Source organism: Xyrauchen texanus, chromosome 13, assembly GCF_025860055.1.
Source record: "Xyrauchen texanus isolate HMW12.3.18 chromosome 13, RBS_HiC_50CHRs, whole genome shotgun sequence".
Lineage (NCBI taxonomy): Eukaryota > Metazoa > Chordata > Actinopteri > Cypriniformes > Catostomidae > Xyrauchen > Xyrauchen texanus.
This window is the reverse complement of record NC_068288.1, coordinates 20,032,991-20,105,079: the sequence shown is the minus strand read 5'-3', so window position 1 is coordinate 20,105,079 and position 72,089 is coordinate 20,032,991. Positions and strand designations below refer to the sequence as shown.

The 72,089-nt window shown below is 36.7% G+C and overlaps 4 protein-coding genes across 15 annotated transcripts in view; 2 read left to right on the top strand and 2 right to left on the bottom strand.

The window, feature by feature from the left end:
- LOC127653851 (kynurenine--oxoglutarate transaminase 3) overlaps positions 1-2,835 on the bottom strand; it is a 5,576-nt gene extending 2,741 nt beyond the window's left edge. For 2 of the 3 annotated variants that reach the window (XR_007971868.1, XM_052140636.1), the window contains exons 1-9: positions 2,639-2,828; positions 2,501-2,565; positions 2,268-2,412; positions 2,002-2,151; positions 1,790-1,876; positions 1,575-1,700; positions 1,376-1,496; positions 1,200-1,276; positions 1-38 (exon numbers count right to left, since the gene is read on the bottom strand). The exon at positions 1-38 is cut by the window's left edge and continues 52 nt beyond it. Coding sequence is in view for 1 of the 3 variants with exons in the window: in XM_052140636.1 (XP_051996596.1) it covers positions 1-38; positions 1,200-1,276; positions 1,376-1,496; positions 1,575-1,700; positions 1,790-1,876; positions 2,002-2,151; positions 2,268-2,412; positions 2,501-2,565; positions 2,639-2,734 (905 nt within the window). In the remaining 2 variants the exon portion in view is untranslated. Of the gene's footprint in view, positions 39-1,199; positions 1,277-1,375; positions 1,497-1,574; positions 1,701-1,789; positions 1,877-2,001; positions 2,152-2,267; positions 2,413-2,500; positions 2,566-2,638 lie in introns of all 3 variants that reach the window. The other variant, XR_007971869.1, reaches the window with a different exon arrangement.
- An 11,981-nt stretch (positions 2,836-14,816) lies between these two features.
- LOC127653848 (volume-regulated anion channel subunit LRRC8C-like) lies at positions 14,817-32,888 on the top strand. Its single transcript, XM_052140634.1, has 3 exons — positions 14,817-14,911; positions 27,980-28,121; positions 30,403-32,888. The coding sequence occupies exons 2-3, from the start codon at positions 27,984-27,986 to the stop codon at positions 32,635-32,637; spliced, it is 2,373 nt and encodes a 790-aa protein (XP_051996594.1). The 5' UTR covers positions 14,817-14,911; positions 27,980-27,983; the 3' UTR covers positions 32,638-32,888.
- Positions 32,889-44,404: 11,516 nt separating this feature from the next.
- On the bottom strand, positions 44,405-47,745 carry LOC127653855 (uncharacterized). 6 transcript variants are annotated; one of them, XR_007971870.1, is made up of 5 exons: positions 47,568-47,745; positions 47,134-47,225; positions 46,821-46,946; positions 46,070-46,166; positions 44,405-45,882 (listed from the first exon to the last, which is right to left on the bottom strand). XR_007971870.1 is itself a non-coding variant. In XM_052140649.1 (4 exons), the coding sequence occupies exons 1-3, from the start codon at positions 47,728-47,730 to the stop codon at positions 46,153-46,155; spliced, it is 303 nt and encodes a 100-aa protein (XP_051996609.1). In that variant the 5' UTR covers positions 47,731-47,745; the 3' UTR covers positions 44,405-45,882; positions 46,070-46,152. The 6 variants fall into 6 exon arrangements, 5 of the variants coding, with proteins under 5 accessions (XP_051996609.1, XP_051996606.1, XP_051996605.1 ...); XM_052140649.1 differs by lacking the exon at positions 47,134-47,225; XM_052140646.1 differs by having other exon boundaries at positions 44,756-45,882; positions 47,134-47,745.
- Positions 47,746-47,907: 162 nt separating this feature from the next.
- Positions 47,908-58,818, top strand: LOC127653847 (volume-regulated anion channel subunit LRRC8D-like). 5 transcript variants are annotated; one of them, XM_052140628.1, is made up of 3 exons: positions 47,945-48,038; positions 54,477-54,514; positions 55,425-58,818. In XM_052140628.1, the coding sequence occupies exon 3, from the start codon at positions 55,427-55,429 to the stop codon at positions 57,956-57,958; it is 2,532 nt and encodes an 843-aa protein (XP_051996588.1). In that variant the 5' UTR covers positions 47,945-48,038; positions 54,477-54,514; positions 55,425-55,426; the 3' UTR covers positions 57,959-58,818. The 5 variants fall into 5 exon arrangements, with proteins under 5 accessions (XP_051996592.1, XP_051996588.1, XP_051996591.1 ...); XM_052140631.1 differs by lacking the exon at positions 47,945-48,038 and adding an exon at positions 48,064-48,206; XM_052140629.1 differs by lacking the exon at positions 47,945-48,038 and adding an exon at positions 48,064-48,634.
- The last annotated feature ends 13,271 nt before the right edge of the window (positions 58,819-72,089 follow it).

Sequence of the window (72,089 nt, the reverse complement as noted above, 5' to 3'; positions counted from 1 at the left end):
TGTTTGATCAAGTGTTCAGGCCCGATTGACCAACCCAACTGAAAAAAAAAAAAAATGTTTTGTGTTTATAGTATATGAAAAGAATACTTGAGTATCACTGACTTGCAGATGTTTTGTAAAATAATTTCTTCTTAAAGGAATAGTTCCATGAAAAGTTATTAAAAATATTCACTCATGTTGTTCTAAATGCAGTTAATTTAACCATGGAACATAAAAAGTGTTTTTGAAGAATGTTTACACAGCTCTTTATAATTTACTGTCAATTCTAAGTTATCAAATACACAAAATACACAACTATACGACTCATGCGCTACATTCAGAGTCTTTTGAAGCCATACGATAATATGGGTGAAGAACAGATCAAAATTTTGGTTGTAATTCACCAAATAATTTCCTGCCACAATGCATTGATACAAATTTTTTATTTGAATGAGATTTTACAGCTTTGGCGGAGGGGAATATTATCAGTGAATAACTTCATTTTGGTCTCTTCCTCACACAAAGCTATCATATGGCTTCAGAAGACTTGGAATATAGTACATGAGTCATATGGACTACATTAATGGTGGGTTTTGTGGTCCTTTTTGGAGCTTGGCAGCCCTGCACTGCAAAAAATTATTTTCAAGACAAGTATTTTTATCTTGTTTTCCTGTAAAATTGTCTAAACATTCTTAAAACGCGATTTATTTACTTGTCAAGCAAAATGGGATAAGATATTAAGACTTGTTTTAAGATAAATCTGACAAAATTTAGAGAACTTTAGTCTCAAAACAAAAAAAATCTGACAATGGGGTAAGCACCATAAACTTGTTTACTTTTTTATTAAGTTTATTTTTCTTGTTTTATGCATAAATTTCTCTAAATTAGATTTCTCTCAAAACAAGACTTACAATCTTATCCCAGTTTGCTCGTCAAGTAAATATGTTTAAGAATGTTTAGATAATTTTACAGGAAAATAAGACAAAAATACTTGTCTTGAAAATAATTTTTGCAGTGTGGTCACTATGAAAAGCAGTAGTTTGAAAAAGAGCTGTGTAAAGATTCTTCAAAATGTCTCCTTTTGTGTTCAACAACAGACAAAATACAGGTTTGCAAAGACATGGAGGGGAGTAACAAATGACAGAATTCCCATTTTTGGGTGAACTATTCCTTTAAGGTCATGTTGCAAATAAATATTGCATAAAAAATTGGCTGAATACCTTCCATCCAGTCACGCTGAATGTTTTCCCTGCACTGCCGATAGTGATGGTTCTGTCCCACATTCCTGGTAAGGTTGCTATTTGAAGAGAATACCACAGAATCATATCATCGCAGTAGCACACGAAATTCCTCGACAAAAAAAGATAAGATGCACAGCTGGAGAAATATCACATACCTATCTTCACGTGCTCATTGCCCTTATATATGAGCCATTCATATACCTCATCACTGAAGCATAGGGTGTCATGTTTGATGCAGAGATCTGCAATGGCTTGCAACTCACTCCTACTGAATATCTATGTAATGGAAATATAGCTTTAGGATTTAAAAAAGTAATTTCAGAACTAAACACGATGTATAGAATGTGATCTTACTTTTCCAATAGGGTTATTAGGAGTGTTGATGATAATGGCCTTGGTCTTGGAGTTGAATTTACTGGCAAGTTCTTCCTGGTCCAGAACCCAGTCCGCACTGCTTATAGTGGTTGTTCCAGTTGACTTCTATAAAACAGCTCAATCAATCATTATGCTTCCTAGAAATATGGATATCTGTGCCAAAAATGTTCATCAAGGAAAAAGTGTAAACCAACCAGTCGCAAGGGTATTAAAACAGGTTTGGCCCCAGCCATTTTCACCATGGGAACATAGCAGTCAAAAAAAGGTTCTATAATAATAACCTAGATGGAGAAAGGGAAAGAATGGGGCAGAGCGTCAAGTGAGTAAAGAGAGCAATATGTAAATAAGTTGTCATACAAATCCTATGTTTTTTTTTTTTGTTTTTTTTTATATTATATGACTCCACCTCATCTCCCTCCTCAACCAGAGCCTGCATTGTGCTGAATAAAGACCCATATCCACCCACTGTTACCAGGATCTCTTTGAACGGGTCAAGTTGACGGTCATATACTTTTCCATATACTTTTGACAGGGCTTTAACCAGCGTGGGGTGGCCCTGAAAACAAAAATGAAACCATTTTAAGCACTTTCTAAATACCTTGTACAGGATGATGGAAGTACATTGCTGGTCAAGTATAAAGCAATATTCCACTAAATGTAAACATTACGTACAAACCCACGCGTGTACTGGTTCAGCCTGTCAACCATTGCTGCCTGAGCGAGACCTTCTTTCACATAGAACGGAGGAGGAATGTCTGGGTAACCCTGACCAAGATTAACAATGGAAGGGTCTGCTGCCACTGAAGTGAAGGCCACCCTAAATAGCACAACAACACTACTGAGTATATTTAAAATTTGTTAAACAAGTCTGTGAGAAAGTGTTACCAAATATTCTGCATTCTTACCATACATTCTTGTCCAGACCTTCTATCCTTTTCGTGTTGATATGTTTAATGGATGCCATCTTATTCTTGAAAAAAGAAAAAGAACAAAATGAAGGAGTGACTATAAGAAACAGACAACTCAATGAAACTTGCACTCACTTGACAGGTGAAGAAAGTTCTGAATCTACTGGTTTCTAATATGCGAGGAGCAGATCTGCAGATACGGAACAGATGATAGGGATTCATGCTCGCCATAAAAGAAGTCACTTTAAAATCGAGAAATTAATTGCTTACTTCAAAACATCCCAGTCACAAATTTGACACTCGCTTAAAGTCACAGCAGATCATTGGTTGCATTACAGTAAAGGTATTTTGTGTTTCACGGGAGCAGATTCCGTTTGATGCAAATAGCCCACGCCTCTAAAACGGACCAATCAGCTGCAGAGCTCTACAAAGAGCTGGTAAAGTTGATACGCTTGATTATTAAAGCATTAATAATCATTAACGGAAAGTTGAACAGAGCCCTTCCAGCAAAATGAGCCTACAAGCTAGGCATAAAAGAGCATAACCGTGGCCATTCTATGGCGGTACATTGGCGAGACAATAGGCATTTTTTCCTTTTTTTTATGTATATCTATGAAGTTGTTTGAGTGTGCTAAATAAACTGCTTTTGCGAGGAAACAGCTCATCGCTTAACGAATTGTCCGCTAATCTTCAACATGTTAAACACTAAATCCATTTTGAATGAACGAGTTTACTACGACACGGCCAATTTTGCGACAGGTAAGTATCAGTTTACGGCTCTCGCCATTCATTTTAGTGACAGGCTCGAGTACTGACAGACAGACAATGCGCAAAGATCGCTGGCTTTGGAAGGATGCGTCCTCCGGTCGTCGCATTTGTCGGCCGCATACGTCATCGAGGCTGTCTCGTTTAATTTATTTATTTATTCATTTATTTTTTGTCTTTCTTTTTCTTATTTTTTTTTAATCTATTTTCAATGTCTTTTATGTGTATATACACTCAAATTTATACAGTCGTTAACCTTTTTTGCATTGCCAATTAAAAATAATAAACTTTTTATATCGAGATGTATACATGTATACCGGTATACCGACAAATGCGGCCGCCGGAGGACGCATCCTTCTAAAGTAGACACTGCAACAGTCAGTTACTGTCGAAACTATCAAGTAGAGCGTTACACTCTCCTGTGCAGTGGTGTCTCCGGGTCATTATTTAGTGTGGGGCAAAAACAATCACTTAAAAATAAATTATTTGACCGATATTTGAAACATTGATGAATAATGACAAATATTGTCATCTTAAAAGATAAAAAGAAACATGAAACACATTTTAACGTAGTGCATCAGTTTTTTCCTTCACTCTCTGTGAACTTGTGCATGTGTATATGCGATTCAACCGTTTAGTTAAAAATGTGGAGATAGAATTGTTGCATATTAACATTCAAATGGAAAGATATTTACAATTAGAAAGTTGGTTCACAAATAAATTGAACAAGATCCAAAAATAAATGTAAGGAGTTTCAACCAAAAAATCTAATGAATTCACAAATAAAAAGAATGAGATTTGCAAATAAAAATATTATTTATAAATTTATTTTTAACTCACAAACACAACTCTGTCCAGCATTCATTTGTGAATCACATGCATTTATTGATTTTGAAACAAATCTAGCATCAAGATGTGCAAACAAATCTACAAATAGGTGGACTCCACCCATTGTGTACTAAAGCCAATCAGAAAATGGCCATGTTACTCAGACCAAGCTTCTGGATTGAAATGTGTCCCCAACACCTTTACTCTTAATGTTACATGACAGATCCAAATATTACAAAGTGTACAAGATCTGCTATGCCAATAATTTGATTTCACATTATATTAATGTATTTAATAAAAGCAGTTGAAAGGAAATATTCATTAGAATTTAGCATTTTAGCACTTTTGTGTGAATGTTTTAGGAGGTACTATTATGGGTCCCTTTCTAAAATACAGCTTCATGTTCTGACAGTGATAATTGCCTCATTGGTTATTGCCATTTTTTCAGATGTTCCCCTGTGTACTGCCCATCAACTTTGAGCACTTGAATCACCTGCTCCAAAACTCAGTGGCTCCAGCTCCAATACAGGACACCATTTAAAATGTGTAATATGAGATTGTTTATTTTCCTGTTATGTGTTTTACAATGTCATGCCTGGAAATGAAAGTGCAATACAAAACATTGTCATTGGATTTACTTACTTAAAAATAAAATTCTGTCATTAACTCACCCTTACCCATTTTAGACTTTTTAAGACCTGAATAAATAAAATTAATACTATATCTCTGTTCCAAAACAAATCAATACTAAATCAAAATAAATCATGCATCGCAGACTCTTCCGTAAACAGGCAGGGCACACATTCAACATGGCCTTAACATTGCTTATCAATATGTCTACCCTGTTTAAAGTTTAAAATACTCAAGACATGTTTTCTACAGATATATCACATTCAAATTGGTTTATGTACCATTATATAAATAAATACAAATTAGAGGTAGGCCGATATTGGATTGTGCTGATTCAATAACGCTTTGAAAGAAAGCCAGTTAATTTGCCAATAGTTTTTTTTTTTTATGTATTAGAACCAACTTAACTCTACAACAGAGCACTTCAGCGTGTCAGCAATCCTCTGCTACTCACACCACTCTGTTTTAAACATTGAGTCAATGGTTAGATGGTGTGGTCCATTCTTTGTATCCAGGCAAACAATATTAAGCACTAGTTCAGGGGTCGGCCTCCTATGGCACATATGGTGGAGGCGTAATCACTGGAACGCCAGCAATGGTGAGAGAGAAGTAGACTATTTTATTTATATAAATTATGCACCTGCATTCCAGTCTAGATCTTGATATAATTCTTCTTCATGATCAAGCATCGTGTTTTCATGAGCTGAAACAAAAAGTTAAAATGTGACGAGACTGCAGTATACCCAACAGACTCGTGCAGAGCATGAAAGCCATTCACGCATCACGAGCCAACCGCGCTACACTTGCGTTTAATCGCGTGATTAAACGCGCCTGCTTTGCTTCGGTCAGGCTGTGCAGATGACAGCCTACATTCCGTGTTTCAGTGGTCTCTTTTTGCTTTCAGAACAACACGTAATCCTTGAGATTTCCAACCCAGCATACAGGTACACCCTCCTACCATGGTCACACTCAAAATTGCATTAAAAGATTAAAAGAGAACACATAATGTGATAAAGTCTATTAAAGAGTCTATTAAAAATATAATTAAACCTGGAAATGAAGATTTACAATTTTGCAGGTACGATTTACCGAAAAAGGCTAAATAGTTGATCGGCTTGTGATGCGCGAATGGCTTGCAAACACTGACCAGGAAAATTTTAAAAATGTCACTCCATGTCAAAAAGGTTGCCGACCCCTGCACTAGTTGGTACATTTAAGTTTTTTTCTCACTGCAATGGTTCTCTTGATATCACACATACACTGTGCAAACTTTCTCCAAGCACTAACTCTGTTCACCCCACACTGGTCTCCCACCTTGTCTCACACTTCTGTCTCACACACCTAGGGTGCTTCTTATTTCCTAAATTTTGCTTCCTCATTTCCTCACTCCTCTGTCCTTGACCCCGTGACCCGGAAACCAATCAAAGTCTTCCACCATGAAGGATGTATCAATTTGCTAAATGCACCATGAGGCAAGGATTGATGACCGAGGAAGCTTGAGCGAGGAAACACAGGACCACTAATCATGACCACGAGGAGGTTACCCCATGTGAACCTTCCCTCCCTAGCAACCGGGCCAATTTGGTTGCTTAGGAGACCTGGCTGGAGTCACTCAGCACACCCTGGATTCGAAGTCACGACTGCATTGTCAGTGTCAATACTCGCTGAGCTATCCATGCCCACCGTTTACTGTGCATCTTGAATTATTAGGTTTTATAATGAAAATATAAATTTATCAAGTTTCAACAATATATTGGAATGTGCTCCGATGTAATGCAGCTGTGAAGAGATGGTGCTCTGAAGTGACGCATGAGTCAGCTGGACATTCCATTTTACAAAAACATCCTCCTTTGATTCCTCTGTCCTTGTTTCCTTTCCGTGCATCCATTCTTCATTTCCTAAGTGGGTGGAGCAAGGAAACGAAGCAAGGAAAGGAAACAACAAGGATACACAATTTCAGAAATGAGAAGCACCCCTGGTGCACTCAAATGAGCAGCCATTTTATACTCTCAGGTTTGGGATTGGCGGCAGATCCTTAAAGTGACAGGGCACATTTTCTCTCCACCACAGTTTTTTTTAAACACTTTAAAGCAAGTCTGTTGGCTAAAAGGTATGATTTTTTTGGTTACAAATTTCAGGTTGTCATGCATGCAACTAGGGATGAGCATTCATCAATAATTTGGTATTTGAATATTTAAGCTCATAATATATATATATATATATATATATATATATATATATATATATATATATATATGTGTGTGTGTGTATCTCATGTCATGTTTTTGTTGAGAAAAACAAGCATATCCACGTGCTCAGTTAACTATGCTTATTTATACACACCAGTTTAAATTATGGAATGTCCCTTACCTCAGCTAGCATAGACTTTCTCGGATGCCATGTTTGTTATTTACAGAAATTTCACGGGAATTACGTTGCAACGGGGACGCTGTTTTCTGACGAGCTCCACATATACTGGAGTAAATTGTACACCACTTATCCAGTACATTTAAACAGGAACCCAGCTTTCTCACAGTAAGCCACATTCTCACAATAACCCGCTTTTTTGGTGTCCATCTGAACGTACTGACAGAAAGACAATACATTTATGTACATATATTTACACACACAAACACTGGAATTGAACATTACAACTGGAGTGCTTGCATTTTGCTCGAGTTTGTTATACATGAACATCCTCATTGCCACGTCATGGTGTTGTATCAGTTGTCTGGAACGGATACTCCTAGTCAGGATAAGAGCATTCTGCACAAATGATTAGGAAAAATAACAGTTACACTTTAAAAACAAGTCCATTACTGTATAGAAAAGATCTGTACTACTGATATTTTGTAGTGTCTAGTAGTGTGTTTGTTTGGATCTGCCCTGTAACATTAAGAGTAAAGGTTTTGATGACACATTTCAGTCCAGAACTTGGTTAAAATTAAAATAGCAGACTTGTACAATCAGCCAGGTTAGCTATAAAGCTAATGATCAGGACACTCTACAAATTGGCAATTGTACAGCGGTTGGTATTTAACAAGACACAACACATGTTTATAATCGAGAGAAAATTATACCAAGCTTAAATCACAGTATTCGTCTGATGACGTACATTTCTTTAAAGGTTTGCGGCCTTGGAGCTTGTCTGTATGTAATTAATTTCATGCTCATGAGAGCTGTGACTCTGGTCCCGCCCTAATAGTAAAACGAAGCATAATTGGTTTAAGATAGAATGTACTATGATTGGTCAAAGTAATGTGGCCATTATCTGATTGGCTTGAGTAAAGAATGGGTGGAGTCCACATATTTGTTGATTTGTGTGCACATCTTGACACTAGATTTATTTCAAAATCAACAAATGTGTGTAGCGATCTACAAATGCACAGGAAGCGATCCACAAATAAATGTGCACGATTCACAAATGAATGCTGAAAAAATATATATTTGTAAATAAATTTAAATATTTGTGAATTCACTTTATTCACTAATATATTTATAACATATATTTTATAAATCTTAATCTTTTTTATTTGTGAATTCATTTTAATTTTACGAAACTCCTTACAGTTATTGTGGATCTGATTAAATTTATTTGTGAATCAACTTTTTATATGTAAATCTCTTTCCACTTGTATGTTAATATGACACAAAAATAACCCCATAAATAGAACCTTGCTTTAGCGCAGCGGTTGAATGACAGGTAGAATTTGCACACTTGAACTCACTGGTTTCACCGGACTCAAACAAGAGGAGTCAAAAATCTATCATAAAAGCCAATCTACTGTCATTTATATGCCATTACTACATCCCTCAATGCCCTAGTAAATGAAAACAAGTATGACTGATAAAAAATAAATCATGACAAATTTTACAGAGTGTGACGAATAAATACTTTTTTCTAGCACAACCTCTGAACATGATACCACACAAACATCCTAATAATTTAATCTTAGCAAAACACTACTAAGATGTGCACATCCATTTAAAAAAACTCAAGTAAACATGAAAGTAAACCACAAATAGGCAAGTCGTCAAAGGGTGTGCATATTAACTCAATAACTCAAATGAAAAGCATAACAAAACAAATCAAAACGACAACAGACTTCCAATATTTATCAGTCATTATATTCTAATTCAAACAAATGCACCAACACAACACCTCAATACAATTCATGAAAAATGAATGGTGCGTTTAACTAATCCAACCAGCTGCCAGGGGTGGACCGAGTACTGAAAAATAATACTCAAGTAAAATTACTTTTACTTCTTAAAAAAATTAGTGAGTAGAATAAAAGTACCTGTCCTAAAACTACTCAAGTAAGAGTAAAATTGTAGCTCATTTTAAAGTACTCTTGAGTAGTGAGTATTGCGTACTGAGTTGCGAAAGTTATGCCCCTTTATAATAAAATCTCTATGCTGCAATTTAAAAATGTAGCACACAAACTATAATTTACATTCCCTTTCATGACTGTTTGCCAGAAATAATTAAAAATATAGGTATTTTATAGGTGCTTGTGACTGACAACTTTTAAAATACATCTATCTTATCTATGATAATGTAAACTACACACTACATGAATCTGATTTAAAAATAAATATAATGGCAACATTATTACAGAAGTGAAAAGATAAAGTTTTTTCATTATCATAATGTATGAAACAATTACATTAAAATAAGTTTATGTGCAGGGTCTAAATGTCCATTAATGCCGACTGAGAGGGTTCTTGTTGCGCATGAAACATGTTCACAACAATGCAAGGAATGCAACAAAATAAAAAACACAAAAAAACAGGGTCTATTTATCAGAATTTCTAGCAAAAATCGACTTAATTATTTATCTGTTTCTCACCCACACCTATCATATCACTTCTGACATGGATTTAACCACTGGAGTCACGTGGATTAGGCTACCTGTATGCTGCCTTTGTGTGCTTTTTGGAGCGTCAAAATTGTGGCATCCATTCACTTGCATTGTATGGACCTCCAGAGCTGAAATATTCTTCTGAAAATCTTCATTTGTGTTCTGAAAAAAGAAAGTCATACACATCTGGGATGGCATGAAGGTGAATAAATGATGAGAGAATTTTCATTTTTGAGTGAATCATTTCTATAAGTAGCACATGGGGGGCTATATTGTCCTCCTTTTGAGATACAATGTTCCACATTGATTTAGTTCTTGTATATTTTAAGCCCATCAATAATTGTGTTCTCATTCTAATACATGATGCACAATTGAAGTTTGTGACTGGTGGAATGTTCTGCCTGGAGTATTGCTCAACAAAGATTGACACTTGAACTATCAGGCATTAGAAAAACATGATAAAGGCTAAGCATAATTCTAAATTATTTTATCATCTCTACTTTCCTGGTAATGTATTATACAAATGAACATTCTCTATACATCAGGGGTCAGTATTAGGACCTTAAAAAAAGTCCTGCTCAAGTTATTCAGCCAAAAGTAGTGAGTGGTTTTCTCGTTTCCTTGTTATTGTTGATAGGTTAGTAGCCTTTATATGACATAGACTAGACAATTTGGTTACATGTACACTTCAAGACCAACATTTGATATGTCCAATAACATACGTTCACTTTCGACCACATTATTGTATTACACATTACACATTTACATTAATGCTTCATCAAGATGGTCATTGGTGGAATTATAAAGTGTATTTGATCGTTTAGGCAAGTACCCCAGACGTCAATCTTTTATATTTTATCTAGATCAACCGACCAGTGGTTATCTTGCTATCACGATCGATGTTATGAACACCCTTGTTCTAGATGTAGAATATAGGCTAAGTTTTGAAAATTACTCTCTCTTTTTTCAGATAAACATCAGGATTGTTTTATCGATCAGCCCTATTGATAACATTACATTAATCTCTCACAGCAGCCCAATAGTCTCAGTGATAGAAAGCTATTTTATAGACACCGAATCTAGTAAGCAGGTAAAAAGGTAACTGTAATCAAAGGGCAATGTTTTTTACTGAATAAATACCATAGGATGATTTCCAGTGTTCACACAGCATGAAAATTTGAAACATTCTGAATATAAGCATGTTTCATTAGATATATTAGAGGTTTCATTGCTTTCCATGCTGCTAGAACAGGTGAGTTGAAGACAATCGTCAGTGAACAATATGTTTGCCCTGGGTGGTATGTCTTCTGCCATTACCTCCAAATTTCAATGTTTGCAGTCGCTATATACATCAATGAATTGCATCTTTTTTCCTGGGGAACTATAGTGGAAGTGTTCGATAGAATTTTTGTCAAGTATAAGGTATGTACACAGCAAATTATTTAAAAAAATGTACCTCCCCTGAGAAAAATTCACTGGACAAAAAGTGAGCAAATCACCATGGTCTCCAAATAAAATTTGTAGAAGGAGCATGTCCCTTCATAACATACAATGATCAGCCACAACATTAAAACAACCTGCCTCATATTGTGTAGGTTCCCCCTGTACTGCCAAAACAGCACCAACCTGCAATAGCATTCTGAGATGCTATCCTTCTCAACACAACACATGCTTTGTACAGAGCGGTTATCTGAGTTACCGTAGACTTTGTCAGTTCGAACCAGTCTGGCCATTCTCTGTTGACCTCTCTCATCAACAAGGCATTTCCATCTGCAGAACTGCCCTTCACTGGATGTTTTTGTTTTTGGCACCATTCGGAGTAAATTCTAGAGACTGTTGTGCATGAAAATCCCAGGAGACTAGCAGTTACAGAAATACTCAAACCAGCCCGTTGCAATGGGGATGCTGCTTTCTGACGAGCTGCACATATATGAGAATAAAGTGTAAAATGCTTATCCAGTACATTTAAACAGGAACCCAGCTTTCTCACAGTAAGCCACTTTCTCACAATAACCTGCTTTTTTGGTGTCCATCTGAACGTACTGACAGAACCATTTGCTCAAATAATTGTATCAACTCAACAGCGCTACCCAGTGCATTCTATTGTAACTGCCAGTTTTAGTTTGTGTGTTCAGGATTTAACATGCATCTCTCTGTATATATGGCCAGCAAAGCAAAACTTTGCGAAATGCATGCACATCCCTACACAATATGAGCAGGTGGTTTTAATGTTGTGGCTGATCATTGTATGTTATGTACATACACATAGTAGTTACACATTTACACAAAATACCCATAAACACAAAAATTATTAAAATTATACTAACAAGATGATTCTCAAGTATACTGCCAAGCATCTCAGAATAACATGAATAAAATAATAAAACAAGCAATTCAAATAATAATACCATACCATAGAGCCAACATTAATTTCCATTTAAAAAAATAGTGTGGTTTAAAATAATCACTGCCATTGGAACAAAATTGTTTTATTTATATTTTTTTTGTCCATAGGGATTTTAAGTCTACACCTAGATGGGAGCATCTCAAAAGTAGAGTGAAGGGGATGAGTATAATCATTACATATCTCAATTGCCATGTTTTCCATGAAATGAAAAAAATAAATACTGAAGTGCAGATTGTTTATGCCCAATGATCTTACTTGCCTGGTTAATGACTTGTGAGAGAAAATTCTTGTTTAACTGTAAGATTTCCATACAATGACACAATATTAAATTTAAGAATGCTTTCAATCATTGATCTATAACCCATGTTTAGAGTATGTGTACTAATATTGAAACTCTTCAGTTTCCTGAGGAGAGCAAGGCAGTGCTTTGCCTTCTTGTGGATAAAATATGCATTACTTTGGAAGTTGAGTTTATCATCAATTATCATACCTAGATATTTAAAATTTGAGACCCACTCTACATCTTGGCCCTTTATGCTAACTGATTTATAAGTGGGGCCTATGCTTCCAGTTCTATTTTGGCAAACCAAAGGACAAGACTGCCAATATCCTTAAAATAAGAGGGGCTGTTCATTTCCTCCTGACATGAATCCAGAGACATATCATCAGCATGCTTTATAAGGGAAAGATTACCGTCATTACACTGCAGTTCATTGATATAAATAGCGGAGATAATAAACATCCCTGAGGTACATCAGAATATAAGACCAGGCAATCAGAGGCTGCTCCCTGAGCAATTCCTTAGAAACTTGCTACTAACACCCAAATCACAAGTGCTTTAGGAGAAGATGCGACTGATCAGTATTAAAGGCGGATGCAAAGTCAATAAAAATAATAAAAAACACAATATTAGGCAGGTGGTTTTAATGCTGTGGATCAGTGTATTTGCAAATATCACCAGAATTGGCTAGCCATCTAGCTATGGATACGTCTCCTTTCAAGGGTTTACAAGCAGTATGCTAATGTACTGTATGTATGTTATGAACATCAGCTAAATTGGTAGATTTTTCAGACTTTGGTAAATTCGAGCAGTTTAGATCAGTTAATCAAGCACCAGCTCTAAATCAGTTCTGGTCAAATTTTCTCCATCCTACATACATACAAATGTCATGACTCATATTGGATTTTAAGAGCATTCGGACACAATGGTAAGGCTCCACCCATTTGTTCAAAGAGAGAACAATCACCAATAACAAAAGACATTCATTCGAGGTGCAGCTGCAGGGTGTTCTGGTCAAGAGATAGGATGTGCAGAAAAAAGGCATATTTGACAAGGTAAAGGTACTGAAAATCCATTTGCATTCTTTTAAATTAATAGTTCCTTTTGGATGATAGAGTGACAATGTCAAGAACGACTTTACATTCACTGTCATCCACTGGATCAATACAATCCATTGTTCCCAAAGTGATTGGCAGTGTTCTTTTCTGAAATCAGTGAAGAAAGAAACAGCTATAGAGCCTATGAAAAAGTTGATTCAAAAGTTGGTATGAAATGGTTAAGGATTGAGGGTCTACCTTATGTGCCTTACTGGTTACCCAGATGCAATTTTTTTAACTAAGGGACCTAGAGGTTCTAAAAGTACAATTGATTCCAGATCCCAGTCTACCACTAAAACTACACAAGAGCTGGCTAGACTATGCGGCCGCATCTGTTAACCAAATTAGCATTACCATAGGCCTTGGCTTTCTAGCTAATTATGTGAAAGCCTTACAGCCTGAAATTACCTAAATTGGACAAGGTCCAAAAGCAGATCTTTTGCCCGCAGAACATATGAGAGCTCTGTTTATATGGAAATATCTTATCTGAATATAACCAGACCTTTATCAATGACATCCTGACTGAATAAAATACCACACTCACAAACACAGAAAATTGCTGGTTCTCTTTAAGTTTAGCACAAAGTATTGTCAAACGGTCTAATATCATCATCAACAATTTTTTTTTTTTTAAATCAGTCAACAATAAAGGAACTGCTGCTTATTGAAACTGATGCTACATCTAACCTGCTTTAAAGGAATAGTCCACCCAAAATGTTTTAAGATTTCATAATTTACTCACCCTAATGCCATTCCAGATGTGTATGACTTTCCTTCTTCTGTTGAACACAAACAAAGGTTTTTAGAACAATATCTCAGCTCTGTAGGTCCTCAGAATGCAAATGTGAAAGGTACCGAAATTGTAAAGCTCCAAAAAGCACCTTTTTAACTATACATTCTCCTCCCTGCCCAGTAGGGGGCGATATGGATGAATAATTAAAATCACCAAAAACAAAAGAAGAAGAATGTCTTAAGGACTTAAATATTGATCTGATAGCTTCTGAAGATATATAATTAACAGACTACTTTTATGCTGCCTTGTGCTTTTGGATCTTCAAACTTGTATTTCCCTCTTGCATTGTGAAGATCAACAGAGCTGAGATATTATTAAAATCTTTGTTTTTGTTCTACAGTAGTCATACACATCTTGGACATGAGGGTAAGTAAATTATGAGATTATTTTTATTTTTGAGTGAGTCCTTAGAGGGACACAACGTAAACTGTTTAATATAGTTAGTTAAGATTAGGCTTTGGAAAAGCTGCCTCTGGCTTCCTACTCAATAACAATGAGGTGCTTTAGAGTCATGGACAGATGTAGCGCCACATAAAAATAAGCGCAAAATCCGAACGGAAAGTGAGAAAGGCGGATCTGCGAATGCCTCTCATTTTACTCATGTATTGAAGACCCCGCCCAGGCAGTTAAGCCTATTGCAGCTGGAGTACTGAACTGAGTGAGTACCGCAGTCGCAAGGACAAGTTAGCACCCTCTATGATATTCAGCTGTAGACTGAGAACGCTACCCAGATCATTTTAAGGGTGAGTCAAACCTAGGTATTTTGCCTAAGCTTATCTCTATTTTGCGAAACGTTGCGAATGTGTCTGTTGAATTATTTTATCTAAATGACGTAATAGCGGGATAGTTGTTGAAATACGCGTTCGGGCAACGTTTAACTTTTTAGACCCCCTCAGAGAGGGCAACGTGGGACAGTTGTTCCCAAAACGTGGAGCGAATTTGTTGAATTTACTAAAACCAGATTTACTATATCAAACACTCATATCAGACACTCCTAAGCGACGAATGAAAAATTATGAACAAGAAAAAAAGTCAATATGCTCATCAGTGGAAGAAAAGTTAATTGGAAGTTTTTTCACGTTTAAAAAAAAAATGCTTATCCTGTTAACTTGTAGGGTTGAGATGGAATTGTACAGTGGTTAGAGGCAGGCCTTCATTTAAAAATGATCAAAATAAATTAAAATTGCACGAGGGAATGCATTTTTATCTTTTATTGTTGTTTGGCTACTTTTGTGAGAGTGAAATATTTTTGTCTGCTTGTTTTCCGTAATTACAAGTGGAATCTGCTCCATGTATCATGAAACATTTGAGTCCGTGCGCATGTTTGAAATAGCTCACTACTAAACACGGAGCTATTCATGCCAAATGTAACTGTCTGTCTCGTAAGACTACAAGGACACCCACTTCATGACACGCCCATTACACGTAACGCCCCCTTGGATCATCAAGAGATTTTATTGGCTTCAATAATTTTTTTTAATCCTATGCAATCGCTTTATGATTTATTTTCTCTTAACTCTGTAAATATGACAAAGAAAACTTTTTAATATATGTCTCATATCATATTAAACCGAAGATAAATTGTAAACTGAACTTTGTTTGATGTGAATTTTTGTCTACTCAAGAAAGTGTTCGTACAATTTCTGCATGTTCAATAATAAAAAAAAGATATAAATATTAAAATAAACATTTAGCTGTTCTGTTTCCGATTAGCCTATTAGCTTAGCAAGCCGCTAGCTTTTTCTCCTCTTAATTTTCATCACATATATTCTCAATAACTACATTTCCATCCAAGGGTTTTTGCGTGACAAAAGGTGTAGCGCAACAAAAAGTTTACTGATGTAGCTGATGAAAATGATAAAATTTCACAAGTGTCAACATAATATTTTTCCATTTAACTCTAGTGCATAAACTCTACGTCGGTACTTGTCACAAAAAACTGGTTTGGAAACTTTTTTTGAGAAAATTGGCATTCACACAAAAATATAGTGTCACTTGAAATTACCCCAATCGTTAGCCTGTGTTAATCACGATGACAAGGTTGAAAGCCAATTTATTGTACATGAAGCATTACTTGGTGCCAACACAAATATCTCGTATTATGCACCTGTCATCGACAAATGCATGGAAAATAAATTAATGGCCACTCTTTGCGATTAATTTAATCGCGGTAGCCATCTGTTTATTTTTTAAAGTTGCTTTTTCACACCATTCAAAATAATAGACGGCAGTCATGGAATTACAATACAAAAAATATATAATTTCTATATACAAAGATGTTTTTAATTAAAAATAAATACACATTACTAGGAGAAAAACATTAGTGTGCCTTTTGGAACACTAACATAGCCCAATTTTATAAAATGATTGTTTAGCTTACTTTTGAAAAAAAATGCGGGCAAAATTCCCTGTATTACATTAAATAAATTACCAAATGAAAAATGCATTAAATTAAAAAAAAAAATTACCTAACAAAACAATTATATTGTTAGGCCTATATACTCAAACTTAAAGCTGCAATGTAACTTTTGGTCATCTAGTGGTTAAAAAATAAAACTGTATGTGTAAAATAATACTAATGGAGGCACCGGTGTACACATGAATACAAGACATATTATCAGAGCGAATGGACAAATAAATAACGAAAGAAAGGAAAAGACGGATATCTGAAAACATGTCATCTGAGCAGATAAATGCCATATTGGAAACATTGATGCTTTGAAATAAATGACGTCACAAAAGTTAGGAAATGCTCATTAACATTAGACATAACGATTGCTAGTCCTATAATGTCAAATTTTGTAAACTACAGGATATTCTGGCCAAATAGACTATGGTAGTAACTAATTTATAGATTGTCTTTGTTACCAACAAAGACATGATGAAGTTGTAAACAAAGACATTACCACTGGTAATGTCTTTGTTGTTACCAACAAAGACATTACCAGTGGTAAACATCATTTCAAGACTCACATGTATTGGCAAGCCTAGGACTAAAGGATTTATATAAATTAATGCCATTATAAAGAAAAATACAAACGCGTGCTAGCAAGTTAAAAGTTCTGCACCGATTACAGTAGTATTGTCACGGTACCAAAATTTCAGTAGTCGGTACCAATACCAGTGAAATTTCGTGGTACTCGATACCATTTTTGGTACCAAAGCAAAACACAAAAACAGATTACTAAACAACACTCTTTTAATAACAAAGTCTACAAAACTTTAGCAGCACAACAAAGAAAAAAAATATACCACTGAGCAACACTTTAATTTAAATATATAATTTTTTAATTATAACAAAACTGAACAATGTATGCTTAAAGTATTTTTGAACACTTATATAAGATTTGCTTCAACTTTTGCAACTTTTAATTAAAATTTTTACAAAGTACTAAAAAACAAAACCTAAATAAACAAGCATACAATAAAATGAATAGAAAACTATTTCCAAACTAATGTGCAAAGTGCTCTCTTATTAATAAAGCTGCATTTTGCCATTTTTCTTCATAAGAAATGCATATGGACATGTATATATATATATATATAGATATTATGATTAAAGAAGTTATAATCTAGCTGCATTAAGCGTGTGCACTCGAGAGATGAGCGTCCCCGAGGCAGAGTCTCTCTCAGCCGGGTGCAGTTTCAATCTCTCCCCTTAGATTGGGACATTCGCGCAATTTATAGAAGAGGCACTGACACCACACAGAGAAATGCCAGAGTTTATAGTTATTACATGATCTGTATTATTTGAACTTTAATAAAGCTATAATACATTAAATATAACTGCATTTAAGATGTAACGCAGGGATGTTTCCTTTTAAGAGCTCCACCTCCGCTTATTCCACAACGGTACATGCTTCTGAATGTTCTTTTTTTTTATAATTCCCTAATACTTTGGGATCTACATAAAATAAACTGTGAAAGTTTAGAGTGCATCTGGACTGATCTGTGTAATTCTTCCTCCATCAGGCGTGAACTGCTGCTCTCACGCGTCATTTACAGTTTATTGTGATTTCATGTTACGTTAAATGATATCAAACGACTGTTCAACAACGAACATTTTTCACGTCAATTTTGTATTTTCAACGATGCCGATAATGTCGACTAAACTTTTCAGCCCTAATGCAAATGAAAATATGTTTTTAAACTCACCTGCTTTAGTTGCTCGAATTAATCTGGGTGTCTGTCTTTCATGTGCTTTATTAAGTTTGATATGTTTCCTTCCTTCCGAAAATTGCGAAAGCAGCGTTTACAAATAGGTTTTTGCTGATCTATGATGTTTCCCTAACCTATGAATTTCCAAACCTGGCTTTTTCCACTTTTCTTTTCGACAAGATTCAGTTGAGACTCCGCAGCAGCAGCTTTGCTTGTCGTCATCTTTTGCTTGTGAGCGTTCGAAAGTTCCCGACTCTGCATGGGTACCGGGTAGACCCGGTACCTCCAGAAATTCTGGTATCGTAAATAATTTTTTGTTTGAGTACTGACTTGGTACCAGTATTTTTGACAACACTAGATTACAGTATAATTATTGTATTGCACTATAGTCTGTTTGTGTGTGATTACACAACTACACATAACTATATCAATAAAATATCTTACCTGTTGAGTAAGAAAAAAGCCACCTCTGGGTCGCTTTAAAATCCTTTCAGTTGCGCCACCTCCAAAGTCAAGCCGATGTTGATTCAGGTTTCATTACAGACTCTGCTCTGTTCTGGGATTCTTTGGTTTAACAAAGTGATTCCCAGGTGGTTTGCCCTTTTGAAAGATCCATGATAAAGTTTTCTCATTCATTGCGACAGCAAACTTTCAGCTTTAGCTACTCTCACACACATGCTACAGTAGCGGATCTTATTTTCTCTGTGTATGGATATGACGTCAACATGCCCAGGCTAATGACGTATGTATGCAATTTCCTGCTAAATCTGTCCCGACAGCTCTAAAATATTTATATTATAATATCATTATTATAGGTTTATCATATAAGTGTATTTGGAAGATGGATTTTTGTTGCACTCTCTCATTAATAACATTTTGTTCTTTAAAAAAAAAAAAGTTACATAGTATAGCTTTAAATTAGCCTTACCCTGTAGATGCAAAGGTTGGTTGAATTACATTCTCAGAATGTTCTACCCTTTATTCAAGACTATAAACTATATTTGAACAATTTGTATAATGCTGAGTTCACTTTCATAAAACTTGCTTTTGAACATTTTAAAACTTTTTATATATTTTAAATCTAACTTTACCTCATATCACATTTGCTGAGATTCTTCAGAAAATGTAAATTGCATTATGGCAATAAAATTAATTTTAGATGACAATCAAGTTCAGTTGGTCATTAAAAGTTGCTGGACAAATATGCGGGACATAATGGCAATGCTTTAGATTAGATAATTGTTCAAATAGCATATTGAATATCAAGAATGTATCATACAGTTGAAAGCAGAAGTTTACATACACCTTTTAAATTTTTACATATAACTTTTACAGCCAAATACATTTAAACTCAGTGTTTCATAATTCCTGACATTTATTCATAGAAAACATTCCCTGTCTTAGATCAATTAGGATCACTATTTTAAGAATGTGAACTGTCAGAATAGTAGTAGAGAGAATGATTTATTTCAGCTTTTATTTCTTTCATCACATTCCCAGTGGGTCAGAAGTTTAAATAAAATGTGTTAGTATTTGGTAGCATTGACTAAATTGTTTAACCATTCCTCCAGACAGAACTGTGTAAATGAGTCAGGTTTGTAGGCCTCCTTGCTCACACATTCCTTTTCATTTTTTTCAATTGGCTAATTGTCTAAAGTCTTGACATAATTTTCTGGAATTTTCCATGCTGCTTAAAGGCACAATTAACTTCTGACCCACTGGAATTGTGATGTAGTAAATTAAAAGTGAAACAATCTTTCTGTAAACAATTGTTGGAAAAATTACTCGTGTCATGCATAGGGCTGGACAATAATTCTGTATATATCAATATGTATCACGATATAATTTTTTAAAATAACGGTGATATTATTATCAAACACATTTCGATTACAACATTACAGCATTTGTCACTAGGGCTGGGTATCGTTCAAAATATCGATACCGATACATTGACTTCGATACCGGTCTCTAAACAATAATTTTTTCGATACCAATTTTATGAAATCCGTTTTAACAAGATTGCAAACATTACACATTACCTCAAAAAAACATTGGCTTTATTTTTTCAGATTGTTGATTTTTTTTTACAGACTCAAAGACTGATTTGGGCACATCTAGCATGCTACATGCTTATCGCTGACGTTGACGAGATTAACCCCTTAGATATCGAAATTTGGTATCGAACGACAAGACATTTTTCGATACTCGATTGTTTAGAGGCAATTCGGTCGGTGCCTAAAATGTATCGAACTCGATACCCAGCCCTATTTGTCACTGACTAACGTTCAGGGCACAGCAGTCAGTTCATTGTATTCAAGCAGAGCAGAAATAGCAGAACACAATTGGCTACGTGCGTGATATGGCAATTTTTGAAAAGGACACAAATAATAGAGCTAAAATTGTACGTCTATAGGATGTGTGCACACCGAATACTTATTTCTCCACACGGTCATATTATAATTATAAAATTATCTTGCGTCCGCCATAATATTTTAGGTTTCATCTGCAACCATCCCACTGATATGCCATGTAACATCATATTGAGCAAAACCCAAAACAATGGTAGATCAATATTAGTCTAATATCAGTTCACAAACAAGCTACCAAACAAGCTAGGTAACATTATAATCGCTAAGTTGCGGACTCATGAAAAATACAGTGGTTATCATAATTTTTTGTCATGACTAATTTATTAATGACTCTGCATCATCTGTATTTACGAGTAAATAATCACTTCATCCAATGCTTAAAGTGAATAAAATAGCCTTGCCTCTGCCAGCCCACTTGCTGGAGTTACACAATTAACGAAGCAATTTGAACTCCACCAGACTTGTGTGTGTGTGTGTGTGTGTAGGTGACATAAAGGGGGAAAGCAGGCAGTGGACCAAACCACTGTGGTGCAAGGGAGGGGGGACTCAAAATGTTTCTACACATTTTTTGGCCTGTTTGTATTGTTTTACTACTTAGTTAGTTTAAGTATATATCATTATATATTTTACAATACACAGGTTGGTTTTTAATGCCCCAGCAATTTTTGTTGTTGCTCACTCTTTTCTGTTTTCTGCAGCAACTCTGAGCACTTTAATATTCTTATCCTAGCTGAAGAACCTTTTTTTCAATCTATAAAGATAATCTTTAGAATTAAAGTAGAAAATATTAATATTGACAAAGGTGAGAGTTTTATGTTTATTTGACATTTCTTGTTTGTATGAAGGCTAAGTGCAAATAAAAGGTGAACATTAATTTATTTGTACAGTTTTTATTAAATATTATATAGTTTTATAGAAGGAGGTATCATAGACTTGGCAAATACATTTTTCAGAAGTTTGTAGGTACAGACATTTGTTGTGGGCATTCTTGGCAGTTTTTCTTAGGCTTTCATATTGTTCATATCATATCGGAATATAGGTTATGCTATATTTAACGATTTTACCAACTTTTCATTTTTAAAATGGTTGTGGTTAGGTTTAGAGTTATGGATAGGTGTAGGGTTGCTGTGGGACTCCAAATAAACACAACAAACACAGTGTATGAATGTGGGATCCAAGAGACTTCAGGATTTTGCTGGTTATTTGAAAGGGGCGTGTCTTGCACCATGCAGACAGACCCCTCTCCTTCATCCTGCTTTGATTTAGGTCCCTGTTTTTTTTCCACAGCTCTGTTTGAGAATCACCCAATTTCCTGGCAGGAAGAGCTGCTCAAGGAGATGGGACAGATTTCTATTGAGCTGAGATTAGTACTTAGAGCAATTAGATTATATAGCTGGTTTACTGGCAGCAACGTGCAAACTACTCCCATCCCTTTTTACAGTGCTTCTTTCTGTTTATCAGAGCTCATTTGATGAACTCCACCAACATCGTCACAGTTTTACTGGATATATCGCAGCATTTAGCTGTAACAAAAGTAAAGGATTTCAACCTTTCAACATTTATTCATAATGATCAATGTAGGTCCTGTGAGTGTAAAATATTTTTGTATGCACTGTACACCAGTAGCAAGTCATTATGAGCACTAAATTATCATGTAACAAAATCAGCCAGAAATCAGGAGTTCCAAATACTTGAACTTCTGCAGCTGTTCACAAATGTCTAAATATTGCTTTGTACATTGAGTAGCACATGGTTCTTTCCAGCCTTTACACATGCAGATGGTTCTTTTGCATGTAAATATGCAAGCTTTTTGTTTGACTACTGTCTTTTTACTTGACCTTTTTTCTTTTGGAGAAATGTTTATGAAAGGTTACTGTTTAAGAAAAAGATTAGTGCTTGAGAAGTACGTTTCAACCTGAGAAAGACTGATTTTGTTTACTATGATGTAAGTAGAGTTGAACTGTTCATATTTTCAGCAAGTACATCTTATAAGGTCAGGTCTGTGTGCTTAATTTTCTGACCATTTGTTATGAATAACCTACTTGCGTAGTACACTTTTCTATAGGTATTTTTAATTCTTTAGATTTTTTAATATAGTATTTTTTTATTGATTACATTTTAGCTGCAATTACTGGGAAGTGTTTATTGTTTTATTCCATGGTCTTTTATGTGAATTGTTTTTGTAGGATATTTTGAAGGGCAATTTCACCAAAACAAAATAAATAAATAAAATCTGTAATTATTTACTCTCATGGTGTTCCAAACCTTTCTTCACAGAAGGAGATGTCAGGCAGAATATATAGGACTCACAGCCACAGTAACCATTCACTTTCATAGTATGGAATAAAAGATTCATAGCAAGTGCATGGTGAATGAGACTAACATTCTTCCTAACCTATCTTGTGATCCATGGATGAAAGAAAGACTTTTGGCTGGAACAACTTGAGGTTGAGTAAATGATGACAGAATAAAATGTTTAGGTTGAACTGTCCTTTTGTTTTGACATGGTGAAAAATTTGTGTTCCAAACGGAACAAATCAGCCTCTGAAGGGCACTGAAGGAAGAAAAATAAGGGCCACCATGTCGGAGGTTCGTCCTTAAGTACTCATAAATAGCTGCTTCGAAGGCCACTTCAAAATTAATGCTTGTGTGCTGCTCAACTGACGGACACTTTACTTCCAAGTGGACCGGAACCGGATCATATGTCATAAATAAATACAACCATAAATCAGGTTGCCAGGTGTAATAAAATTAAACCAGCTGCACCTCTAAACATACTTTGGTTGTATAAACAAAAACATGTGAAATCCCGTCATCTCTGTGGTTTATAAAAACATATAATTATTATAATAATCTTTTAAAAACAACAGTTTAAACCTCTGACTTAGTTTAAAACTGTCTATTGTGTTATTTTACTATAAACTCGCTTGATTTGTTATTCTAATAAAATAATACACAGTAGGGTTGCTCCGATACCAAAATTTTGGCTTCTGTACAATACCAGCCCTGGTAAACTCGGTAACAACCTTGATTCTATCAGTTAGTATTCTATCGATACTAACTTGATGGCTTATGAAAATACACAGAAAATAAAAGTAATTTTATTAAAATAAAATGCATAAAGTCTTATAGATGACTTGTTTTAATTAAATGTTATGATCAAATAGTGTTTAATCAAATACATACTGTACAGCTTTGATCAAATGAAAATATAATAGTTTATAAAAATAAATTGGGTAAAAAAACAAAAAAGATGCACAACAGAGCTTTACAGTAATGAAAACATTAAATGAAAGCAATCTGATTACCTGAGGCTGCCATGGCTGAACCACAACATGCTGATGTTCAGTACTGGTATTCAGGTTTTGTAATATCGCTTACAGATAATAATACTAATAATATAAACATTTAATATTATATTATTGTTATTATGAGTATTGCTACTACTTTAAATATTGCATTTTTATACAATAGTAATATTTTTCTGTCATATAATGTCTTCAATTTCATGCATCCAGTTAAATATAGATTTTTTTAAAATATCCAGTTTTATATTCTGTGTCTCACTGAAATGTTCTGTTTGCACTTGTTTCTCCCATCACCAAAAAAATAAAATAATTCCTTTTGTATGTGAGAACACTTATAATCAGTAAAAATATAAAAAGATCACATAGCCATGTGTCATATATCTTTTGAAAGGTCTTTATTAGTAGAATATAACTAGCAGATTGTTTTTTACTCCATTCAAACTACAGTTTGTATTTGTGTGTAAAATGCACATGTATGATAAACCGAGAAAACAGAGTCATCGTCACATTTTGGTTTATAACATGAAAAATAAACATGATGTAGAAAATGGCATATCAAAACTTACAGCAGATGCTCTGGATAAAACACACTTGACGTAGTAATACAGTATGTAGATCCTGAAATATTCCTCAGAGAGTGTCATAACAAGCAATTGTGGCTAATTGCGTCACCATGACGATGGTTTCTCTGGGATTGATTCACTGAAACACGATCCTTTACATCATAGATGTGTCAGATTGTCCTCACTGTCTGTCTAGAGAGTGTTAGATTCCATATTTGGACCTGTGTCCCACGTGGTAAACAGAGCCAGAGCGCACATATTTGTTTTTAGATTTTTTTTAATGAATTGATGGAATTAGGTGCCAATGAGAGCTGAAATACATTTTTGGTAAAATAATAAGTATATATATATATATATATATATATATATACATACATACACAGTGAGGAAAATAAGTATTTGAACACCCTGCTTTTTTGCAAGTTCTCCCACTTGGAAATCATGGAGGGGTCTGAAATTGTCATCGTAGGTGCATGTCCACTGTGAGAGACATAATCTAAAAAAAAAAATAAAAATACAGAAATCACAATGTATGATTTTAACTATTTATTTGTATGATACAGCAGCAAATAAGTATTTGAACATGTGTCTATCAGCTAGAATTCTGACCCTCAAAGACCTTTTAGTCTGCCTTTAAAATGTCCACCTCCACTCCATTTATTATCCTAAATTAGATGCACCTGTTTGAGGTCGTTAGCTGCATAAAGACACCTGTCCACCACATACAATCAGTAAGAATCCAACTACTAACATGGCCAAGACCAAAGAGCTGTCCAAAGACACTAGAGACAAAATTGTACACTTCCACAAGGCTGGAAAGGGCTACGGGGAAATTGCCAAGCAGCTTGGTGAAAAAAGGTCCACTGTTGGAGCAATCATTAGAAAATGGAAGAAGCTAAACATGACTGGGGCTCCATGCAAGATCTCACATCGTGGGGTCTCAATGATCCTAAGAAAGGTGAGAAATCAGCCCAGAACTACACGGGAGGAGCTGGTCAATGACCTGAAATGAGCTGGGACCACCGTTTCCAAGGTTACTGTTGGTAATACACTAAGACGTCATGGTTTGAAGTCATGCATGGCACGGAAGGTTCCCCTGCTTAAACCAGCACATGTCAAGGCCCGTCTTAAGTTTGCCATTGACCATTTGGATGATCCAGAGGAGTCATGGGAGAAAGTCATGTGGTCAGATGAGACCAAAATATAACTTTTTGGTCATAATTCCACTAAACGTGTTTGGAGGAAGAAGAATGATGAGTACCATCCCAAGAACACCATCCCTACTGTGAAGCATGGGGGTGGTAGCATCATGCTTTGGGGGTGTTTTTCTGCACATGGGACAGGGCGACTGCACTGTATTAAGGAGAGGTTGACCGGGGCCATGTATTGCGAGATTTTGGGGAACAACCTCCTTCCCTCAGTTAGAGCATTGAAGATGGGTCGAGGCTGGGTCTTCCAACATGACAATGACCCGAAGCACACAGCCAGGATAACCAAGGAGTGGCTCTGTAAGAAGCATATCAAGGTTCTGGCGTGGCCTAGCCTGTCTCCAGACCTAAACCCAATAGAGAATCTTTGGAGGGAGCTCAAACTCCGTGTTTCTCAGCGACAGCCCAGAAACCTGACTGATCTAGAGAAGATCAGTGTGGAGGAGTGGGCCAAAATCCCTCCTGCAGTGTGTGCAAACCTGGTGAAAAACTACAGGAAACGTTTGACCTCTGTAATTGCAAACAAAGGCTACTGTACCAAATATTAACATTGATTTTCTCAGGTGTTCAAATACTTATTTGCAGCTGTATCATACAAATAAATAGTTAAAAAATCATACATTGTGATTTCTGGATTTTTTTTTAGATTATGTCTCTCACAGTGGACATGCACCTACGATGACAATTTCAGACCTCTCCATGATTTCTAAGTGGGAGAACTTGCAAAATAGCAGGGTGTTCAAATACTTATTTTCGTCACTGTATATATATATATATATATATATATATATATATATATATATACACACACACACACACACACAGTGGATATAAAAAGTATTCACACCCCTGTTAAAATGCCAGGTTTTTGTGATGTAAAAGAATGAGACAAAGATAAATCATGTCAGAACTTTTTCCACTTTTAATGTGACCTATAATATGAACAATTCAATAGAAAAACAATCTGAAATCTTCGTGGGGGGAAAATGAAAATGAAAAACCTTACAATAACCTGATTTTTGCATTCATAATTTTCAGATATTCTGTTGTTAAAATTGCTTTGAGATGTTTTTGGACACTTTGATGAATTAAAGTTATAAGCTCTTCCTTTTGGGTATGCCATTTAAGCATGCAATCATTAAAAATGCCTTCAGTGTGTAAGCTAGTTTCATCACCGCGACATAAGAATTTTTCAACAGACAATTCTGTACTGCATTCAAACAGGTTTTGCAATCCCCACCGCGCATCTCACTGGTTCACAAGCACATTTAAAATAGTCAATGTAGTTGAGAGTTGTCCACGAATTACCAAACCTGATCTACACTCGTGCTGCTGTGATTAAGCCGTGTTGATAATTGCCACGTGTAGCGCTGTTTCATTCCGCTTTTGAAGCAAGCAAAATGCGCTCCAAAACATACAGGTGACAGGGGAAGGCTCATTAATATTCAAAAGGAAAGCACTAACTAATTGTTCAATGAAACGTTGCGATCCCATGCCATCCTACATTTCTGAAATGAGCTGAACTTGAACTGAAACGAGTGTCACTGATGTCACTGATAAGTGTGTGTGTGTGTGTGTTGGGGTCTCTTTTGCAGTGTAGAAAGTGCACAGCTGACTGGGGCTGGCAAGCGTTATGTTGCGTCAAGAATATTAAATTAACCATGTGAAATCCCAACAGCAGCACTCATAATTTCCCTCTAAAATGCATATAGGGGAAACCCTGCCAGAAAGGTACACATAACTCTCCAATAGATACAGATAGTGAATCATAATTAATAACCAGATGATACATAATGATGCTTGGATAGCATAGTGGTATGAGTGTTGCAGGATGAACTCAAAATTTGAATATTCAAACACACTCATGCAAAGAAATGCTTTGGGGGTTAGGCCTGTTTGGCTGTTGTAAAAATGTGGTAAAACGGCAAATATTTAACTTGTTTTTAACTGAAATAAGAGAATACCAACAACTAATATTTAAAGAATACCTCTTAAGTTTTGTTGCACACAGCAATGATGGTAGGCTGTCATTCAAGAGCATATTTTAAATATCCAGAAGTGTTCATTTATTATATCAGCTCTTTAGTGAGGATTCTTAAGTGCCCAATTTCAGCTGGTCACAGAAGCAATGCCTAAAGCAATACAAACAAATCTTATCTTAATGTATATATCATTTATTCATTATTGCTCATTGTGCCTTAACAGGAGCATGATTCCAGTGACAGAATTCCGGCAGTTCACGGAACAACAGCCAGCGTTCCGGGTTCTCAAACCATGGTGGGATGTGTTCACAGACTACCTCTCTGTGGTCATGCTCATGATAGGCGTGTTTGGATGCACTCTGCAGGTAAATATTACACTTCTTCTAATGTGTGTTGTTGCTCAACAGTAATACAGAAGGCACAGATTTTTCTGATGGGACCTACGTACTTGCACATTAAACTAAAAACAACAAGAGCACTACTTTTAAGATTAAACTGCAAAATAAACAAACAAGAAACTTAAGTACTAAAACAAAACACATTGATCAACAGCAATAAAATTATAAATGACATAACACCATAGATGTATTTTCACTGGCTCCTCTTTGCATGAACAGCCCACTGTTGGGCAGTGCATACTGCATAAAGAAGTGGGAGTTTGCTAACGGAAAACAAGCTACATTCCAGTCACCACACATGAAACGATTACCCCTCCTTCTCTTCATGACTGGCCCCTCTATAAACACAAAATGACTCCGTAGTCTAGCTACTGCCATATAAACTAGTGGGTGGAGCTTCAAGCAGCATGGATGCCCTTCAGTTTGAATTCCTGTGGATGACCCAAATTATTTTTAGTTGCAGCAAACATTAGCAGGAACTCATTGTTAGGGTGTGAATATCCCCCACTCTCCCTGGAGGTGTGCATAAAAGAACGGCACAGTTGTATAATGTATAATACCACTTTTTGTAAATTGCGACCCTAGATGTTTTTGATGATCCCAGTGCAGGCCGTAATAATTGTGCTAATTAATATTTTTACTGAAATCATTGCATAGTCCCTTGGTTCTGAGAGAGGGATAAACACTATTCTTTGCTAAAAGACCATGTTTGCCTGGGGGCACTTTGAGCAGCCCTGTTGTGCATAATGCACATTTTATTTGCCACTTAGGTCTTCTGCGCCTCACATCCATTTTACTAGAGATGCCGTGCACAGAGCTGCTGATTCTTCCTTATGAGGCCTTACTCAGCAGTCAGACTCAGCAGTCAGACAGCCATACTTGAGTGCTGTGTTGAGGCCTCATAGTTCTCTTACCCTCTTTAGCTGATAGTTTATTACCTTTCCATAGAGTGTGTGTGTGTTGCGGGGGTTCTGTAGTGTTTTTCTGGTGTTGGTGTGTTCTTAAAAAAAAAGTAAGCAAAGTTTAGTGACTTCTGAGCACTCTCCTGTTTATGCAGAGGTTCCATTTACCAGTGTAATAATCTCTCACTTCCTGTCTGAGTCACAACACTGATGTCAGAGCACCAAAATAGTAATCTCTATAGAGATGCTCCTCCTCGGATATGTTACACTGTTCCAGGCAACGTACCAATGGTTTGGGATGTAACAATGTGTAAATGAGTCTCATTTACTCCATATTAGATTTAACAGAGATTTTAGGTTTTTTTCAGGGGTGTTGGAATGACCTGAAAAGTGGGTGGGACAGATAAACCTTATCAGCTTGGCTCATGAATATTAAATAGGTAAACATAACATACACTAAGAGAATGTATTTTTCTATCACACAGCTACTGTCAGGTAAATACTCATGTTGTGTCCAATTTAGGCCAATTAATATTTGTATTTTACAGTTACAGTTTTTGTAAGTTACTGTTATGCAGTGATGTTGAATGTTGCACTGTAGTTTTCTGTTTAGAAATATTCTGGGTTCAATACAAATTAAGCTCAAACGACAGCATTTGTGGCATCATGTTGATTACCAAAACAGCAAAAATTAAGGTTACAGTGAGGCCAATGGCGGGCCAATTTTTGGTGGGTTTAAAGATGGAAATGTGTTTAAATGTTTACATTTATGGATTATTTGAGCTGTAAATAGTTGTTTTTATAGTCATTTTAGGGTTTATGGCATTACATTGTAATGGCACCGAAGTTGTAAAATTGAATATAACTTTACACACAAAAGGCAAGTTAGCGATTTTAATGTTTACGGATTGACCCCATTCACTTCCCATTGTAAGTGCCTCACTGTAAATCAGATATTAAAGAAAAGGAGAGACTGGTTGAAATTACATTTTGTGGTAATCAGTATTATGCCACAATTGCTATCGTTAAGCTTCACTTTTTTTTGAAGGCAGAATATTATTTTAATGTTCATCTGCAATGTGTAGAAATGCTAATAAAGCCTGCTTTGAATTCGCCTGGTAGTGTTTGATTAAAGCTGTGGCGCTGACCATGGTACTTTACTGCTTCCACTTGCATGACCCTTCAGTTCACTGTCCAAGCAACTGGTTGGCAGAGGCTTCTGCTGGGACTTAAAGACATCTTTTTATATGGTTGGGTACTATTTTTTGCACAACGGCAGAAACTCTTAAAATGTAGAATTTTCAAAAAATATGCGGTCTTAATGTTTACTCTGTGTTTTTTTTTAGGTGATGCAAGACAAAATCATATGCCTTCCTCAAAGGTCAAATCAGACAGTGCTGATGAACACAACTTTTCCCTCATCATCTGTATCCTCAGTGCCTGTGGTCCAAGAGCTGAAAGGACTGAAGACCAACTTGGATATTCAGCAGTATAACTACATAAATCAAATATGCTACGAAAAGGCACTTCATTGGTATGCCAAGTATTTCCCATACCTGGTTCTCATACATACCCTCATTTTCATGGTGTGCAGCAATTTCTGGTTCAAGTTTCCTGGCTCCAGCTCAAAAATTGAGCACTTTATATCCATACTAGGCAAATGTTTTGACTCTCCGTGGACTACAAGAGCGCTGTCAGAAGTATCAGGGGAGAATACTGAAGAGAAAGACAACAAAAAGAACAGTGCCAGTAGGTCAAACCTTGATTCTCCAATTGGTGAGGGCAACCTAGAGAAGACTCCATCTCTCAGATCCATTCCTGAGAAAATTGTTGTGGACAAGCCAGCACCCAGTGTCCTTGACAAGAAGGAGGGAGAGCAAGCCAAGGCCTTGTTTGAGAAGGTCAAAAAATTTCGGCTACACGTGGAGGAGGGTGATATATTGTATGTAATGTATGTCCGTCAGACTGTTGTAAAAGTGCTTAAATTTATCCTTATAATTGCTTACAACAGTGCTCTGGTGTCAAAGGTTCGGTTCACTGTTAGTTGTACTGTGGACATACAACACATGATAGGTTACCGGGACTTCTTTTGCAATCATACTATGGCCCATTTATTCTCTAAGCTCTCCTACTGTTATTTGTGTTTTGTCATTGTTTATGGACTCACTTGCCTTTATACATCCTACTGGTTGTTCTATCGTTCTCTGAAGGAATACTCTTTTGAATATGTAAGGCAAGAGACTGGAATTGATGACATCCCAGATGTGAAGAATGACTTTGCTTTCATGTTACACATGATTGATCAGTATGATCCACTGTACTCCAAGAGGTTTGCTGTGTTTCTATCAGAGGTCAGTGAAAACAAGCTTAAACAGCTCAACCTTAACCATGAGTGGACAGCTGACAAGCTTCGTCAGAAGCTGCAGACCAATAGCAATAACAGGCTGGAACTTCAACTCTTCATGCTCTCTGGTCTCCCGGATACCGTTTTTGAGGTGACAGAGCTGCAGTCTTTGAAGCTTGAGATTATTAATAATGTTACCATACCTGCAGCTATCGCCAAGCTAGACAATCTCCAGGAGCTTTCACTTCATCAGTGCTCGCTCAAGATCCACAGCGCAGCCACATCATTCCTCAAGGAGAACTTGAAGGTGTTACGAGTGAAGTTTGATGACTTTCGTGAACTTCCGCAGTGGTTGTATGTGTTACGGAACTTGGAAGAACTCCATCTGATTGGCTCTTTGTGTTCTGATGCATCAAAGAATATAACTCTAGACTCTCTACGAGAGCTAAAGGCCCTCAAGACCCTGACACTCAAGAGCAACTTCAGCAAGATCCCTCAGTCTATTGTGGATGTGGCCAGCCATCTACAACGTCTCTGTATTTGCAATGATGGCACCAAGCTGGTTATGCTAAACAACCTTAAAAAGATGGTGAATCTTGTAGAACTTGAGTTGGTGCACTGCGACCTGGAACGCATACCGCATGGCATTTTCAGCCTCACTAATCTGCAGACATTGGACCTGAAGGAGAACAATCTACGCTCCATTGAAGAGATTGTCAGCTTCCAGCACCTCCGTAAACTGACCTGTCTGAAGCTCTGGCACAATGTCATCACTTTTATTCCTGAACACATAAAAAAACTTGGCAGCTTGGATCGCCTATACCTTAGCCACAACAAGATCGAGATTCTGCCTTCACACTTGTTCCTCTGCACCAAACTGCGCTACCTTGATCTTTCCAACAACGACATCCGTTTTATCCCACCGGAGGTTGGCGTTCTCCAGAGCCTTCAATACTTTTCTGTTAGTTGTAATAAACTCGAAAATATTCCAGATGAACTCTTTTTCTGTAAGAAGCTGAAAAATCTCAGGCTCGGCAGGAACACACTGTCTGTTCTCTCACCAAAAATTTCTTACCTAAGTGTACTGACTCACTTGGAGTTAAAGGGTAATCACTTTGAGGTCTTGCCAGCCGAACTGGGCTGTTGCCGTACCTTGAAGCGGAGTGGACTTGCGGTAGAAGATGTGCTGTTTGAGACACTGCCTGCAGATGTCAGGGAACAAATGCAAGAAGAGTGATGTTCAAATGGTTTGCTTTAATGCCAAATGCTAATCAGACTTAAGAGACAGTACTCAAAGTGTTCCGTCCTGTAGTATGTTTTGTGATCTCAATGGGTGAGTACCTGCAATTTCATGATTAGATTTGGACATAAAAATGCTTAAAGGAATATTTCATGACCTTTTTTTCTTCTGTAGAACACAAATTAAGATTTTTAGAAGAATGTCTCCCCTCTGTAGGTCCATACAATGCAAGTGAATGGTGGCCAAATCTCTGAAGGTCTAAATATCACAAAGGCATCATAAAAGTAATCTATATAACTCCATGAGTTTATTCAATACCCTCTGAAGTTATTAATCATTTTTGGGTGAGAACAAACCAAAATATAACTTTTGTTTTTCTCTGTACACCTTGCCATTTCATTCTCTTGGCACAATCATGATTTCAAGCTCAATTACACTTCCTAGTGCTTCATGCATACGCAGTGTGCTAGATGGTGCTATAGGAAGTGTAATTGTGCTTGAAATCACAATCGCCAAGGAGACTGCTGTCAAAATGTATAGTGAAAAAGGAATTACATTTTGGTCTGTTCTCCGCCAAAAGTGATTGGATCGCCTCAGATGACATGGATTAACCCACTGAAGTTGTATGGATTACTTTTATGAGGCCTTTATGTGATATTTGGACCTTCAGAGTTCTGGCCACCATTCACTTGCATTTTATGGACCTACAGAGCTGAAATATTCACTGCTTATGACTGACATTTGCTTTCATAAGCCAGTAAGCTTTTACAGGTCAAGTACTGTATAAGTTTGGCACTGGAAATGTCAGTATTAGAATTTGCACTGGAAACTTCAACATTCCTTTTATTTAAATGTTTTATGTGTATATAGGACTTTGCAAGGGTTTATTGTGTGATAGGAATGCACACATTGGATTTAATCATTTATGTTAGTGGTTTGTACTTTTTTTTTCCTTCCTACATTTTAGATACTTAATTTTTTTGAAAAAAAATAAAACCAGGGAGAGCAGGAGCCTTATTATGCATGTGTTCTCAGGTAGCATTAACAGTATTTATTATCACTGTTTTAACGTTAAACTGGTTTGTGAGCTGGTGACAGTAGAATATTGCAAGATAAAGAGATCTGCATCGTAGTATACGTCTTATCTTTTTGGTTACTGTTGTAACCGTTCCCTGATGGAGGGAACGAGACATTGTGTCGATGTAGTGACAGTAGGGGTCGCTCTTGGTAGCCCAAAAACTTCCAATCTTTGAGAAAAGAACAATGAGAATTGGCAAGTGGATTTTGCATGCCACTCCCCTGGACATACGGGTATAAGTGGAGCTGGAATGCGGCCACTCATTCAGGTTTTGTGCTGAGGAGCCAAGACAAAGTCCCGGCCATGTCAGCGGATAGTACAGCATTGTGGCAAGAGTGAAACAACGTCTTGTTCCCTCCATCATGGAACAGAGACATTCCCCTTCTGTCACTCACGCGACATTGTGTTGATGTAGTGACACTAGGGGTCCCTATAGAAAAACGCCTGAATGGCTGAACCGTGTTATGTGAACTGCAGATGCAGGTGCAAGCAAGCTACTGCGTGCGTAATAGCAGGTGCATCATTCTGCATGTAACCTCCCCCAACGCCCCACAAGACATCATATGGTTCCCCACACCTGGAGCAGTCCACATCAGCCGCTGCCTTTTCTCTGTTTTTTCTCTCCACAGAGTATTGCATTTGGCTGGGGACAACTAACACTATAATACACAGCAAGGAAGGTGTTCGGCTGGAGCGGCTTTCCCGTGGATGAATGAAAGCCATGACCGCAATGTTGCCATGGTAATGTTCTCGCAATGAGAACATGAACCATCCACGAACGCTGCCTCAACGTGATAGCTGCCCAGACATGTGAAGCGGCTCCCGTGGCCATCGGAGGTGGAGAGATAACGACCACATCCAGGAACTACACAAAGACGGAATGGCATCTTTAAAAAGACGTTTGTGTCAATGTGTTTTGCTTTAATACAGAAAATATACTACTATTCTTGTAAGGAATATGTACTCTCTTAGCGCTGTCGAAGCGCCCTGGGGCATAATCTGCACTGATCGTGCAGAAGGTGAGAAAGCCGCTAGAATGCACCGTATATCCAACAGCATACGCTGCTTCATTTAGAGGTGAATGGACCGGCAGTGGGATTCAGCTCACTGACACACAACCGCTCGGCTCTGAAGAAAAAATCAGAATGAGTGGCCGCATTCCAGCTCCTTTTATACCCCTATGTCCGGGGGAGTGGCATGCAAATACCACTCGCCAATTTTCATTGGCCTTTTCTCAAAGATTGGAGGTGTTTGGGGATCCCAAGTGCGACCCCTGGTGTCACTACATCAATACAATGTCGAGAGAGTGACAGAAGGGGAACTAGTATTACGTTAAGTGTAGGGGTGTAACACTTTTTCCTGGTCAAATTACCCCCATGGGCCCTTTTCAATCATGGCCTCCTAATAATCCCCATCCATGAATTGACTCTAAAACTCTACACTCTCCACCAATAACTGGTGGTGGTTGAGGAGAGTCCCCCTATACTATGTAAAACGCTTTGAGTGTCTAGGAAAGCGCTATATAAATGTAACATTCATTCATTCAGATTAATAAATGTAAAAAAAGAAAAATATGTAAAATGTATTAATTAATTCTTATGAACAAGTTGTTTAAGCTTTTTTCAAACATAAAAGAGGTTTATGTACCTGTAAAATATTCTAACTTAGCTTCTTGAGTTTAAGGCAATCCAGATGCAGGCAGTTGAAATGTATTCCAGACATATTGCCTTTCCTTTAGCCTTAACCTATTTTTACACTAAACACATTTTTTCTCCACCTGCTTTTACAAATGTTTAACAATATTCAACAATGCACTAGAAGTTTGGATTATTCACCATTTTAAATAAGCAATAGTATGTGCCAATATATCTTGCGTTGTATGCTGTCATTGTTTATATTTTATGTATATTGAAAGAAAACAAGTTATAAGCCTATATCTAAACACAAGTAAAGAAAGTACAGGCATTACGTGTCTGTTGTTCTCAGGTGTAGGGAATATTCTATTAAGTGCTGTTCTTATGGATTTATGGAAAAACCAGCCATAAAAATCTTTAGAGCTGAGCTCTTATAAATCAGGTAGACATTTTAAGTTCCTTTAGTATTTTCTCTCACCAACTCTGTGGTGTTAAATTAGATTCTGAGTGAGGTTTTGTCTTGGTCATATAATGTTACATGATAATTGCAATGTCTCTGATCTGATCTTGTCATGTGGGAGGTGACTCATATCATGTTTTGAGATCAGCTTGTGGTCTTTCTGTACACATTACATGTTATACTCCCTTGTCATAACAGACAAGTACCATTGAATTAGTGTTTAACCACTGTATTACCAGTGATTTGGAAGTCTGCTCTTTGAAGGTTAATGCTGAATACTTGATCTATGTAAATCATCAGACTTTTGTTGTGTTTTGCCTGAAGTAATTTTAGTTAAAGTATCCACATAAATGGGTAAGCTTTGGAGCATGAGTATTCATGTTTTTCAGTAGGCCTGTCTTTGGTTGAGGAGGTTTCAGTTAGTTTCTTGTTTTTTTTGTTAAATGTCAGAATGGTGTGGATGCCAAAGCATTTCAACGTGGACACCGTATTTTTTATTTATTTTTTATTGGCATAAAATTAAGGCTATAGTAATTCTTATCATTAGATAGAAGTGCTGACATACTATAGTGCTGCCATATGCCTTTTCTTTCTGTTTTATAATTTTTTTTTATTTTTGCTTTCTTCCAAAGTGCTTAAATGTGTGAAAGGGCATAAATAAAATGCATTCTTTTTGTCTCTTGTGTTGCGTTCAATTAATATTCTGTAGTTATCCCTTGTAGAGTTATGTCACCCAGGTGGCAGTATTGTGCAGTAAATGACTCAGCAATATGGATTTTTAAGGCCTATTTGCATTCTGTGTATGAAGGCATATTCAGGAAAAAATAAAATTGTGAATATTTGCTATTGAATTTATTGTCTGTACATGTGTGATTTGAGACAAAAAGTCAACACATTGCTTTTATATATATATATATATATATATATATATATATATATATATATATATATATATATATATATATATATATATATATATATATATATATATATACATATATATATATTTATACACATACATATATTTATACACGTATGTATATGTGTATTATATACATATACACACACGGATATATGTACATACATATATTTGAAATTATTTTTATTTGACATTTTGCAAATGCAAAATTTCGATTGCAAACAGGTGCAACAAAAAATCAATATGCTTAGAATTTTTATTTTTTTTATTAAAAAGCAATAGGCAAAAATGAAAAAGGGCTTGTTTTTTGATTATTCGTTTATTTATTTTTGTAAAAAAAGCAAGAAATTAGCTAATTTCTCATGTTTATTGCTTATGGATATAAAATGAATGTACAGCTTGAATTTTTGATTTGCACATGTGAGTGGGTCTGAAACACGATTGGTCAACCTGCGCTGTCATCTGTCCTGCCTAAATCAAACCCATCAGAATAAGAGTTCAACACAATACAGCTCTACAGATGGATTCATCTTATTTTTAATTCTGAACATTAACATTCTTCCAAAAGTTTAACAGTTGCATATTTATTACGACTTTGCTCTTGCACATAAAGCAGTCAAACAATGAATTTATCTGACAGTCCACCAACTGAACGCAGCAACATATATAATGCCGCTGCATTACAGTTCTGAGAAAGTATACTTAAAGCTAACAATTGTGTAGTCATTGCTGATTTGGCGCAATATCACTTGCTATAGCTTTTTGTGATTTTTGTACTCGCTACAGTTTTCCACTGACAGCATGACTATTTTAGATGGTATATGCATGGATTCACTAACCATTAGCAATTGGTGTTCAAAGAATAAAACACGACTGCCCCCCTACTGATCATGTCTGTTCTTCACCGCCCAAATGTGATGCAACGTTTTTTTTTTTTTGGTCATGCATTCTCAAAGGCCACATCTGTATTGTGTAAGGAGCAAATCCATTAGCCATCGTATTTCACAATTTCAGCTGCTTTTTTTTTTCAGTGAGCAGAATGCAATCGAGGGAGTGCACAAAGTCTAAACATTAACCAGTTGGCTTTTAACTCACTAATGGGCTAGTTAGTCTAGTCCTTTAATACAAGTCTAGTTATTTATAATTCATAGAAATGTGCGAATTTGTGGTTATGTTTGGTAATTGGCATTACACATTTTTTAAAACCGCCTTTAAAATCCAGAGCTACGGCATGTTGGGCAGTTATTGCCGCTTAAGTTGGTAAGCTGCTGGATATATCCATTGTCTGGTTGCTTAACAAGCGAAAGCCGGGTTGTAATAAATATGCAGCTGTCTAATGTTTGGAAGAATGTTTATGTTCAGAATTAAAAATTAGATTAATCTGTAGAGCTGTAGAGCTGAGTTTACACTACACGATTTTCACCCGCAGACAGTTTTGTGGAGATCGCAGACAAAAGCCTGAAATTGTTGGCAGATCAGAGCTCACTCCCTTGAGCGACGAACGCAATGTATGAACTATCAAAGACGCGATCGCTGACACGTCGCCGAGGCATATCCGATGTCAGCAAGATATCTAGCATGTTAAATATCTGGACCTGTCTGCGATTCAAAATCGTGCTATATGAAATATGTTTTGAATAAACACAACTGCAGCGTTGACCTACAGCTAATGTCTCCTACACACTAGAGCAAGAAACGGGGCACAGGATGTTTTAGTGGGTGATGTGCAACAGAACATCAACTAGCATGGCTGCGGTATCAAGAAAGTCTCACTGGACCGAAGAAATGGAGGAAGAATTAGTGGAACATTGGCAGGACCAGTGGCTATTTGATGTTTCCTCTGAACTGTAAAACAACCGGATGGAGAAAGAGAAGAGTTCGAGAGAAACTGCCAATTCTATTGGACAGTCAGATAAGCATATAAGTAGATTTTTCAGTAGGAGCTATTTTTCATATTGTAACCAATAAAATATATGATTAAAAACATACACATCATATTCTGAAATGCATAACGTATGATCATGCATTTGTTTTCATATCTTGTTTCACTTCTGCATGTAATCTGTTGTGAAAGGTAATTTGTAGTCCAGGCAGAGTCGGCGGGTAAAATTACATTCGTCAATAGTGAAATGTCTCATAATGCTTTGACCCCTGTCGCCGATGCGTCACGTCATTTGAAAACGCGACTTCCATGACAAGACAAACAGTTGTGTAATATGAATGGTACCACGATCTGATGTCTTTGAAAGTCGTGTAGTGTGTAAGAGGCATTTGATGGGTTTGATTGAGGCAGGACAGATGACAGCACAGGTTGACCAATCGCATTTCTGACCCACCCACATGTACAAATCAAATATTCAAGCTGTATATCCATACTATATATTTTTTTTGCCTATTTCTTTGAAATGTATATGAGCTCAGCTCATGGGTGGAGTTTACCTGGATAACCATGACACTGGGAGAGTACAGCTCCGATGCCAGTCTGAACCATCCACTTTCACTATGAAATTCAAAGCATAATTTATTTTGTGTTTTAAAATTTCAAAACGAAAAACGCATGAACGCAACATACACTGACCCAAATAAAATTTGTAATGACATTTTTTATTTTGCCCAGAATATGCTCCAATGTGTGTTTCTTTTTAAAATATTGAAAGCATTTTGAGTGATCATGTTCTGTGTTTGAAATGTAGATTTATTTCTAAATTGACTTCACCCAGGTTTACCAAGAGTTTAACTATGAAAAAGAAATATTGATAATTATTATTTTTACCTTTAACAATGATAGTAACAATACTTGATTTTGTATAAAGCAACACTATTCAATTAAAAGAGTAGTATCAAAGATGGAACTGTGTGTGTGTGTTAGAGACAGACAGACATTCAAAATTAAAAGATGTCTGACAGGTTTTCCTGTGGTGTGCAAAGAGACTGCCTTTGATTATAAACTGCCACTTACATGATAAACACCCAAGGCTGGGGCTTGCATTTGTCTCTCATCACATCTCTTGCTCCAGCACCAAATAGGGGTAAGAAAGTGTTTGTCTAGTTACATGATCAGCTGTGAGGGATATGGATAATGATAGATTAGATGTGGCCTTGATTACAGGGAAAAAAGCCAATTAGGAGCAGAAGTACACAGCTTTAGCTCCTTACAAAGGCGTTACACCTGCCTTATATAGGGTTGTTTGATACAGAATATGGTATATTTCAGCTAAATATTGTAAGTGTATTGATTTTGGTACATTTAAAAGGAGAATGCAGAGAGAGGTCTTCTGTCTCCAGGACAACATGTAGGCCAAATGTCTTTCATGCATCTTTCTATACAGAGGATTACTGACAGCTAATAGCAACAAAAACAATATATTAATATGATACCAATATGCTACTGATTAATTTTTTTATTTAAGCTTTTGCTGTGTTTTGTAGCATACATTCTAACTTCTAACTAAAGTGGACATTTTTTTTTTTAGTATATTTAATGCAATTACTATACTGAAACAACACCACGTTAAGATCCATGGCAGGCAATGTAATTATTTTAACCAAAAGTAGATGGTACTTCCACAATCTTTTTTTCAAGATGTATATGTTTAACTCTTGCCTGATCACTTGTCCTGCACTTTGTATGCAAGACTGTACATATTCTTTGTATTTACTCACAAAAACATTGCAGCATACCCCTTACTGTGTGTTTAGCTCATGAACATTTAGCTTTTACAGGCACACTTTCAATGAATTCTGTAACTTTCATTGACATTCAGTGAATTCACATCAACATAGACTGAATGTAGTGTGGCTAACTTGTTACAAAAAGTTTCAGGTTAGAGGCCATGTGTGAACACAAACTTTTTGAAAACACTGGTAAATTTTGCTCTGGCAATTTCTCTTAATGAGAAGTTGTATCATTCTCTATTCATTTCCATACTAATGGTATGTGTGAACACTGCATATGGCAATTATTGTTTTGTAATTTACCTGGTTGCCTGTGTGGGGCTAATGTCTCGGCAGAGTAATTTAACAAAAACTGAGGTTGTTAGCAAAGTGATTATATATAAAACAACATTGATATCTTTTCTGTGGTTGTGGTTTTAGATTAATTCATCCAAAAAAGAAACAGGGTCATCATTTCCTTTCTCATATTGTTCAGTCTGTGCTTTCAGAACTTTGAAACAATGCCCCCATTGGCCAAAGCGGGAAGTGTTTCTTCCTGGTTTTACCGCAGGATCTGAATCTGGGTCTTCCATACTGCTGAGTGCTGACACAACATGCTTCCGGTCACACCACAAGGAAAGGTAAACACAGTGGACCTGATGCAAAAATATCTGATGGGAGATGCCGCTTATCAGTAAGTCGGCATAATGTGGCCGATCCTAGGGTATTGGAACTCTTGGAAACAACATGGTGATTTCCCGTGTGATCATGTTGTGTCTTCTTTATTCCCCAGTCTTCTGAAGCCATATGATGGCTTTGCATGAAAACATGATTCAAATGTAGTTGTTATTCCAAACTCCAATTCCAAAGCCCAAAGTATATTTCAGTTTTGACGCAAACAGTCGAATGCTAGTGTTTCAGAGTATACTTAATTTGGCACTGCGCATAAACAGGTGGTTGCCGCATGAGCGGTACGACTGCTATGAAATACCAGCGTTTTTCTCTTCAAGGGCTGAGACCCATAAAGGTCTGTATATTTGTAGTTACACAAATGCAGGTATCTCGTGATCTCCACACACATAAGAAAAATAAAAACAAAACATTGAAAAATATCTTTCCAAGAACATTCAGTAGATAAAAAACACAGTGAGCTGTGGAAAATTAGATAGGATCTAGGAGCTTTATACAGCTTTATACTGTCATGTCATTGAAGAGATTGTAAGTATATCCCTCACAGCCTCATTTTCATTAACTTTAAAAATCAAAGATGGCGCTGCTGTGAATAAGGTTTGAGCTTTAACTGCTGTAACTGGATGAAGGCAGTGAGTTGAACAGATCAGTTTGGTTTTTTAAAGAATCATTCAAACTGTATCAACAAATAAATTGGTGAATTAACCAATTTATTGAAGATATATAATTCAGAAGCTGATCTTATTCATTTGCAAATTAGACATTTGTCATGCCTCATGTTAACTCTAGGCTGGATGTCAACATGACTTAAATTTCAGTCTGTTTATTATACAAGGCTATTTTGTAACCTCAAAAGACTTTGCTCACAACCCGTTCTACTTTTATGATATGTTACCTTTGCATCCTTTTTTAATCTTGAAAGCTTCAATCCTCATTAACTGTAATTGCATGGAAAAGAGCAACCTGTACATTATAAACAATAATTTTTTGTGATCCATGGAAAAAAGAAAGTCATACGGATTTGAAACCACATGGGAAAACTATTTCAGAATTTCATTTTGGGTGAACAAGTCCTTTTACAATTATTTTTAATGCAAAGTAGAGCATGTAGCCATTGGCAGTGGTATGATTACATATATATTTATGTGTTGTCTGTGGGGAAATTTTTTTCAGGTAGGTCTTGCTATTTCTTCCTATGTCTGTGACTGAAGTGCTTTTCAGTGTTGCATAAAGTGCAGAAATGAGGAAAAGCTCTTCACTAGACCCCAGGCCTTTATAAATCCATAGCAAGCTAATGACCCTGGACACTTTGATCCTGATGATTCACCCTGAAGTAAAGATGGCTATCTGTTCAACTATGACGAGGTGAAATCAATAGCAGCTGTCAGTAGAACTGTGGATAGAGGCAAAAGGACATTTTCAAGGATCCCATCAGAGCTTGAATGCAACCCATTTTCAAGGAACCCATTGCACTTGAATGCAAAATAAATCAGTTTATGTAGAGCTTAAATTTAAAGCATATTAAACACAATCTTAGAAATTGCTGTTCCTTGCAGTCTTTCAGACATTTTCACCCAGAGCTAAAGATAAGCTAGTCTTCCACTGTATTTAGATAGCTACATGCCTATTGAAAAGGCAAAGGTGTGAGTGCCGAGAACTGCCCAGCATTTGCCTGTGGGACAAATGTGAGGGTAGAATGTGGGATTCAACTTGTCAATCATGTTTCAAACACTGAGACAAAGACCTGAAAGGGTTTCTGTTATCTACCGTCCTTTGTCTCCCTCTGTGTGTGCAAATGGCTGGTCATGCAAACCCTCTTCCGTCCCCCACCTTGACACCAAATATGACCTACACCATTAGGTTAATGTGGCATTAAAATACAAGTATGGTAAACCTGCAAGACCTGATTGTCCAGTGGGGTCAGAGGGCAAAATATTATTTGCAACCATATGGCTTACTTCTTGTAAAACATAAAGGATTTATTTACATATGAAAAGGACAGACAACTTGAAAAGGCATACATTTACTTTGAAAGAAATGTGTGTATTATTAATTATATTATTACTCAATTGGTGTATAGGGTACTATTATGTTTTAGCTTGTTTTTCTATCTTCTTCATCCATATCAGCTGCATTTCTATAATATTTTAATAGTATTGCCCTATTTTTCATTGTTGGGGCAATCATATGTGTCCCAGTGGCACTCATATAAACTCAGGGAGCACTTTATTAGAAACACTATTGTGCTGTTTTGCAGCCTGCAGCTCTTGCCTGGTTGTCCACTATAACCAAGCAGGGTTGATCCTGGCCAGTACTTGGATGGGAGACCTCCTTGGGAAGACTAAGTTTGTTGCTGGAAGCAGTATTAGGGAGGTCAGCAGAGGGTGCTCACCCTGTGGTCTGTGTGGGTCCTAATGCCCAAGTATAGTGATGGGCACAATATACTGTAAAAAGGCTGTATTTCAGATGAGTTAAACTGAGGTCCTGATTCTCTGTGGTCATTAAAAATCCCAGGACACTTCTCATAAAGAGTTGGGGTTTAACCCTGGTATCCTGGCCAAATTCCCCCATTGCCCCTTCTCAATCATGGCCTTAGAATCCCCATCCATTGATTGGCTCTATCACTCTACTCTCTCCTCTCCACCAATAGCTTTTGCGTGGTGAGGGTTCTGGCACACTATGGCTGCCATCGCATCATCCAGGTGGATGCTGCATACTGGTGGTGGTTGAGGAGATTCCCCCTATACTAAGGAAAGTGCATTGAGTGCCTAGAAAAGCGCTATATAAATGTAAGGAATTATTATCAATCTTTTGGTGACAAAAAAATTTAAATAAAGGTGATCAAAAATATAAAGAAATACAGGAAATTCACAAGATTGAGCTGGTTTACAATAAAACTGAGATTAGAGTATAACCAACTTTATTTTGGACACATGCTCTGTAAATGTACAATCTTTATTTTTCTTCTTTGTGTTCTGTAAAGCTATCATCTCTGATGCTCATTTTAACTTGTTCGATAATCTGACCGATTTCCCTTATTTTAAATGTATTTCAAAGTTGTTGTTTTGAAAAACGTTTCTTTACAGTTGCCTAAATGAAAAGTTTGTTTAATCAGTTATTAAGGGCTGGAGATTACAATCACTGATCTATATATATATATATATATATATATATATATATATATATATATATATATATAGATCAGTGGTTACAATTCAACAGCCATGTATAGACCTTTTACGCACTTCCGCATTTTTCGACCGGAAATACGTCAATGAAGTGTATTAGAACTTCCTGTTATCGTAGCGGCAGATACGAAAAATGGCAGAGTCGAAGAGTCACAGTTTCTGTTGTGTTTCATGCTGTTCGTCTTCCACCCAAAAACAGCCCTACCTTTCGTTTCATTCTTTTCCTGTCGATCCAAACCTGAAACCCAAATGGATACAGGCGATCCGAAGAGAGGAAGGGAACAGTTTTGACATAAAAAGAGGTAGCACCTATGTCTGCAGCCGGCACTTCGCTCCGGAGGATTACGTTGGTGGCTGTGTCGTAATGTGTAAATAGTATGTAAATAATTTAGTGTTCCCACATATTCTTAAACTTTAAATTAAATATAATTGTTATATTAATATTGTTTAATATTGTTCTGTTGAAATGTGACTGATTTCACTAAAACATTAGATGAACGATTAAAACAATTTTGGTCAAAATGATGCATCCTTTAATTTTTTGGTATATATGTGTAACATCAACTGATTAATAACAACTTATTCAATAAATAACACAAACATTTACAATAAAAAAAAAAACATTACAGTTCATCAACAGTAAGACAGAAGGCAAAACTGATTGGTAAAGACAAGATTACTGGAATTCAAGGTATGCATTCATGTATGTGCCATAATAATATACATCTAATTTCTCTTTCATTTCCGCTATGAATGAGTCATCACGCCAAATTCTTTCCACAGTTAAATTTGATAAGGTATCTGTAACAAAGTCACACCATGTCAGTCCTGTGATTGCCAGTTGGCCCTGAACCTGCCAGTAGTATTTATGTGAACGCTTCAGACTGGCGTGGCCTTCCTGCACCTTGAGGTGAGCAACCTGAGATGGATCATTTTTTGTGCTGCTCTTCACCTCAACCAGGCCAAAAGGAGGCGACTCTGAAGGGTCATACACCCGACCGTCTGGACTGGCCCCAAGATGTGGTGCATCAGGGTGAATGACGAATCCTGCTGGTAGCACATTAACTTGCATCAGTTCAGCATAGTTTGCCAGCACTTCAGGCTCCACCAGCAGACCACTTTTCATTGCAGCTGTTTGCTTTGTGCAGCCTCTGATCATCTGAATAGCTGCAGACTCCTGCTCTTCACGACACGCCTTACTACAACAAGCATCCCAAAAACGACTGGCAGTCAGCCTTGGTCGCCGTAGCTGTGTCCACGCAGGACATTTGGACTGCTGCTGAGTTTCTTTTGCTATCTCGCTGGACAGCTGCGGTGACACTTCAAGAGACTGGAGATGCGTTAACTGATGTAATGTCGGCACGAAATGCAACCTGGGAAAAGTGTGCTGCATCAGAGGAAGGGACGGAAATTCTGGAGCCATGTGGTGTAGGATGAGGTCGCTGGACTTCTTGGGTGGACAGTGATAGGACATGGGGGATCCACGAGGGACAGACCCAAATTTAGATGCGTCAGCTCCATCTCAGTAACCCCATCCAATACAACAGCCATGAGAGGCTGGGGCTGCACCTGGCTTAATTTGCTTCCAGATGCCATCATATATGGATCTAGCAGTGGTCCTAGACAAAAGAGCAAAGAGATACACAAGATTATTTGTCACACAAAAGAAAAGTTAGACATGAGTGCTTAACTTCATTTACATTTTATTTATTGTATCTGCGGGAACCATAATGATGTTAGTCATAACAAAAAAAAAAACTTAACTTACTCACAAAGCAACAATCAAACAGTTAACAAATTAATCACCTGTATATGCCTTGAACAACGTGGACCTCAGACCGTTCTGACCCACTGTTTTGGGCTTTTGCACCACCAGCTCACTAACAGGTTCAGGATGGATTCCCTTAAAAAAAGTAAAAGACAAAAAGCAGTTACAGTCTGTAGTAGGGCTGCACGATATTGAAGAAAAATGCATTATGCGATAACTCAATAAATAATTCGATATGCGATACGATAATGCTTAAAGTGTGTAAAATAAACTTAAATTATCTTTAAAATTATATAACCTACATACGTGTTTCACATTCTTTTTGTGGCAAGAAAACATCCCTACAGCTTCTGCAAGTGAACAGCAGTGTTTTACTGGCGCATAAGAAGTAATTGTTATTTTAACATCAGTGTAAACAACTGGGTTTAAGGTTTCAAGAAGGCCTACATTAGGTTTATTTAACAAAAGAAACTGAATAATCAAATGTAAAAATAAAACGCTGCTAGTTTTCACTGTATGAATTAAATATACAGTGTACTGATTCCTATTAAAGCTACAAAAGTTATTCAGCCAAGAGCAGTGTGATTTTGTCTTTTGTTCATGACCACAGTTATTGCAAGCCGGTGCGATATGCATATGCGATATATACATTTGTGATATTTCAATAATTTTTATATATTGTGCAGCCCTAGTCTGTAGTCACTACTGGGGGTGTTTTTATAATAATTTACAGTTGTTTAGATACGCATCGGTTCTTAAATCATAATGACATGTTTATCACAAACCCACCTGTGTTCTTGGTCTGTGCCATCTTTGCAAGCCACTTGTGCAGGCAAGGGGGTGGAACAGCCAGCAGACCCAGCTGTGAATAATGAGCGGTCTGGTACAGGATGGCAACTATGTGATTGCAGAATCCTTTATCAGCCGCACAATAACAAATTAAATAGGTTACACTGAAGTCATACTTGCGCTGTTACATCAATGTTCATAATAACATGATACTATAACTTTCAGTAAAGAAATAGTAAGTGAAGAAAGTGCCGCAACCGCAGCAAGAAGAGTGAACACGCCAGAACTGGCAACTTTTTGAACTTTTGCCTACCGGCATTCTGTCTATAGTCAAACCTCCAGTTTGTGAGGCTCCTCGCTCTTCCTCATTGACCTGAAGCATGTACCTCTCACTACAACCTGTCCCTGGAGTATATTTGATACAATATAACCGCATGCAACAAGAAAATATTACGTGTTATCTCACATAGAAATACACAACTTTACTTCGTAACGTTAACGTTAAGTCACAACACAATGTCAATAACATTTACCTAGTACAGCTTCACCAAATTACTGGTTGTTATGTTATCTCATACCCTCTCACTTAAACATACACACGACATATTCACTGCGATGTGTTATACCTTATATTACAAATTCACAACACCTAAGATTTACCATTAAGTTACTTACTTTACAGTTAACGTTAACAGAGTAACCGGTGATATGGTTAAAGCTAGCTATAGCAATTTCTTGATTACTTACCTTGGTAATTGTGGATAAACTCTTCGTGGAAGAATTTATATCCCTTGTCCAGTTTGTTCCCTTTAGTGGACGAATGTATCTCCACACTCTTCACCACATCGGCGCTGGTGAACTTCGGAAGACAAGTCAGGCTAGTCGAAAACACTCTAACGGTAGCTGCCATTTCTCCGTCAACAAAGCTTACACCGGAAATGGGTTTACACTTCCTTGACGTATTTCCGGTTTTTGCGTAAATGGTCTATTCAAGTGCAACAAATGGGGTTTCGTTGCTTAGTAACTTAGGAACAACAGTCAGGTGTTTGGACTGTAAATCCCCCCGTGAACTTTAGCTCCGCCCACACACACTTCCTCAATCTGACTGAAATGTATTTCTGTTTATTACAGTCAGACATTACTTTTCCCATTCATCACTTCACAAGCATGGATATCGTGGAAGCTCTGGCGTTTTTTAAATTATAGCTTTAGTTTGAGGTATGTATAATCCTGTAATTGTGTTTGTGTTAGATGTGCCGGATGTGGTGTAGAGAGAACTGGTGCAGACTGGTTGACTGCTGCTGTGCGCTCGGCACTGACTATCATAATAATGACTGGAGCTCGAGAATCTCACATGTGTGTAAAGCCTTCTCTGGTAAATTAATAGTAAGTTGCTCTTTTGCACCGTCACTTTTCTGTTTAAACACTACAGTTTCATCAGCTCTCCTATGATTTTTTTGTTTTGAGTGGCGTTAATCTGCACAGAGCTACGAAGACATGACAAGTCACCGGTTTGCGTTCGTAGGGAATATTACAGTACGGTCCAGCAAATTGCGTTCTGTTGTAGTTTATGACTGATCGGAGAGTAAAGCCGTGTCGTTTATATATCGTCACCCTAATGCTAACCCGGTGTCTAAACACAATGGCCTGGACGCCGTCAAAAATGACGTCTCCAGGGAGAGCGAAGCGCAGATTTGTCGCAAATAGTGTCCCCGCAAAGGCAACTGGACGAAATGTGTTCAGTTTCTCGGGAATGAAGGTAGCGCATGGCGGAATTTCTCAAACGTCAGTGCCGATGACGTTTATATGAGACAGTAAGTTTGTACGTTATGTTTCACAGACATTTTTGGAATATTGCATCAACATGCGTGTCTTGTTTAACATGACTGTGTCCTAAGGTCGTATTTGTAGAGATGTTCAGAGCACTTTAAGCAAGATGGCTTTGACACTATCTCAAGGAGCCACAATGTTGACTGTACAGACAGTTGCACATGCTGCAATATAACAAATTGCATAAATTCTAATAGGTATGGAGGACTAGGAGTGCCACTTGTAAATAATATAAATAAATAAGTAATTTCTTTTTAATATAGACATATTAATGGTGATATTTATTTAAGTTAAATGTGTAATTAATATTACAATGAAATAACATATATTTTTTAAGTTGACATACATATTTAAAAAAAATGATGTTATAATTTATATATTATACAATTTTGTTTAATTCTTCAGATTTTCCCCCCAATTTATTGTTGACCATGACCATTCCTATAAGTGCATGCAGCAGGACTTAAGTTGTTCCTGACAGCCTGTGCTGTCAAGTGTCATTTTTGTATCAGAATGTGAATTTATGCAGTTTAGATTTACCAGTTCCTTTTGCTGTCATTTTGAGACACATTTATGGTTGTGGGATTGTATTTATTTGCACTATATATGTATTACTTCCCTTGGTATCTTGAATTTGATTTCTGAGCAGGTGTTGCAATGAACAGATATTCAACAGTTCCTACATCATGCATTCAGTACTGTTTTGGCTCTGCTGATATTTACCTATTTATAGTTTAGAATTTGCACATCTATATATGTATATATTTATCATCTCTGGACATACACTCACTAAGCACTTTATTAGAAACACCTGTACACCTACTTATTCATACAATTATCTAATCAGCCAATCCTGTGGCAGCAGTGAAGTGCATAACATCATGCAGATAGGGGTCATGAGCTTCAGTTAATGTTCATAAAAACCATCAGAGTGGGGGAACACATTTTTATCTTTAATCACGTTGGTATGATTTTTGGTGCCACACGAGCTGGAGTATTTATGTAACTGCTGATCTCCTGGGATTTTCACACACAACAGTCTCTAGAGTTTACTCTGAATGATTCCAAAAACATCCAGTGAGAGGCAGTTCTGCAGACGGAAACGCCTGGTTCAAGCTGACAGAAAGGCTACTGTATCTCAGTATAATTGTAGTGAGCAGATTAGTATCTCAGACTGCACAACACGTCGAACCTTGAGGCAGATGGGCTACAACAGTAGAAGACCACATCGGGTAATTTATTTGGACCATAGTGTTCCTAATAATGTGCTTGGTGAGTTTATATGAGTGCCACTAGGACACATATGGTTGCCCCAACAATGAAAAAATCTGCAGGATAACATGAAAAAATATGATTGGTTATCAGAGATGTCATTTAAAAAAAATTTAGAGACCCAGCAATTGGGAATTACAGCTGCAAACATGACCTAGTTATGAGGTAAAAGCTCAGACTGAGGTTAGGTGTGATAGTAATTGTGTTATTTGTGGGTTAGTGTTGTTACCCAAGTGAGGTTCTGAGGCTGCTCATAACCAACAAAACAACAATTGCTTATGCAAACCTGATTTATGAGCCTAAATCCCAGATATTATTTTAGCCCTCTAATCCATACTGGTTGGATTAAAAAGTAATGTTGTAGAAATAAAGGATTTCAAGGAATGTTCTGTTTGTGTGGAAGCCTATTTAATTGTGATGTTTGCTATCTTGATTAGAGAAAATAATACCCCCTGTCATTTGTCTGCCTCGTATTTGTGTTTAAAGTTTAAGTAATTTCTGCAGTACTAGCCACACCAAATTGAATAAAAAGAGTAGCCTAATGATTGTTTTCAAACAGGTTTCCTAAACAATCCTTCCGTGGCTTCCACTCAGTCCACTTCTGACATTGTTTGAACAAAAACTGCCTATCCTGCCCAGAGCTCATGCCATTGGTTGACATGTTGAACTGGTCAAAAAACAAATCAGCATTTTAATAGAACCACAGAGTCATAGTTGGTACTATTATATTCACTTTAAAAGATTGATTTCAGTCAATAATTCAGACAATAATTCAAAGAATAATTTTTACAATGTGATGTAAATGCTATACAATAGATAATGCAATTGTAGATTAGCTTTGTCCAGCATGTATGCATATTACTCAGAGACAGAGGTGAGGCATGATGCATATTTAATTATACATTGTGTCATATATACTTGAACAGAGAGATGAAGAATGTAGATTGTCCAAGCAAAACTTTAAAAAATACAAATTTCTTTGTCTATAAATTAGAAAAACTGGTGAAACAAAAGGAATTGAAAGCAAATTACTATATGTTAAAGTGCATGGAGTATAGGAAAAAAGTCTAAACTAGTGAGCCTGTGACAAACCTGTTAATAGACCTATTATTTTATGGGACTGTTGGGCTGTACTAAATTGCTAAATTAACACATTCAAACAAAGGCTTTTCAAAAATGTTATATACTGTACGTGAAAACAGAAGCATACTCCTTCCACCTTCAGACTCAGTGCCTCTTTGCTTGACATAAAAATCATGGGAAAATCAAAAGTCGTCAGCCAAGAACTCATAAAAAATATTGTGACCTCCACAAGTCTGGTTCATCCTTTTGGAGCACCTGACGGTACCATGTTCATCAGAACACAAGTATAAACACCATGGGATAACGCAGCCATCATACTGCTCAGGAATGAAATGCATTCTGTCTCTAAGAGATTAATATAGTTTGGTGTGAAAAGTGCAAATCAATCCCAGAACAACAGCAAAGGACCTTGTGAAGCTGCTTGAGGAAACAGGTAGTTAAGTATCTATATCCTCAGTAAAACAAGTCCTATATCGACATAACCTGAAAGGCTGCTCAGCAAGGAAGAAGCCACTCCTCCAAAACCGCTATAAAAAGGCCAGACTATAGTTTGCAAGTGCACACATGGACAACAATCATACTTTTTGGTAAGTACAAACACAAATGTAACTGTTTGGCCATAATGACCATCGTTATTTTTGGAGGAAAAAGGGTGAGGCTTGCAAGCTGAAGAACACCCATCCCAACCGTGAAGCATGGGGTGGCAGCATCATGTTGTGGGGGAGCTTTGCTGCAGGAGGGACTGGTGCACTTCACAAAATAGATCGCATCATGAGGAAGGAAAACTATGTGGATATATTGAAGCAAAATCTCTACACATCAGGAAGTTAAAACTCAGTCGCAAATGGGTCTTACAAATAGACAATGACCACAAGCATACCTCCAAAATTGTGGCAAAATGGCTTAAGGACAACAAACTCAAGGTATTGGAGTGGCCATTACAAAGCCCTGACCTCAGTCCAAATTTGTGGGCAGAACTGAAAAAGCGTGTGTGCAAGGAGGCCTACAAACCTGACTCAGTTACACCAGGTCTGTCTGGAGGAATGGGACTAAATTCCAGCAAGCTTGTGAAAGGCTACATTTGACCCAAGTTAAACAATTTATAGGCATTTCTACCAAATACTAACAAAGTGTAGGTAAGCTTCTGACCTACTGGGAATGTGATGAAATAAATAAAAGCTGAAATATATAATTCTTTCAACTATTATTCTAACTTTTCATATGCCTAAAATAAAGTAGTGATCCTAACTGACCTAAGACATGGAATGATTTCTGTGATTAAATGTAAGTAATTGTGAAAAACTGTTTAAATATATTTGGCTAAGGTGTATGTAAACTTCTGACTTCAACTGTACACTTGTTAGGTCTGAAACAGTGATTGCCCTGTAATAAAGGTGTGAAGGGAGAGGGGTCCACCCATAAAAATGTTATAGCCCTGGTGAAGGCTGTACTATAGAAAAGTGCCTCCATAATGTGGGTGATAGACAAAGCAGAGGGAGTGGAAACATTTTAATCAAGAAGAGTTTTCTTTATTTTTAAATGCTCAGATTTGTTTGCTGTTGCAGTGGAACAGGATATTGTAGAGACTCTTCAAACTATTTGCAATCAGCTTTCTCGGATCCACAGCTCATAAAGCTACAGTGTGAGTGTGTGTGTGTTTGTCCATTAAATGTTCCACACAGCTGATGGTTTTCGGAACCAATAGCTAGCAAACTAGGTTGGGTAAACTGTGGGAAAGTCTATGAGGTCAGATGTTTTCTGAAGTCATGTTATAAAGGTGTCCTGATTTGCCTTTTATTAGGTGACTTGATTTTTAAGCAGTCTAGCTGGTGGCTGTGTCCTCTATTTCTACTTTGTTTGGTAGACCTATATGAATTGTTTACTTCAAGAAATTATTATTATTTGTTGACACTGAAAAACCATCAAAGTAGTGATGAGCTCAGCATAAGTTTAGTCTTTTAAAAATGACAGATCTTCCACAGTAGTTCACCATGTTGGAATATCCAGGCAGAATTTGGATTTGAATTTTAAGAAATTAGTACTTTTCTAACCTCTTGGCAACACATAAGTAGTGATTGTTGTTTATGGCAATTTTACTTCACTAAAAAGCTATTGTGAAATAGACCCAAATTACAGAGCAATTAATGCTGAGAAAAGGAGATGGCCAAGTCAGCTGCAGTTACAGCTCTTAATGGAGGATTGTACTATTAAGGCAGAGCCTATTTGCACTAAGTGCAAGTGAAAATGGCAACAAAAAACATCTTTGCACTAAGTGCAATAGTGTTAGATGCTATTTGCACAATTATAATAAAAATACTAACATACAGGGCCTGGGTAGCTCAGCGAGTATTGACGCTGACTACATCCCTGGAGTCGTGAGTCTGAATCCAGGGTGTTCTGAGTGACTCCAGCCAGGTCTCCGAAGCAACCAAATTGGCCCGGTTGCTAGGGAGAGTAGAGTCACATGGGGTAACCTCCTTGTGGTCACAATTAGAGGTTCTCGCTCTCAATGAGGCATGTGGTAAGTTGTGTGTGAATCATGGAGAGTAGCATGAACCTCCACATGCAGAGACTCTGCGGTGTCATGCTCAATGAGCCAGGCGATAAGATACGTGGATTGACAGTCTCAGAAGCAGAGGTAACTGAGACTTGTCCTCTGCCACCCGGATTGAGGTGAGTAACTGTGCTACCACGAGGACCTACTGAGTAGTGAGAATTGGGCATTCCAAATTGGGAGAGAATGTATTAAAAATAAATACATATTAACATACAGTATAGTGGCATTACTGCAGCATTTTTACTATGTTTATTTAGAGTCCAGCAGATGCCCTACATCAAACCATACCTCTAACCCTAACCTTACTAAATTAACCTTGGTTTTACTACAGTAACCATAGTATCACCATGGCATTTTGTAGTAAAATCATAGTAATCACACAATTAAACATGGTTACTATATTAACACCATATTACTGTAGTAACTTATGGTAATTGCATTAAGTTACATCATAAAACTATGACTTCTGCCAAAAAAACATTCATGACTACAATAATACCATAGTAAAACAATGGTTAATTTTACCCAGATCAAACCTTCCTTTCAACTCCAAGACCTTGACTGTGACCAAATCACTGTGAATGAATCAATATCTATATTCATTATTATTTATTTATTATTATTAGTCTTAAAGGAAATATTAAGAGTGGAGACAGGAAAAAGCATGGGAAAAACTGGGACAAAAGACAGAATTAAGCACAGGTCATCTGCATGAAAAAGCACATCCACGCAATAGCCATGCTTTGTGGCAGGTGATTTTTACACCTAGTGCAAACAGTTACTGTGTTAATTAGTTAATCTGTTACATACAGTATACCCTGCCTAAGATTCAGCATTCAGTGTGTTTTAAACAGAATTTCTTTTTCCATATCACTGTAAATGATCCTACTTAGTTTCTTTCTTCTTCCTTACAGTTGAGATGTTAACATCAAAGTCTCTGTAACTCTTGAAGGTAAGATCTGTAGGATGGTTAAAGCAAAAGAACAAATTGCTTGTGACTTGAATAGTTGGTGTGATAAATGGAAGGAATGTGATTGTCTTGGGAAAACAAGTCTAGCCTTTTTTAGAGGCTGTAAATGTCCCATTTTCCCCCTTACTAACACAGTGATCTTCACAGTCCACACTGTAGATATTTTGAAGGTATTAAGTATTACTATATGCAATCTGATAACGCATTGCTTCAAGGAGATAACTTAATCATTCAACAATAATCATAACATACTGACAAAAACTTGCCGTTTTTGATTAACATAATTATCAGATTGATTGGCCTTGTGAAATAAAAGTTAATTAATCATCATGACATTCTGTCAATTGATCCTTGAGAGTGAAAAGGTCATTCGCTTGTGGCTATTGGATGTTTATGAGTAAGTCTTAGCAATGTGAAAGAAGAGCTGCACACATCAATATCACCCCTGCAAAATGCCTGACAATTAGAGTGGACACTTGCAACTTGATATTAAAGAAAACATTATCTTTGGCTAAACTCACCACTACAGCACTATTATCTTCATGAAGTTTAGTGTGGACCCACTAAGGCTGATAATCTAATAAGGCAGTCTAATGCAGTACTTTAGTACTTGGGCACTGATCAAGCTCTATGCTTTGGAAACTGATACAGGGAAGAGACACTAGGATGCCTCTCAAGTAATAGGAGACATTTGTTATCTTTAGTGGTGTACCTGTTCTTACAGCTGGTCATTATTTTTCATGTAAATTGAGTGAGATTATTTTGTGTGTGTGTCAAACCTGTATTTAATATAGGAGCAACTGACTATGATTTTTTGTTTGAATAAAGAAACCTAACAAAATGTTAATGTTTATTTAACTATATAAATACTTGTTTTTATGTTTTCATATAGGAATGTTTACCCTCACAGAAGTTGCCTCTTTAAATGACATCCAGCCAACTTATCGTATACTGAAACCATGGTGGGACGTCTTTATGGATTACCTGGGTGTGGTCATGCTTATGCTGGCCATATTTGCAGGCACCATGCAGTTAACCAAAGATCAGGTGGTTTGCCTTCCTGTTCTGGAATCGTGGGAAGACCCGAACTCCATACCCACAGAAAGGCAACCAGAGAAAGCTTTTGGCTCAGGGGGGCGAGGAGGCCATGTGACATTGGCAGCTGCACCTTTGACAAGTAAAGAACAGACCGACAGTGTTGTCCACCAGCTACACTTCCCACACCCGTCTGCTGTCAGTCATCCTCAGCCTATGGGTCTACGAACAAACCTGGATTTTCAGCAGTATGTCTTTGTTAATCAGATGTGCTACCATGTTGCCCTCCCGTGGTATTCAAAGTACTTTCCATATCTAGCTCTCATTCACACCATTGTACTTATGGTAAGCAGTAACTTTTGGTTCAAGTATCCAAAGACCAGTTCCAAAATTGAACATTTTGTGTCTATTTTGGCTAAGTGTTTCGAGTCTCCTTGGACAACCAAGGCATTGTCTGAGACCGCCTGTGAAGACTCCGAAGAGAATAAGCAGCGATTGACAGGAGCCTCTACATTACCAAAGCATCTTTCCACCAGCAGTGAAGAGGGAAGTCCAAATCAGTCTACACCCATGCTTGCAAAATCTAGCATTAAGTTTTCTGCAGAGAAGCCAGTCATTGAAGTCCCAAGCATGACTATACTTGATAAAAAGGATGGCGAGCAAGCTAAAGCCCTTTTTGAGAAAGTGAGGAAGTTCCGTGCTCATGTTGAGGATAGTGACTTCATCTACAAACTTTATGTTGCTCAAACTATTATAAAAACAGTCAAATTTATTTTGATCCTGTGTTACACTATGACATTTGTCACCTCCATTCATTTTGACCATGACTGTAAGCCAGATATTAAACATTTAACTGGATACACCAAATTTAAATGTACCCATAACATGGCTTTCATGTTGAAAAAGCTTCTTGTTAGCTACATTGTCCTCATTTTTGTTTATGGCTTGGTTTGCATTTACACACTTTTTTGGCTGTTTAGGCGGCCTCTTAAAGAATACTCCTTTGAGAAAGTTAGAGAGGAAAGCAGTTTTAGTGATATTCCAGATGTGAAGAATGACTTTGCTTTTCTCCTTCACATGGTGGACCAGTATGACCAGTTGTACTCTAAACGTTTTGGTGTCTTTCTCTCAGAGGTAAGCGAGAATAAACTGCGGGAAATCAGCTTAAACCACGAGTGGACATTTGAGAAACTACGGCAACATGTGACTTGCAATGCACAAGAGAAGCTTGAGCTGCATCTTTTCATGCTTTCAGGTGTGCCTGATGCAGTCTTTGACCTCACTGATTTAGAGGTCCTGAAACTAGAGCTCATCCCAGAGGCTCGTATCACAGCAAAAATTTCCCAGATGATCAACCTCCACGAGTTGCACTTTTACCACTGCCCTGCCAAAGTTGAACAGACTGCATTCAGTTTCCTCCGCGATCACCTCCGGTGCCTTCATGTCAAGTTTACAGACGTAGCAGAGATTCCCACTTGGGTTTATATGCTAAAGAACCTGAGAGAGCTTTACTTGGTGGGAAACTTGAACTCTGAGAATAATAAAATGATTGGATTGGAGTCCCTCAGGGACCTGAGGCATCTAAAGATCCTACATCTCAAGAGCAACCTTACCAAGATTCCGACTAACATTACAGACTTATCACCCCATCTGATCAAACTTGTGGTACACAATGATGGCACAAAACTTGTGGTATTAAATAGCTTGAAAAAGATGATGAACCTTGCTGAGCTTGAGCTCCATAATTGTGAACTGGAGAGGATACCACATGCAATTTTTAGTTTGACCAATCTACAGGAGTTGGACTTGAAATCAAACCACATTCGTACCATTGAAGAGGTCATCAGCTTTCAGCACCTCAAACGGCTTAACTGCCTCAAACTGTGGCACAATAAAATAATCTCCATTCCATTGTCCATAAGTCATGTAAAAAACCTAGAGTTCCTCTATCTTTCCCATAACAAACTAGAGACTTTGCCTACTACTCTGTTTAATATTCTTAAATTAAGATACCTGGATGTCAGTCATAACTCAATTGTAGTTATTCCTCCTGATGTGGGCTTTCTCCAGAATCTACAGCACTTTGCCATCACAGGAAACAAGGTAGAAGTGGTTCCCAAGCAGATGTTCAAATGCACAAAGTTGCGTACCTTGTCTCTTGGGCACAATTGCATTACTTCGCTGCCAGAGACAATTGGCCAGCTGTTGCAGCTGACTTATCTTGAGCTGAAGGGGAACTGCCTGGATCGCCTGCCAGCACAGCTTGGGCAGTGTCATCTTTTGCGACGAAATTGTCTCATTGTAGAGGACCACCTTTTTGATTCACTGCCCCTAGAAGTCAAAGAGAGCATCAGTCAGGAAAACAATGCTACATTTGCTAATGGAGTGTGATTGTGGATCAGAAAATAAAATCTCCATTGAATGTTCTGTTATGGTAAATTTTCTCAAGTAGAACTGGATAATGATGAAGGGGAAAAGTCAATGTTTCATGCTGCTGCATTTAAAGGCTTTGTCTATAAAATAATTATATCCAGGACTGCATGCATGAATGGAGGTTCTAGTTGTAAAGAAAGATTGAAGAATGAAAGCTGATGTTAATATTTGTTATTACTACCTTAACAGGCCAAAACAAATAGCCAGTATGCCAATAAGAACCCATTTGTGGACTCGAACTATGCTTAGTGCATAAAATAAGTTTTTATTAGTTGTCCATGTTACAGTGTTGATATAAAGCAGGTGGTCCCTAACACAACAATTATATTTTACTGTTATTTTGTTTCCTGTAGCATTTCGATAAATGTATGTTTTCACCTGCTATTATCAGAAAAGTCTGCATCATAATGTACATTTTGGTGCTGCTAATAATTGTGTTTAATGTTTGGGAGAACCCAGAACAACTGACAATTATTTAGTTAACCACAACCCTTTTGACAAATTTTTTTTTAATTATTGAAAAACATTTCTTGGGTAGCAAAATAAAAAGTTCATTGAAATGTGATTTACATAAAACCTGAATGTTAACGTTATCAGAGTAACCATACTGTATATTTAGAGGTTGAATCAAATGCAAATATAACACTTTAGTTAAGGTCCCATCTTTCTGTAATGAGATTTTCTCAACCTGTTCAGTTTCTAGTGACTAAATATTTTTAACTTAATAACAATGTTTTCAATTTAACATTAATTTTTGATTTTGCAGCAGCATTTGACGATGCATGTACTAAAGGTACAAGTTTTGGCAATAAAAAACCTTTTCCTATTAACTGCATCTTTACATGTGTGTTACAAGTGTTATGCAGAAGTTATTGTGACCTCATTTGACTTGTGCATGCTTTGCATATAACACTACAGTATATGATGAGGGAAAGCCTGTAATACACAGCATGGTCAACTCCAGCAGACATGTTTTGTAAACTTATGCCCTGATATATATATATATATTATACCATAGCTTAGTCTGTACTACCATCTGCTTAAAGGTTAGCCGTTACTGGCTATTTAAAGTAATGAAAGTGACTGCATTGTATGAATCACTATTTTAAGTTACCTTTGCATTAGGACTGCAACTAATGATTATTTTGATAATCGACTAATCTAATGATTATTATAAAGATTATTCGACTATTCGGGCAATTATTGCAATGATTAATCATTAGCTCTTAACCGACTATTCAGCTTGTGCCTGACTTTAAAGGAAGTATTAAACGTGCTTGCTTCAATAAAGCAGACAAAATCGTCTTTTAAAAATACCTCTAAATTACATTCACTGTAAATGTACATGGTTTTAAATTAGTTTTAGATATTTATATTGGAAATCAAGCCAAAACAAAAACAATTAGCAGTGTGTAAAGGGGCAAAGACTACCCTCTCTCACCTTTTTGTTCATTCCATCCATCATTAACTCCCATAAGCTTAAATGATTCCATCAAAAATACATTTATTTTAAAAGTTTGATTTCAGGTGCACAAAACACTGACTGGTCATTCCAAATGATCATGTATCTGCAGAACATTGGCAATTGTTTTTTGGAAAGCTGCAGTACTTGCTCTTTTGAGGTGTATTTGTCTTCAGCCTTGAATGTAGCCTACTGCATCCCTTGATGTCTCGCCTTTCCTTTAGTAATGAAAAGGAGAAATACATTTACTTGCTTTGCTCCTAATCACATTCAATGTTAAAATTTTGAAAATAAAATACCTTGAAAATATATTGGTGTCTCTGCAGTTGGGCACATTTACATTTAAATCACATTTAAATCTATCTACTCGAAGTATAAGGTCTCTATGGAGCAATAAATCGGGATGGGCGTTTTTCAACTATCCAATGAAAGTAAGGGATCTTAATAAAGTAGTCAGTGGGCATTTACAAACCGGGATGGACGTTTCGGAACTATCCAATGAAAACCATTCCGTTTTGAAAACGTCCACCGATTGGAAAATGCCTATTTTTGTTCTGCAGAGACACACGGCTCATCTCATTTCCAATCAGTGAAAAATGTTGTGAAAAATACAGAATATGTGAGAATGAAATTTGCTAAATAAAACTGAAAAATATGAAAACAGTTTAGGTTTTAGCTCCCTCTGGAGGTGAAGCATAATAACGTCTTGCAGATTTATTACATTGCTGCTTTGGGTTAAAATTAAACAAATGTAGAACATGCATATGCATAGTAATTAAATACATCAAAGAAATTCATTCAGAATAAAATTTTAACTAAATTTTAAAAAAAAAATCCAAAATGATTAACAACAGAGGGAGTTTGAATAAATTATAGTGGTTTATGTTATATCCTGCATTTCGGAACAGTTAAATGTAGCCTAAAGCATACTATTTTTTAAACCTTATTAATCTGCATGGACTATAACTACAGACAAAGAATAAGCGGATACAGAGCCAAGTTTCGAATATTGCTGATGCGCCACAGTTTGATATGGGCGGCTATGCTACATGGTATCTGTTAATTTTCACCACGCTGCTAAGGATTGGCCATTCACAGTCGTTTGTGGTTACTGAAATTATTATTTTTTTTAAACTAATTTATGGCAGATTTCCATTTTTTATATCATAAAAAAATAATTGACTGAAAAAAAAAATATATATATTCAGTAAAACAAAAAATCACCCCGCGATATAAATGCAGATCGTATGAGGATTCGACTTTGTGAGCGGCAGCGCCATCTGGAGGAAGACAACTATATTCCAAAGTTGTAGTGTAGCAGGTAGCAACACGGCCTTGAAATTCCTTGAACAATTTGTTTCTAGGGGAAATGATTTCAGTGACACCTGCTTTAATTTAATGCGGCAGGACTGACCGATTGATTTTTACGCGTTTATGTGGTAAGTGATGCGACCTCGGTATAAAAAGTGAAATAACATTTCTTTGGAATATAATATTTCTTGTGTTGTCATGTAATGTAATTTTTCTTTTCCAGTTCAGTCATGTTTACAGTTCCTTGCTGACGTATTGAGACCTTTAACTAATGCGGTGCCTTTATTTATAAAATCTAAACAAAATTAATTTAATGAGATATTTTTGGTAAGTGTTCACTCCCTGTGTTCCATAAGTTTAAAGTTTACACATAAAAGACAAATCTCTTACAACTGGCCTCTACTTAGGTAAAGTTGGTTTTATATTCGCACATTCGCGTTAAAGAACTTTTTCAATTAAATAGTCAATAAAGCTATTTTTTTTATCAGATTCGAAGCAGCTACATGATATTGACAACAAAGGTTGTGAACTACAACATTTTTTACAATCGATCAAAATGGGCAAGTATATTTTTAAGCGTGTACTTTAGAGATGAATATTCAATATGTGTCGTAACCAAGATAGGGACCGTCTAAAAAGTTAATATTGTTTTTAGACGGTCCCTATCTTATGAAATAATAATGAATGAATCTGTACATGAACTGTAATTTGGTAACAATCCAGACTGTAGAAAGGAAAATCATATTTAATCTCCTGAACATAGTTAATTGCTTCATTTTACAACCGTTTATATTTATTTATTTATTTGAGAAAAAAAAATGAAAAAGAACTGTGTGTGGTGGTTTTAATAATGACATATGATTTATTTCAAAAGGTTTTGAAAAGCATCGAGACGACTGCTACAAAGCAAGTTGGATCATCTTGTCTGGACTCTACAGAACATACTACAGCCCATGTATTGCTGTTTTATTCACCTCTGTTTTTCTGTTTTTATCTGTGATAAAGAGTGTGTAACTGTGTTCTCCAGGTGTTGAATAAAAAGAATGGCTAAACTCTATTTTATGTTTTCCTGTTGTATGACATCTGTGTTTAACATGGAACTCTAACAATAACACAATTCATGTACATTGATTGATGTTTACAGTCCTGCAGAAATATTACTGTCCGTGGTACTGAATCCATCAGATTATTGACAAGTACTCAGAAAACATGACAGCAAACAAGATGTTTATTTTGGGTGTGGATTTTGGAATAAACTGCTGCTTCAATGTAAATGTAATAAGTGACTTATCAAGGTATTCGTCAATATTTTTCTTTCTAAATATCACATGAGTTGAATGACTTCTCTAGGCTTGTGAGATTTTACTTTGTTATAGAAGTTACCAGTGCAATTACTGAAATGTTCTTTTCATGTATTCTTTAATGTCTGTATCTGATATCTGAATGCAGTAACAGTGCTTGCTAATTTAGCCCGGCTTCCAGAAATGAATCTGGAATCAGCAATGTTGAGATATTTTGTTGATATTAAGTCATTGAAGGAAAATGATATTGTCTGTTTTATAAAGGGAATTATGGGGCGCAGATAATTTGCCAGGACAAGTGGGGTGAGGCATACACACATTGTCTGGTACCCTAAAAGTGTCAGTCAGAAAGTTGTTTATTTTATGTTCATCTTAATACAGTACACAATACAGAACTGCACAACATGTCCCTTCTGCAAGATGTTTAGCTAAGAGAACATTCATTTGTCACTTTATTCTGAGACATTCAAGCATTTGTGGTCTGTCTATGGACACTTACAGACTTCTAAATCAGTCAGCTACATTTGAGGCATACAAATTAATAAAAGAAAAGCAGCAAGCATACATTTCAAATGATAATAATGGTAAACACATCAACCTAATAGTAATGTTTCTTACAATATGAGTGATTAGATTTGGTTAAATGATAAAGCATAAGCAAAATTGATAAAACATAAGCAAGAAAATATATATACGTATGTATTTTTTCTGCTTCATCAAATACATACATATTTTTTACAATTTAAACACACTTTTAGCATGAGCTCCTCTAACTGAATAGCTTACAAACACAAACCACAAATCCATGGTTCCTCTTTTGGTGGCAGATTAATTTCGAGGCACTGGACATGAAACCACCTCTGGCATAATTCACATTGAACCTGGAAGAAAAATAGGACATTGTTAGATTTATTCAGAAACTGTTGTAATTATGAAATGTATTTGTGAAAACTCATTTTCTCTTCAATTTCTTTTCACTTTCAACAAATAGGCAATAATGACATAAAGAATACCCAGGTGCAGAGCTCCTCTGTTTGGTCCTTTTGGCCTTTTTTTTTCTTAGTGTCTTTTTGTCCACATACAGAGCAATACTCATCTCTCGACACTGCAATTATGATAATGTAGATAATTATACTCCATCACTCTGTCTCTGGAAATAAACTGTTCTTTCCAAATAGTTTGCCAATACCTGATGCCTGCAAAATTGATGTGGCACAAAATTTCCTGATGTGGCACATCTCCTCTTTGCTGGGTATTATGTTGATGCTCTCAGGAATTTTTGGAAAGTGCTCCACCACCTGCTTGGCCATCTAGAAGGAGACCGGAGAACATTACTAGTCTCATATGGGAAAATGTGAGAACAGTGTTTATGTAAAGTAGTTTTCCCTCCATTTACCTGCATCACAAAGACACCACAGCTGAAAGCATCCTCCTGGAACGAATGGTGTATTGTCCCAGGCTTCCACATAGTGTCCACCCAGTCTTTTCTTCCATGCTGGTTTCCTCTCTTCCTGAAATATTCCCTGTTGTAGGAAAAATACAGTGTGTGGGGTTGTGGTGGTCTTCAGCAACATCCATATGCTAATATTCCAATATTAGTGTTGTAGATCGAAAAAGGTTACAGATTTTTTATACAACATAACATACAAAAAATTTTTGCATGCTTGTGTGGCAAGTTTCATTTCATCACTACCACGTTGAGGGTCAAGTATGAAAATGGTGTTAGTTGTAGCATGTAGATACTAAATATATAAAAAAAGAATAATAATTAGTCATTCAATTAAATGTCTGTGAAAAGGTCAAACATTTATGTATGGGTGTATCAATGTTTATCTGTAATAGTCATACAACACAATAATTGTATTTTTTACTTATAATATATTTTTACTTACCACAAACCTCCAGTGCATGTGTCTGATATTTACAACAGAGATGACCCCATCATATTGCTCAAAGTTGACCTATATATCAGAAATGTAAATAAACGTATTTGTGTACTGTAAAATACATGTACATATAAAAATGCAGAATCATAAGTAGTTGCACTCACGTTTTTCAAACCTTGTCGTATGACCTGGTCTTCTGGGCCATTTAAAATGACACCTGTGGTGTAATGGCTTAGCTGGTAGATATTTGCACACTTTGCATTAAGTACAGCTCTTAAATAGCACTCGATCGTCTGGGGAAAAAAAAAGATAAATCATTGCAATTATTCAATTTATTTAAATTAGTACGTACATTGAGAAAAAAACATTTAGTATCTTGCATTTACTTTTTCTTAGGTACAACATTTTTTATAGTTTATAAATGTATATATAGTACAATTTTGTATTTACTAGATATTTTTGTTATGATATGTGTACCTCTCCAAATAACCAGTCATGCGGCTTCAGTGTTAGGAACTCCTCGTGATGTAACAGGAACTCCAGATTCTGATCTTCAGACTTCACAATGGCTACAACCAGTTCATTGTGCGGTTTTGTCCATAACATGTCAATCTGTGAATGTTACACACTTCATATAGTCAATAATAAGTTAGCTGAATATATGCAATAAATAGTTTCATTTGTTGTACTAACTTAATTACCTCTTCCTCTACAGGGAGTGCCTCTGCAGGAAGCTGCATTGGCTCAGGACTTGACTGTTTGTGGCTTTTTGGCTTATCTTTGTGGATCCTTCTTTTCTTTTTTGTGGAACAGGCATTCTCTGAGGAACAGAAAAGAATTTGGATTTGGTGTTTGGGAAACGTTCTTCCTTCTTCTTCATCCAAGTTTCTTGACACTGATCAAGGTTCAGAGGTGGCTCAGGCTGGAGCAACAGCTTTTGAGGAAGGTTATGCAGAATGATGTGCTCTGTATATCTTGTTTGCAGAGACTGATGCATTTTTCTTATGAAGATTCCTGGTTTGACATTTTGTTGTTTATGCATTATGGAATGTTTGACAATTCCAAACCACCTTTCTATGTGACAATTGGTATCTCTTGTTTTTGGTAGTGTCAATGTTGTCACCAAATCCTGTTCAAAAGATTCATACCTACCGGTAGTCAGGTCTCCCAACAGCAAGCCACTCCAAAGAGGAAAAATGGCAAGGTAGGTATCAGTAGGTAGACAGTGAGGATGCCCGGACAAAAGTATGGGTTGTCCTCTTTGGCCAAACATGTCTCATCACCTTCCTCTTCTTCCTTCACCTCTTTCATGATCTACTGGAAGAAAGCAGTGAATGGTGATCTGCCAATGATGGTCATTGCATGTCTTCTCTCTTCACTTTCACACATTTCCCAGTCTTCAGATTGGGAAGTTTCTTCCAGTGTATCCTCTTTGGATCTTGAAATGACACTCTCCAAAACACACAGACTTTCTTTGACAAGGTTTGTGTTTTGTGGGGTTGTGAGCAGGCCACAAAATGCATGGAACACAATTCTTGATTCAGTCATGTTGTTGGCATTTTGGAGTCTTGCGAAAGCATACGTGGCAAAGTCTCTCAGTCCTTTGTCATCCGTTTGCCTAGAGATTGCCTGTCTGACAGCTTTCAAAATGTGTGCAGAGCAAATGTGCAAGACAGTATATGACTTCATTTCATCCCATGATGTTTTCCCAATGCAGAACTTGTATGCTCTGTCAAGGTAAGAGCTGATGTGCTCTTTGTTGAAAGCAAGCATTACACTTTGTATTAAAGCCCAGCTGTAATCAGTCTCGACCTGGTGAACATTTATTTGTGTGTATTTTGACAAATGCAATGTAAATTGCATGAGCCAGAATGTGATTGGTGGTATTGAGTGATTGTTGGAGAGCATTTCACAGATGGGAAGAGGTGGAGCATCTCTAGCGTTCCCTGGAAGAACGAGTGCATAGTACAGCACACGCTTCGGCTGTTCCGGTATTTTTGACACAACTCCTCCAGTGGCATCAAGATAGAGGGACACGGGAGACTTACTTCGCAAATGATGCACAAGAATGCTGATGCCAAGCTCGGTGTACGAATGAACAATGAACGGATTCATACTGAAAAGCTGTACGTAGCCTGGTACCTTGAAGTATTTTGTGTCACATTCCTTGAGCAATGTCTGCATTAAGTATATTTCCATCATGACATTGGAGTGAATGGACTCCTTTTTCCTCATTTCTGAGCCTATAACTTAACACTTTTTTATTGAGAGATACCGTCATGTTCCCAGCCAGGAGCTGCTCGTTTGGTGTTGATTGTAGTGCGCTGTAAAAATACTGACTGGGTCCATGTGTTAGGGCCTTTGCTATTTTCCCTCTTTTTAGTTTGGTTGCTGGCCTAGCCTTTTTCTCTGAAAGTTTGTGGTGTATATCTCCAGTTTGTTGGACTAACATTTTCACATCACATTTTCCCTGTGCAGCAGGATTATTTTGCATTGTGAAAGTGTATTTGGCTGGGCAAATTGAAAATGTGCAGACTGCCTTTATATGTAAATATGGAAGTTTTTTTTTCCTGCTCCAGGGAGTCTTGGCATGTTGATATTTAAATGAGAGAGTACAACATGGATTTTGGTCTTTAAAGCTGTCATACACATGGTCTGTCCAAGGTGGTCTTAATTTTGAGGACCATATTCGTGGCTTGATCCCATTCCATATTTTTCTTTTCATAGAGATAACAAATTGTTTTGGTACCTCTGGACATTGTCTCTGAACATTTACTCCAGGCTCTCCTTCCTGTACCTTTGTGGGCTCAGGTGTACTCTTTAGACCCTCCGAGTCAGTATCTGGCTCTTGGTAAATAGGTTGTGAGTCGAAGTCTGTCTCTCTTTTCAAAATCTCTGTGTCAAACTGGGTTTCCACATCTGCCACTTCTGTATCTGTGGTAGATCACTTTAATCAATTAATAAATTTTTCCAATACAATAAATGTTTTGTTATGTGCAAATTTTACCAATCATTTCATTTATAAATGGAAAATGACTGAAAAAATATTTTATTTATTATGAATAAAGAAAATATTAGGAATGAATAAATATATGCACCGAAATAAAAATGTTGGTCCTTAAAAACAAACAATCAAAAAACAAATATATATATATATATATATATATATATATATATATATATATATATATATATATATATATATATATATAGTTATTCATTTCTTATTTTCAATTATTTTTTAGAATTGTATTATTATTATTATTATTATTATTATATCTTTTAAATTAAAAGCAATAATTTTACTGAATCTCAATAATAAAAAAAAAAGGCAATAATATAAAATAACCACACTTTTATTTAAAGTAACACAAAAATTAAACAGAAAATATCCCTAGATTAAAATAAGTGGGGCGTCATAGTTGCAGTTGATATTTTTGGACTTTTTTCTCTTTCGGACAAAAATTCAGTGTATCCCTATTAGGACCAAACAGAACCTTGTTAAAGTTCCCATAACTTTCTTATGGGAAAGTTTGGAGATGGACAACATTTTTACCCTATCGCTGCTTGTGATAAGATAAAACAAAGTTCACATCGAGGCCTGTGGTAACTTTCCATTGTTATTCATACTTTCTTTGGGGGGGAATTAAAGTCGTTATTTCTGGGAAAGACAGGCACACACAGCCAGTGTATTGTGAGCTGAACACGCAGTGACACGGGCTGGACTTGAATGACCCAGATCAATTAAGGCCACTGGGAGCAATATGGAGCTACACCGATGACCATGGCATCCTATGAGACTTCTTGGACACTGCGGTCTGAGAGCTACGACATGCGTACTGGTTGTTCTGTCATTACTGATTGTTTTACTGCTCACTCCAAAAAAAGGCATTGATCCTGAGCCTGTGAGAATGATGAGGAATGGTACTGCTTCAGTTAACCATACTTTGCGACCAAGACGAGTACGAGAAACAGCAGAAGATTTTTTAGCAAGCTTATCTGGGTCCTGGATGGACCATCCCAGCCCTCCTCATCCATATGCTACGAACCTGTGGTGGAGACTAACCAACCATACAGCAAAGAAAAGTGGGTTTCCGAACTGCTACGTGTGCACACAGTTCGCGCACAGTACCGCTGGAGCGGACTTGTGGCCGCACCAAGATCACAACACATCAACCTTCATGGCTACACTGGCTGTGGCAGCAACTTTATATAACGAGAATACTATCCTCTTTTTAAACAACAAGGAATGGACAACAATGAAGGTGACAAAAAGAGTGTTTGGCAAGGCAGCAACTGTTTGGAACATACCAACTAATCTCACATGTTACAGCAGAGTTTCAGGAACTTATGCTTTAGGGGAAACACCAAAGAGTAAATGCAACGTAATCTACAAAGAGAACGACACTAATCCTATCACACAACGACGTTGTTATAGATGCTTATTTGACCCTACTATTGCCGTTGGGAGTTCGACACAAGCTGTAATGGCTTTCGAATACTTGAAATCACACAAATCCATACGTGATGCATGTAAGGCTGCTTGTGCAACTGTGCATGTACCAGATGAAGAGGGCACAGGAGTACTAGAAAATGTATACTGGCAGTGTGGGTATGCAATCTATGTGTCTCTGCCTATAAACTGGACAGGAACATGTGCTCTAGTTCAACTGCACGGAGGAGCAATGGTCATACAGCACCAACCACATGAAGTTATGAAACCAAAGAAAAGGGGACTGCTTAACATTGTGCAAGACAGCCCAGTGCCAAGAAATCATCACATCTGGAACATAGCTGAGAAATTGCTGGCTTTTTTTGTGCCTGGAATAGCTGTTGCATCAGTAATGGAAGAGGTACAGGTAACCAGGTATGAACAGATTTCTTTCATTGACACGACAAATATTATGATGGAAGGCATCAAGGAGGAGCCGAGAGGACTAAGACTCACGGTTCTGCAGAATTGTTTAGTTTTAGACCAACTTACGGCATCACAAGGTGGAGTTTGTGTGATAGTGGGAGAAACGTGCTGCACATACATTCCAGATAATGATGCAAAAGGCCATGTCATTGAAGAAGGGATACATAATTGTAAACTCCATGTCAAAGACTCTGACAGATCGGGAAACTAATTCATTCTCTTTTGGATGGGGATGGTTTAAAGGTATTTTTAGTGATGTGACAATGTGATGATGATGGTAATTTGTATAGTTTGCTCGTTCTTGTTGATCTTGTGTTTGTGGCCATGTGTAATGCAATTGATTAGAAATGCTGTGTCATCTACGTTTCAACATCATCATGATTTGCATGTATGTGACACATATGATTCCAGTCAAAGTGGCAGTGAAGATGACATTTAAACTTAATTACCTAGGGTGACAAGGTAATGATTAGAATGATAAGAGCAGATGTTATCTGTGGTACGAGATAACTGTTGTAAGAGTTAAGAAGAAGGGTTTATGTTAGCGTGCTTGAATGTAAGAGATGTCTCACAAAAAAAAAATTATGGTGTGTTTTGAATCCATGTAAATTAGCATGTCTGATGATGTACTGTTGTAATGTAAATACTATGTGTGATCAAAATTATTTAGTTCATGCATGCATGTAGTTTACTGAGTTAATCTTAGTTTCATATTATTAATTATATTTTGTGCTGAAGGGTTGCGGTCAGAATCCCTTGTCTCTTCACTATATCTATATATCCTTTTGAGTTTTTACATTATTCCTATAACAAGTGCTGAATCAAGTTATATAATCATTACTATATTCAACAATATAATCATTACTATATTCAAAGGGTGATTCATATATAGTTTTAATCATATTTTGTTGTCAGCATTTCTACCATTATATTTTTAAGTGCATTATGGTGTCTGATTTTTCTTGACCAAGTAAAGGTTACAGGGGTCAACCTCTATGTGATTTACATGATCTAGTTCACAAAATTTTACTTCTTTCATGTGTATGTCTCTAAAGAATAAAGTATAAATGTATAATTGTTTAGATTTTATGTTGTCTTAGCCAATCAGAAGTAGCAAAGATGTAATGCATGTCCTTGTAAAAGGTATACTTGTGTGAGATTTGTTTGTAAGGTAGAGTTGGCTTGCGACCTCCTCGTGACTTTGACGCTGGCTTTACCAATTTAACTGCAAAATATTCTTCAGTAAAATTTTACTTATTTGATTGAAATTCATGACTCCTGGTCTTCTTTCATCATATCTGGTCCTGGATCTGACAGCTGTTAACCCCATAACAGTGCTAACCTTAAAAAACACTTAAATGTCAGCCCCTTTTTTGTGCATAGACATAAAAATGCACTAAATTAAAATGACGACTCGTTGGGCCATGATTTCTCATTAAAATCAGATGATTTCCTATAGAATGTAAGGGAAATATATAGTATATTTTCAATATTCTAGTACGTTTTTATATATCAAAATACATATATGAGTTTCCAGGCCTTTGTGTGACCCAGGAGAGAGCATGTGAGGTCACTAAAAGTGTTGATGTTGCAAAGAACACAAAGAATGGTATATAACCTTGAAAAACAGGTGTATGAGCAAACAAAAACAAAATATGAATGGTGTCTTGTATGATATCTTGCAGCTGGTGTTTTTCTGCCATGATGTTTTTCTTGCTGCCATGATGTTTTTCTTGATGAGCTAAAAATCTGTGGAGCTTGCATTTTCTTTCATGATAATGTGAAGGAACAGACAAGGCCGCGAAATAAACAAGGCCGCCTTACTGTAAGGGTTCCCATGAACTATGACATATGTCCAAGATATGTGAAGTTACCAGCTGATGTATGTTTTCTTTTTAATAGATAGGCGGGGGATTTTCCACCAATATTTAATTAATGAAGGAGATAAAACATATTGGTGGCGAGGGAAAGAAACAAGGCAGTGACCTTGTTAGTCAGAGATAGTGGGTAACAAGATAACAAAAAGGTATATAACTGAGAACTTAGGAGGATAATGTCAGAGCGGACAGCTGACCGGTCTCATGTTTGTTGGTGTTCAATAAACTACAACTTTGGCATCTGGAACTCAAGACTCTGAGAGTTTTCTTACAACTTAGAGAGATTCATCGTGATATTCCACGACAATAACTCTAGAATAACCTCCCTGATAATGTTTGTGGGCCCAGAAACACTATCCTAATTTAAATCTAGATTAAAGACACATCTCTTTAGCTAAGCATTCAATTAACACATATCATAATTTTGTACTATGTGATGAAATAGTAAAAAGTGCACATGACCATCTTTTGCCTGAAATAATATGACCAGCAGCAATGCTAATCTTTCTCCTGTTGTCTCGTTGTTTGTATCTCAGGATGCGCAGCATATTTTACTAGAGATTACAGCAGCTCCAGTTCGGATCCAGCCTCACTTGGTAAGACTTCTAATGACATCAACACTCTTGAAGACAATGTGTTTAAACAATTTTCAGATGTTAAATGATATTTTAAAGTGTTTAAACTAATTTCAGTTTTTATGTCAGGTGGTACAACAAAAATATTATGTTGTTACACCTGACATGGAAAGTGTACCACCAACCTACCCATACTTGAAATGAGCATTTTTTCAGTATTTGAGAGAGCTCTACAAACTTTTTCACTCTGCCAATGAGATCAGTTAGGCTCCTCTGGATGATGCATTATCATGTTTACTGTTATTACCTTGTAAATTCATAATAATATTTGAGAATATACAAATTGCTAGACAAAAGTTTCTCAATTACCTCAATAGCTTTAAAACTACTGATATTTATAAAAAAAAAAAAAACAATAACATGAAAGGCTTCAAACCTAAAATGATGGCACTGTTTCAAATTTTTTATTATTAAGACACCATGTTAAATTGTTTTCTTAGTCTGTTCATTTGTTCAGACAGTTGCACCACCACCTGACATTTTGGGGGTTTAATGCTGCCTTCAGCAATAATCATAAATAGGCCTAGTTTCCTAGTTTAAATTTTTTTTTATCGTAATCACAACTTCAGAAGAAGAAAAACAAAATAATATGTATTATTAAATGTAACAAGTAATGATTTCAAACTAAGGTTTTCTAGATTATAGTGATACATGTCCTGAAGTTATAAACATTTTTAAAGGAAATAATGCACTTGCCAC

Bases quoted from the DNA above. Each gene is read 5' to 3' on its own strand.
- LOC127653848 (XM_052140634.1), top strand. From the start codon at position 27,984: ATGATTCCAGTGACAGAATTCCGGCAGTTCACGGAACAACAGCCAGCG. The intron at 28,122-30,402 runs GTAAATATTACA...GTTTTTTTTTAG, and splicing joins TGTTTGGATGCACTCTGCAG to GTGATGCAAGACAAAATCAT.
- LOC127653855 (XM_052140644.1), bottom strand. From the start codon at position 45,737: ATGTCCTATCACTGTCCACCCAAGAAGTCCAGCGACCTCATCCTACAC.
- LOC127653847 (XM_052140632.1), top strand. From the start codon at position 55,427: ATGTTTACCCTCACAGAAGTTGCCTCTTTAAATGACATCCAGCCAACT.